Below are 52,711 nucleotides of genomic sequence, written 5' to 3'. Positions count from 1 at the left end.
TTTAATTTTTAAACATCGATATTTTATTAAAGATAAAATATAAGTATAATATTACTCCAACTCATTACATCTCTTAAATACAAATTATTTTTTTAATTTTAGAACCATCAATCTTAAGATTGATTTAAAATATTTATAATTTTTATTTTTATTAAAAATAAAAAATATTTATTATATTCAAAGTATAATACATATTTTTAAGAAATATTAACTTTAATCCTAAATTAAACAAATAAAAATAGAAAAATAATGAAAAAGTTATTTATTTTTATTGAGAATGTAATAGTATAATAAATATTAATATTTAATAAACTTTACTATTTTTAAATACTTGGAATCAATCTTAAATACTAAATTTAACTAAATCGTTAAAAATATATTAATTTTAGATATTTTAAATCAGTTATATGGACTTGTGTGGATTTCTTTTAATTAAACTCAAGTTTTAATTTGCTTAACCAAAGGTAAATACCTTTTTTTTATTTTTTTCCCTCTTTGACACTTTAATAATTTTATTTATTTGTTATTTTATAAAATTGATAAAATATAATAATTATATAAAATTTTAATTAATATAACAAATAATTAATATATATAATATTTAAAATCTGAATTAATTTCTAAATTTTTACATAAAACTTTAAACATTATTAAACATTTTAATTAATAAACACCACCCGACATTTGCATAGCAAATTAGGAATTGGAAAGACAAAGATACGTTATAAACGTCGAAGAGACCGGCATTCAATGCTTGAATGTTAAATCAACAAAGAAGTTAGTGTTTTTTTGGATTAATAAAAGGGAAAAAAAAGTAAATTATTAACATAAGTTTTTAAAAATAATTTTAAGCATGAGTCTAAAATTAATAAAAATTATTTAAAAAATCCTTATTTCAATTTTAAAATTTAATTTTAAGTAATTAAAAGTGATAAATTTTAAAAAAATAATTTTCAACCTTTTATAAGAATATTTTATCTTTTTTTTTTCAAGATTTTAAGGGTATTTTTGTTTTTTCTGTATTTATCCTTCATTATTTAATCTTTTTTAACATTATAATAATCAATATTAAAAATTGCATTAATTTTAATATTTAAATTTGTATTTAAACAACTAAATAAATAAAATTTATTAAAAAATATTTATTACACATTTACAATTTTGATATAATAAATATGTTATTTTTTAATATAATAATTTTTATGTTTAAATTCAATTTAAAGATTAAAATGAATACAAATTTTAATATAAAATATAGTTTGACTAGCAGTGATATGTTATTAATTGTTGTGTATTTTTTAATAACGTGTGTGGTCTAATTTAAAAAAATAAATAAAGAAACGAAATTTATTTATTATATTAAAAAAAAGAGGCTTGAGAGGTGAGAAAGAAATGTGGGTGCCCGTGATCACAATAGCTGACCGTCGGGCAGGACATGATGGAGAGTGATTGGGTTTTGGCGCAAGTTTTGGGGTTATTGGGATCACCAATTATATAATCCCATGTTATTCTCCCTATGCTTTTAAAAGTCTCATTCCAAATACAAACCACTTTTCTTTTCTCTATAATTTCGGGCCCCTCCTTTTTGAATACGTGCTCTTCATTTTGAAAATCCAATCAAACGTTTTACGAAGAATTTCCACATGCAACCAAAACCTTTTATTACTGATTCATCTTTCTACATCTTCTTTCTATATATTTTTGACCTATTTGCTACAACCATTTCATTTTCAAACTATACAATTAAGGACTGATCATGCATAGTTATAATTTTTATATTAAATTTATACTTGTAAATTTTTTAATACATATGTAAATAATAGACTTTAAATCTAAACACCTACTTTGAGTCCCTCATAAAGGAGCAACGAGTTTCATAAGATTAATTTCATGTGAGTAGTTAAAAGTAACTACAAAATTGGACTACTATGACCTGTTTGGCTGTTTCTGAATTACTGGCATGGCATTCCTCACTCTGTAAATGCTACTCTCTCAATCATGGTGCCTTTTTCAGGTACTATCCCTACGCTTCGCCAATTGCAATCACTTGAGGGAGCAATGCCGCCGTACAAGGAAGAGTTTGAAGCAGCACCTGAGTTGGACTTGTAAAAGTATCATTACTTAAATCAAATTTAAAACTAGCATTTCATATATAAGATATAGATAAATATTAATAATATAGTTTTTAGTATAAAGTTTTAATATTTATTATTAAATAATATTTATTTAAATTAAAAGATTATAAGTGGTATACATTCAATAAAAAAAAAAATCTATTTTATAAGTTTTAATGAATTTATCATGAGTTAAGAAGTGTGTGCTATTAATATTAACTAGAGTTATATTTCAAGTGATTATTTCATCATTAAAAAATGTGTGCTTTTTATGCAGAATTACCAATATCCAAATGTGTTACTAGATCAGGGAGGGAATATTGTTTGTATTTAAAAAAAAAAAAAAGTTAAACATTTAACTTAATTATATATGTTGTCTCTATAGTTTAGTGTTTGTGATTTTATTCTCTTAATTTTAGTTCTCATATTTTTTAGTTGTTTTTAAATTTTTTCACTCATCTTAAAATTTATTTAATAATAAAACTATAATATATCATTGATTTATATAAATTAAAAAATAATTTTTTAATTGATGTTTAAAAACACATAATAAAAATCTATATATAACAAATTTTAAAAAAAAACTACATGATCCAACACATTCAAAATCATAATATCATTAAATACTATAACTTTAAATGTAATTTTATTATTTATTTTTTTATCACATGTTTTTTCATATATATAAAAAAAATCATAAAACATATATTGTAGATAATAATACAAATATTTAATCTGTGTTTTAATAAGTATTGTTTAGCATGTATGTGTACAGAGTAACCAAACTAAGTTGTTTAAAATATATTACTTGGATATCAAATGTTAAAATCTTTTAAAATAATGATAATTTTATAATTTTTTATTGAAATAATAAGATTTAAAATAAAATACTCACTGCAATACTCGGTAAATTTAAAAAAGATGGTGTATATTTTTAAAAATTAATAGTTATAATTCTTCTTGTATTTTAAAAATTACCTTAAAATAATACCTCAAAAAAGATGTTCGAGTTCTCTCTTCCTGGATATTGAATATGCCATTGCCTTCTTCTCTTTTCCTCTTTTTGGCTCTTTCTGTCAAAATTACCATATTTTCTTGCTAGAATATCTCCAGTTTTAGTTCTACGTACTGTTAGCTCCACACGTGCATTTCGAAAGTTGGCGAAGAACTAAACAGTATAATTGAACTATCGTCTCTAAAAACCCTAGTCCCTAGCTTTGGATAGTGAGATTTCGAAATTTCTTGGATTATATTTGATTCAAAATTTTCCGATTTCACGTTCAGCTTTTGCAGAATATATACTTTATATTTGGTGACAAATTATTCTATAATTGGAAAACACATACCATATGGTTTTACTGTTTAAATTATTTATTGTTAATCGTATGTTTATATAAATATTTTTTATTTGTTTTGTTAATTATTGCTAATAAACTCATTTTTATTTTGTAAATAAAAAGTTAAGGAAACATAAAATTGAGATGATTAAAAGAATTAAATTTAAATGTACCGATAATTTTTTTAAAAATACACTATCGTCTAATCTTAAATTACCGTACAAAAAACCGTTGATTTATGTAATAATTAATATGCAATTTATATTCATAATTTATTTTTAATTTGTTAAAAATGTAATTTTTTTACTGTGCATAAAATTAATGTAAATTTATGCGGACCTTAAAAAAAATTCCCTTTACTCTGACTAGAATTAAAGATTCAATGGCTTTTACACTTAAACATTTCTAATTAATAAATACAAAATAAATATTTGTATTCATTACGTTATATTTAGTTAAAGCAAAATTTATTAAAATTATGTTATGGTAGGAATAATTTAATCTATCTATCCAAACAAAAAATCTATAAATAAAGAAATGAAATTGAAATAATTGAATTTTACAAATTTAAATTAACTATTATTAAAAAAATTATACAAAAAAAAAAACAGTAATTATAAGTTTTTAATTTTTTATAAAAATATTTGAAAATAAAAACAATATTTTTGTAATTAGAACTTAAAAATAAAAATTTTAGAAACAAAACAATGTCCAAAATTTTCAATTACATAATCCAAACACAGTTTAGTGTTACTTTTTCAATTTTAGTTGAGTTTGTACCGCAAAGAAAATGGAGAATTTGTATTTTGTATAAAAAAAATTGTTTTTTTTTTTCTGTTTTTATTGTTTTTTATACACATTTTGAAAACAAAAATAAAACATATATTTTTAATTAAAATATATTTTTTACGCCAAATAGGTTTTATTTATTCAGTGATATCATTTTCAAAGTCTTAACGATCATATTAGTGGTGCGAGAGCAATAATTGGCATGATAATAGTATTCTGATCAAGAAAGTAGCTGATTTTGTTGACAACATCTTTAAGGCGACTTTAATACAGTTAGGTAATTAATTGATGTGATTAATTCATGATTTGATTTTTCAAAAGTTTGTCCTTTATATATAGTGTAAATGACATAGGTTTAATTTTGCTTGCATATGATAATAAAAAAATGTTAATAAATATTTTAAAGAAAATATTAATTTTAATTTTTATGATTAAGTTTAAACATATAAAATTAATATATTTTTCTTAAAAAAATATCTCATTTTTATAATTTTTATTAAAAATAATATTTATCACTTTTGAGTACTTAAATTCAGCCTTAAAAAATAAAAATTATTAACTAAAAATTTAAAATATAAAATAATTTTATTAAAAATTATTATTATTTTAAATTTAATATAATATTTAATTATTTTATTTTATTATTATTCTTTAAGAAGGCACTGATTAAATAATGTCCTTGGAGAAGACGGTACTAATTAATAAAACTTAATGTATGTTAAGATTGTTGCATGAAATTGTTATACTAAATAATGTCCATTTTTTTAATATGTATAAATTTTATTCAAAATTGTTATATTAATAGTGTTAATATATTAAATTGCATTGGATTTTGTAAGGTTATGACAGAAAAATTAATAAATACATTTAGTTAATGTAGAAAAACAAGGAAGAAAACAATTCTTCTGCAGGATATAATATAGTTTGTATCTACCATGGAAATTAAGGATGTAGGCAAAGTCATTTGTTATAGCGATAGAAAATTAGCATTAAATTTTATTCTCAGGACATTTTTCTTCTCATAAATATGCTTATTATAAATTTGATTAAAGAGTTTTAATCAAGAGAATTGCTGATAAACCTACATCACATTTCACGAAAAATAAATATGTGCATGGATAAAATGACAAAACTTGAGATTAAATATGATAAAATATTTCAAATTTAGGTATAGATTCCTCAATCGACAATTACATTTAGATCTATTAGCGGATAAATTTGGAGTTATATATACTAAGTTGTAGTTTTATTGTTTCTTTTTTTTTTTTAAACAATCTAAAAGAATTAATAAATAATAATTCTATATATAATAGTATTAAAACTTGTAATGCAGCAATCGAGACTAAACAGATAAAACATTAAATTGAACATGAAAAATTCTTTAATATTGAAAAAAGTTATAGGATAAATACTAAAAAGTATGTTTTATTGTATTAAAAGATAATTATAACGTTCTTTTTACATCTGGATAAAAAATTTCGCATTAATTATTATTATTTATATATATTCAAATTGTATAATTTTATAATACTATATTTACCTATCATATGTTGTCATCCTCTCCTTTCTTCTCACTTTTTTTAACATAAGTTTATAGTTTCAGCTTAAAAAAAATATTAACAATACATTCTTCAAAATATCAGGGTGATTAATACAATATCTCTTCCTGTTTTTACATTACTTTAAATTCATATAATTGTACGAGAAATCAGGGTGATTAATACAATATGTAATTTTATTTTATAAATTAAAAAAATTTAAGATAAAAGAAGATAAAATATTGAGTGAAACTTTATTATGTCAATTAAATTTGTCTTACTATTTATGATTAATTAATTTTTTAGAAAATCAAAATATTTATTTAATAACTTGGTCATTCTTTAAAATTACTTAAACTTTTTAATAAATTGACAAAATAAAATATTTTAAAAAATTAGTTACTAGCATTTATATTTCGCTTTTCATTTCATTTGATGTCATCCTTGATCTCTGAAGCCTAAATGTTAAGAGTTTTAAAAAATTAGTAAACTTAAGCCTTAAAAGCTGAATTAAAGTATCATAAATACAAAATTTTAATAAAAGAAATACATATTTATTATATGAAAATTATAAAAATACAATAAATATTTATTTTTAATAAAATTTTATTATAATTATTAATTTTTTTATAGTGATACAGTTAACACTTTAAAAAAAGTACCACAAACTGAATGCATGGGAAATATTTTCATTAGTTCTCAACATTTAAGCCATACTTGCACCTCCCTCTGCTATGTTTTCCTTGGGTGGAGAAAATTTCAACCTTTGCATTTAATGCACCGTGGACTAACATTGGTTGCACATGCATTTTTGGCTGCACTCTAAACACTGGATATTTCTTTCTTACAAAAACCAGTTCACATAATTTGAAAGCCAAGCATCTATTCTTGCAAGATCAGCCTCTTAATTTCTTTTTAATGTGTATCTTAAGGGACTTTAAAAAAATGTTTTAAAAAATATTGACAAAGTAATAAGATTTTTTCTTTTGGATAAAAATCTAATGATATGGATAAGGATGGAATAAAACAAAACGCAACAGCTGTAAGCGTTAAAGTCACTTTTAAATGTCCTATATTCATATCTTAATAGCTTTTTTACATCTTGATTCCTATAGCTTTACAATTGGAAAAAAAAGGACTTTTTATCCTAAACTCCATTTGGATTAAAATGCAAGCCAAATATACGCACAATTTGAAACGTGCAAGATCAGTCCAATTTCAAAAGAAACAAAATGTAAATCCCAACGCATCTTTGCAACATCTCGAAGCAATTATTGGGCTATTTTTTAATGCTTAAATTTATCAATGGCCAAGCTAGGGTTGGGAAGCAAAATCAAGTAAGACGAGGAGGACGACAATTATAATAATATAACCAATAACCACACAGGACTCGGTACCTAATCAATGGGAGATGCCATTAGACATAATCCAAAACCAGTGTGTGAATCCATATTTCTTAATAAATACCTTAAACAATATCAGTTGAATGATTTATTGTGCTAGAAATATTACCCTGAGCAGTTTATAAAAGGATTTGGATCCTCTTATATATTTTGCTTGTATTTACTCATGTTGTATGAAAAATATATTAAAAAAACCAGAGTAATCCACCGTACACAAAAAAATATATGTAAAAAATGTTAGTAAAATATTCTCTAATACATTTTTAGTAATTAATTGAAATTTATTAAAAATAATAAAAAATATTTAAATATTATTCTTAATTTAATAATTCTCTTTTATATTTTTGAATTTTTAATAAAATAATGTTAATAACTAAGAGTGTATTAAAAATATATATTTTTAGCTCTCTTCTTTGCATATTTCAATAGTACACACCTTGTTTGTTTGTTTCAGTACCAATTTTCAAATTTTAATTCATCTAAAAGGTTTTTTTCTTACAAATTCCCCTAAAAGGTGTACTACAGAAAGGTAAAATTACAATCTTTTATTAAAGAGAGAGAGAGGTTAAAATCATGATAAAGTACATATGCAGTTAATAACAAATTATGAAATTGTCAAAATTTGCATCCTTCAATTTTTCACGAATATTTGTTACTTTTATCTTTTGCTGTAACTTGACTTTAGAAGAATCTAATCTTAACATTTGTGTGCATCAAGAAAGGAAGTTCTCCAATGGTAGGATCTCCTTTTATAGATGCCAACTAACTTCACGAATGCATTCTCATCATATTATATACGAAATATTTAAAGATCGGTTTAATTAAGTAAAGTTATATAGTTGTAACTTTCTCACTCTCGTGAAAGGTCTAAGGTGAACGGAAGAGATGAAAAATAAGTAGAATTTAACTTAGATATATAATCATTGTAAAAAATTTTACACTATCAATAAATTAGAATACACAATAATAATAATTTTTAAATTAATTACTACAAAACTTAATATTTCTAATAGATATGAAATCTATAATTGGATGACAATTTAAAAGAGAGCAAAAAATCTATGTTTATTCATTTCATGAAAAAAATAAAAAAAATAAAAAAATCCCTAATCCAAAATGTTCGTTTTCGTACGTTTCCACATAATCAACCACGTACTATCGTTATCATAATTACTAATGACATAAAGGGAAACTCAAAAATAATACTTAAAAAAATTAAATAATGAAAAAATAAAATGAAGAGACAGAGATAGATGAAGCCATCGAATCAAGTCCGAATTTTGTTTAGGTCAATAAGAGAGTAACAATTTTGTTGCTTCTATACGTCGTCATTCTCAATTGTATAAGCAGCTATATTCTGCAAGTAAATGATAACCACATCTCTGAGATTCTTTAAACATTTTTTTTTAAATCATTAATAAATTAACAATAATTAGAGGAAATGCATTCCAAGGGTAAGGTTTATCAATTATCCCCTTCTGAAAAGTGAATAACAATGTATCAATTTTAGACCATAAAGATCTATGTTGAAACCTCTCTTAGAATTAGGACTTGTAAACACGGGACAGAGAGAGAACTATCATATTCAAGACAATTAATTGCCATGCACAACATAATAAAGGTGCCAGAGAGATGAAATATACATGAAAGATTGCAAGTTCAGAGATGATATAGAAGAAAATGTACGGTTTAAGAATTATCTCCAATGGAAGACAAATAGAAACCCCGTAGAACGGAGGTTATGTTTTTAAGGGACGGATTAAACGGCTTACAAAAGTGCATGAGTATAATGCCACTTTTATGGTGATTTCTTTTACAACCTTGAATAACCTCTATTGTCTTCGTATTGCTCCATGAACTCATCATTGAACTTTTTGAAACTAGCCATAATAGCTGGCATGTCTTCCTCAGCTGGTAAAATAGTTGTCCTCAAATGGAAGACCCTATACGCAAAAGTTTGACACAAGCATTAGAAAGTAGAAAAAGAAAACTAGTATAATATTTATGGAAAGTTTGGTTTAAGAAATTTTCTCTATTTTTATTTTCTAGTTTTACTTTTAATTATAAAAATAACTTCATTTCTATAAGAAATGGATAAAAAAAAGTTTTTATTATTTTCACTGATTTCTATAAAAACTTTGAAACTAAGAAACTGTAAACAAGGTTAACATTTTTGGAATTAAAAGTGAAAATACAAAGTGAAAGCAAAAAACATTTTTTGAAACTAAATAATCCCTTATTTTTTCATCATATATGTTGTAGTTTTTGAAGGTATACTTTAGAAATATACTATCAAGTATTTAGACATCCTCCGAGTTACTGCATGAGTGGTGGAGCAACAATTCTTATTTGGCCTAGTTAGAGCATATTGTTATTACATGACAACTAACGAAAAACGTAGAACAAGGGAAAATTTTTCAAAGGGATAATAAACATGAGAATACAGATGGATGAGGATGTACCCTTCTTTCTGTCCAAATCCTGAACCAGGAACAGTGGATATGCCAGTGGCTTCCAAAAGCTTGAGACAGTATAAAACATCTGGAGCCTTTCCAGCCTGTTTAGCAGCCTCTATAGCCCTTGGTGGCAATCGTATATGAGGGAAAGAATACATGGCACCTGAACATAAGGAATCACTAATCTTTTATCAGATATATAAGAACTTGGAGCACGAGAACATATGAAATTCTTTTGGAATGCTATTGTTTTAACCTTCTGTAAAATTGCAAACAACATTTCTGCAACTGTTGAATCCATCAGTCATTATCCTTGCTCTTCTTCTCAGTGACTCAAGTATTCCTTTGCTGCATATTATAGATAATTGTCAAATAACTATATAATGAATCATCCTTAGTATGAGTTCAAACATTTGGGAAGATTAGGGAGAAATACTGAATATCTCATGTTTGATTATGACCTACATAGAAAATAGTTAATAATGAAAATTGGCATTTGTCAAACTAAGCATGATTACCTCTCCCTAACAAATTGATCATAAGAAATATCTCCAGGTTTGGGTGGATTGACCATAGTTCCCATCTGTAGAACAAGGTGAAAAACAGGTGGAAGGATAAAGAAAAGCAGGGAGGGGAAAGAGAACAGTACTCATTAAAATTATACTTTGAACAAGTATATTTGAGTCCAAATTAAAATATCTGACAGAAATATTCGGCTTTCACTCACAAATATTTGTGCTGGAACATTTGGACTAAGTGATATTGATGCAACTTTATATATCTCATCAACTGTCTGCAAAAGAAAATTAGAATCAAAGAAAAGCATCATCAGTGTGTTACTACAACAAAAATTGGTGGTCTCACAATTTGCTTGAACACCTAACATGTAAAGTCAGAAGGTCCTACATCTATAAAAGAGCCAATAAATGCAGAAAAATATTTTGTGACAGGAAAATTGTTCTGTTTACTACGTTACATCTGGCACTAAGTACCAAATGTAACATTCAGGAACATTACAGTCCATGATATCTATTGATGTATATTGTTTGTATTCCTTGTTTATGTTCAACAAATTTTCTACCATTCCATGTTTTAACATGATCTCTCAAAGGTTTGAAGAACTCAACAGGAATTAGATACGATAAATCTTAATAGATAAAAAATCAGTCATATGCTTTCATCTAATCGCTTGGGATAGAACATTCATGACATAGTACGAAGTATGGTCTAGAGTTTGATCACTGCCAATCTTATTCTTCTAAATAGAAAGTTAAACTTCAGTACAACATCAGGTGGGCCTGAGCATTGTTCATGCTTTAAGCCTGAAGGGGTCTAGCATGGAGGGCATGTCAAATATAAAACAATGCATGTGCTTTACTTTAAGCTCTTTGGATAGTTGGTTCATGACAAATCTGTACTTTTACATACTGCAAACATTGCAAGAAATCCCAGCTTGAAATTTAAGCAAGAAAATTAAGCAACACAAGATATGAAAAGGCAAACCTCTGGAGGAATGTTGGTCATTTCAAAATATCCACCCCTCTGTCCACATTCACCAAAGTAACCTTTTGACACTGTGTGAAAAGAAATAAGTTGGACTTCCTTGCTTAGAGGTGGCCCCAAGTCCATCAAAACCTTTGCGTGCAAAGAAATATAGTGTTAGCACAAGTCAATAACTGAGGCAAAATATCAATTTAGTAGCAGTAGCACAACAAAGCATACCTTTTTAGCACTAATGAAGGGTCGTTCATCTTGATATATATTCTGCTGATAAACCTCATCTCCAAGCAAAGCCAAATTTTCTTCATAACAAAATTGCAAAATCTCCCTCAGATTAGATTCACTGAGGCATTGACCTGTAGGATTTCCTGGATTTATAATCACCATTGCTTTAACCTGATCAAATTTCAATTTTTAAGAAATTTTGTTGCTTCCTTCAAATAAGGCATTACAGGACTAGACAAGAAGAAATTTTGACAAATGCAAAGAACTTATAAGAAGGATATTACGCTTTGAAATTCAAATTCTAGAATAACAAAAAACAATGCATAATTAGATGATTTTGTCACAGGTAGAAATACTGTTTCAAGAAACAGTCAAGTTATTTTAAAAGTCATTCAATCAATCAACCATATACTATTTTGTTTCTTTCTCAGGTGTCTGCAACCAGCCAAGTCATTTCTGGTTGTCAACTTAGAAGAAACAGGAAGAAAAGTAACAACAATTACTTTCAATATGAGAAGATGCATGCTCTTCACATTGATTCAGTGTCTTCCAAACATTTGAGCATTTAATTTTATAAGTTTTTCATAGAAGCAGAGTGAAACAAGATATTGTAAAGACAACACATACAGTTATTCCTTTATAGTGAGCCTGTGCAACTGATTTACGAAGTTCATTAATATCAAGCCCCCAATTTGCTGTCTCTTCAAGGTAGTATGGAACAAGAGAACCACCAAGCAGAGCAATTGTTGCTGAGTAGAGTGGGTATTGTGGGACTGGTACCAAAATCTGGCAATAACAAGTGTAGGGCAATTCTTTCATTTGGCACTGTGAATATAGAAAACTGAATTACAAATAAGAAAGAGACAACATTACCCCATCATCTTGACCTCTGATGATAGTATTTAATATCTGCATCACACCTTTGCTGGCACCATCAGTTAGATATATGAGCTCTGGATCACTGTAAACAGAGCAAGAAACAATTAAGCCTAACTAATTGAAGACTAAGCTTAAGAGCCCCTTTAAAAAGGGTTTTTACAAGGTATTGTAGAATATTGAGTGGGACAATATGGAGCATAAATACCTTGGATAACCATCACGTCTGTGTATGAACTCTGCCACTTCCTTCCTCACTCCTGGAATGCCTCGAGAATCACTATAAGCACCTACATCATCATTAGTTGCAGTTCATTAGTGGAAATTCTCACATCAAAGAGTCTAAACTCCTGTATCAGTTATAAGTAGAAGTGTTGGTAAAATTCCCAATAGTACAATAGTAACAGTAAGATATAAATTTGACATGGTAACATCAATAAATATTTGCAAGCTAAGAAGAATGCTCGTATGCCTAAAAAATTTCCAAGTTCTTAGTGCGGAGAAATTAATATGGTTTATACTCTTATGTAAAAGAAACTCCAGAGCTAAAAGGTCCATGAGAGGCCATACAAGAGCTTTTCTTTTGCTTGCGCTGTTGTTGTATCAGCAATTAAGTTTTCAATTCCAAGCTTATTTCCACAAGATAGATTGCAAGTGGAAGACAATTAGCGATATATAAAAATTTGCTTAATTGAACTGTTAGATATAAAACCATTCATTACTTTTTACTAAACAGCTTAAGCTATTGGAATAGTTGATTCATTATAAGAATATGAATTTCAGAACAAGGTAGAGGGGCATGTGCATTTGTCCGTGCTTCAAGACTGAAGTGCACTTGGGTATGAGGGGGTGTATCAGATATAAAACCATTCATGACACTTCACCTAATAGCTTAAGCTTTTGAGACAGTTGATTCATGACATTCACTACTACCTAATATCCTGCAAGTGCAACCATCTTTCTGGGGCAATTTCTTCTTTGGTTAACTAAAACTTGATCTGATATCCTTAGTCAAGAGAAAAAAAGGATAATTAAATGGAAAAGACAGCAAACAAATATGAATCCACCTTAAAATTTATGGTGATATTTTGGCATTTTGTCAATAATCTGAAATTTAAATAGAAATACTAAAACCTTTGTTTGTGTATTCAGTTAATGGAAATTGTCCAAATTTTTCAGAAAATTATTTTAGCAAGAGAAAACACATAGAATTTGTGTTCAGTACACAATTTGTAACTTTCACAATCTTTTTAGTATTTTTACATGTTTTCTAGGGATTCAGAAAAAGCTGGTTTTACACACATTAAGCAATTGATAACAGTAAAGGAATTCCCAGTTCAAGAAGCTCACAGCCTCAATCATTGTGAGGTTTTGAGAGAACTAGATGTATGCAGATGCAACCTCATCCTGGCAAGCACAGAGGTCGTTTCCACATTTAGAACATGTGTGTTGGTTACAAGGCCAAGCTTACCCTCATGCCAAGGCTCCTCTTCTAAGCAACTGATAATTATGATCTAATTAATTTTATCATGGGCAGTATGTAACTAAGTAAAAAATTAGATTTTATCAAATAATGCATCTTCTGATTCCAAGGTATTGCTCAAATTATTAAACTTACTAGCATTACTAGTTAATTTCAGCCACAAATATCAAGAGCCAAGGATAGGATAGAAAATAGGGTTGCAGATCAATACTTTAAAAGAGGATTAAAATATGTAAAACTTGACCATGCTATAAAACAAAGAAGACGACAGAGGAATACCTAAACCACCCGAGGTCAATGTGAGATAGTGCTTAGCTCTTGCAATTGCATCAGCGGGAAACAGCAGTCCAACATTAGGATCATCTAGGAGAAATGGAGCTTGGCACAAAGCAACAACCTGCAACAGAAAAATTGCTGCAGGTTAGCATAATCAACAAATAAAAATAGTTGAAGCTTAACACTGTTTAATTAGATAAGGAGTATGTTTAGCTGTTAACATTACAAAAATTACAAGGGACATCCAGTAAAAGTAGAAATAAGATTGTTATGCTAAACCTGGCGAGGGAAGCTCAGTGGTTTCTGTCCCAACGCATGTGGGTTGCCAACATTAGTAAATATAATCTGCCACCAATTGAAAATAAGTTAGTGTCAACACGACTAGGTGTAGGAGCACATGTGTAGAAATGATGACACAAAATAGATTAATACATATGTGTGTGTGTGTGTGTGAGTGAGAGTAATTTTTCTTTCAGGAAATGTAAGCTGGCAGTATTTGTAATAAGTCTATGGTTGCATAGGCATATATAAGTAATGATGCTCGTTCTTTTATGCGAATCCTTTCAGGATTTGCAGCTTAAGAACAATATAAATAGGTTTAATTTCAAGCAGCTAAAGAGTTTGATACAAGCTGATTTGCTTTAAGGAAGATACTTTACAAGTAAAAACAATTAGAACAACTACTTTGCCAACAAGCCATTAAGGACAAGCACTGGGTATTATGAAGCGCTCATAATAAAGTTTCAAACAGAATACATGTAGTAAGTAACGTACTATAATTACTGTGAGTTTGTCTAAAAACATGAGAACTATGAACAATATGCAACAGCAGGCATCAATTTCCTTTTCAGCTTGCATACATTTTTTGAAAACACTATCCTTTGTAATAGCAAGTACAAGACAAATTCAATGACAGGAATTTAACGATCAGGTCCAATTCAATCCTCCAACCTAAGAGTACAAGTCAAACAAACAAGAGGCTTTTGAATATGACCTGCTAAAGAAATTAAAATATACCTTTTTGCCCTCTTTCTGAAGCTCAGAAGCTCGAAGGTATAGTTCACCTCTGACAGCATATTGACTCTTCTTCACGTTTTCATTAATTGACTCATAATCTAAGGGCTTCGGCGGCATGGTGAAGCAGAAGATTTCTTCAAGATGTCACTGAATAAGAAAAAGCCAAAACTACCGACAAATAAAACCAGTTGCCAACCAGAATAACAATTCAAAGAGAGAAAAGAAAAGTCATGACTTGAGAAACAAAGCACCATAAAACTACCGTATTGAACTACATGTGAAATGTTTTGGTTTAGGAACACAGGGATACTGCAATTTTACTGATTCTTTAATAACAGAATTCAAGCTATCAACTGAAGTAAAGATTGACATGCAGCATGCTAGACATAGCCCCATAACGATACTTCTCTATATTAATGATAACTTTATCAAATATCCATGCAGTAGAATTGTACTGCATAAAGGAACAAAGCATATACCATACGTCGAACAAATGCACCATCAGCAAGTTTTCAAGATAATTGACATAAAAAATTAAACTAGAACAAATATAAAGCAAAAGCGTGTTCACTCCCGAATCTGTGCCCCTTCCAAGTAAAAAAATTGTTATGACGCGATGAAAAATAAACTACAAAGGCCAGCGAACAACGACACATGGCACAACAAAGAAAATTCCCAATCCATTTCAGATTGTCGACCAAAAAAGAAAAACCCTTCAAGCTTGCGACCAAAAAGGTCGGTCACAAAACAAAAAAAAAAGGAAAAAAAGAGGGGGGGGGGGGGGGGATAAGAATCCTCGTAGTAACACAAACCCAGTTGACACAAAAGGCAAAGGATTCGATGTTTAGCTTTATACTGCAAGTGGGCAGTTTCGTATTGTTTAAATCGAGTGCAGTTGAGAAATGTTACCTGTGGAATGGAGATTGAAGGTTTGTGTGCTGTGGATGACTCGCAATCGGGCACCTTCGTTTGATTGAAGAAGTGCTCAGTGGGAAATACCAAGTAGATGTAGTTTACAAGATTATTACTATTATTATTGTTATTATACGTGTCTTGACGAGGGTGTGAGTTTTATTTGTCTCTAGTGAAGTGTTGTTTGTGTGGCAGTGACAGTTGTGGAACACAATAGTGGCACCAGAGCCACTGAAAAAGGTGCTAACGGATTATTGAAATTGAGCTCACTATATATTAAACCCAAAGGGATAATGCTCGTGCTTCAATTGTGGCCAAGCTTTGGACTACAAGGTTCTCGGAAGATAACAAGGCTCTGGCCTTCAGTTTCTGCTTGTGCTTGGATTCAAGACACTGTGTATGTGTCATTTTCTCTTGGTGGAGTGGTTCTTGTTTCTTTGTTTGATTGTTTAGGTCTATGGCATATTCACAATTCTATTTTTTTTTTCTTTTTTCTTTTTACCTAATTAGGTACTGGAATTAGGTAAAAACACATTTGTATATTGTAAAAAAGTTAATAGCTTATTTTATTTTGCATTAAAATTCATATAAAATTGTGTTTATTTTAATATTATTAGTTATATTTTTATATTTTATTTATGTTTACAAATTTTCCACCATGATTTTAAACACGTACTGAATATGTTTTGCTTCCTTCATTTATAAAGTTATACTGATATTTAATTTATTATCTAGTGAATTCGGTGAAGTGCAAAAGCAACAATAGCACTAAAAAATATTCAAAACCAACACCAGGTAGAGAGATGTTAAAATGGATCACCTAACCTGATTTGGATCATTTTAGTTAAAAGGGCTTTATTGAATCGAGTAAAAAAAACAGTTCTTTTTTCAATTTGCAGGACGGACGCTTAGTTAGATTATATCAACTTAAACTTGATAAAAAAAAGTTTATTGAGTAAAATAATTAAAATTAATTTGACTATAAAATTTAAAAGTTAAGTCCTATGTTTTAAGAGGTTCAACCATGTAAGCCTGCCTGGATTAGCTTATTTTATTGCTATAATCAAGTACATGTAACAAATAGAAATTTTGAAAAATATTTTATTTTTCTTGTAATAAGTTTAAATGTGAGATCCAAAAAATAAGAAAGCCTTTAGAAAAGTTTATAAAAATAGGTAATAGTTATCGTAAGTTTTATTTATTTCAATAAATTTCTTAAAATTATTTATTAAAATAATCACTTTTTAGTTTATTTTTAAAAATGTTTAAATTTATAAAAGAAACGTTTAATTAAGTAATGTTATCAAATGTAACTTATTTGTCTTGTCTAGTTTTATATGTATATTGTGACTCATAATTTTTAAATAAAATATTTTTAAAAGTTGATTTTAAAAAAATGTTTTAAAGTATTGATTTTATTTTTCTTTATGTCACATGATTTTTAGTGCATTGAGCATCTAAACCTTTTTAATTCAAATTAATTTTTTAAAATGTTGATATTTTTTCATTTTAAATTTTTCTTAATTTGTTCAATAGGGTTTTTTTTAATTTTATAAAATCCTTAATTTTAAATATGATAATACAATATTTATTTTTATTTTTAAAATATATTTTTATTTAATTATATCATGCAGAAAATGATTTTTTTTAAAATATTTAATTTATGATTTAACAAATTAGGTAAATTTTCAAATGAAATTAATTTTTAATTTTTTTTATTAGAACAACTATTGTTTTCAATACATGTTGAAGCAATTTAGATGAGCAAAATGCCGTCAACAGATAATTTAAATTATTGTAATTGTTCAATTCATTCAAAGTTCAAACAAGCTTTAATTATCAAAATCTGCACAAACTAAGGTGGATGAATTTAAATTGAAAAAAAATCAAAGGAAAAAAAAAAGAGAGTAATCAAGCACATACAAGGTATGAATTCGTGTTCAGACATCCAGCAATTTTCTTATTTAAATATATATTTTTTTAATTAAAGTAGCTCAAAGTCCAAAACAAAACTAATGTCTCGTAGTAATGAATGAGTTAAATCCAAAATAAATTAAATTCTAGCAAAAGAAGCAAGAAAATAAGGATCCATTACAGACGGTGTTACTCAAACCAATTTAAATACACAAATTAAGATAAGTTAATTAAATATTTGGATTCATCAGATTAAGCTACATAAAAAAAACACTCCTAAGCTCGAGCTTAAGGAAGTTGTTGGATGATAAAATTTAGAACTTGTGATAACATACCTTCACGTGTGAATAGTGTAGTATACATAAACAAGGGAACAACCTTGTCTTGTTTATCAGAATTAAAATAAAACCATTGTCTGAGGGGACCATTTTTCCACTAAAAAAAATTATTTGAATAAAATTTATATTCAACTTCGTAAATCAACCAAATCAAATCAACTTGTACTATATGTCTATTATTTTAAAATTGTGCTTTTAATTAAATAAAATTAAAGATATGAAAGTGAGACGAGTCAAGTTTAATTAATTCTAACACAAACTTGGTTTAATAAGAATTTGACATAATTTCTTGCTCAAATTCATCTCACCTTAAACCCACCCATTACTTAGTTGAACATATTTACTGAATATCAGGTCTTCTATTAATTGAATATCTTAGAATATATAAATAAATCATAATTTTTCTGTCAACATAAATAAATCATACTAAAATATGTAATCTAATACAATGTGATTTGGGTCAATTGAAAAAGGCTCAAATTTTGATATCAATTATCTTGGATTACCAGTAGCTCAGTGTGTAATTTAGATCAGATACACAATATGAAACCCACCTAAAATGTCTACTCACTCAATGTTTCATATTCACTCATTGCGTAAATTATAACCACTAAATCATGCTTTCCTTCTACAGGGTGCAGAGCCTTTTACAGTGATGATATACTAAACCATACAATGTGAGGTTGCTATAATATTTTGATTATGAGTTACTCGCATTTAAATGTTATATAACAAATTAATGTTACAACATCGTACACTATTTTGCTATTGTTATTTTATTACCGTAAATATTTATTTAAACGTTGAAGTGTCTTTTTTATGCACAGCTTCTCTTCATCACAAACATTTAAACACATCCAACTGTGACTGATTATTTCCACATCTATGCTACTGAATTTAGGCTATTGGAGATATACTAAAAGCAGTGTGTTTTTTTTAACATATATAAAATAAAAACGATTAATCAAACAAAAATACAAAACTAGGTTCAAGTATATAATAAATCAATTTAGGCAATAGTTATATTGGTTTTCTAATACACACCCCACCTATATAGAAGAGAGATAAAAAAAAATAAAAATTCTCACGAGGTATAATGAATTGAACATATGAAAGTATAATATGAAGTATTAAAATTTAAAATATGCTGAGGAATAATCAATGTTGTTTTTAGTACTTATTTTTACTCTCATATATTTTATTAGTTTTTTTAAAATAAATTTGTGTTTAAAAACATTTTAATTATTATTTTCACTCTCATATATTGTGTGTAAGGGATAATGTTTTATAACACAAATTTATATAAACAATTTTGACTTGTAAATTGTTGTTAGGAAGAATTATTTTTGGAGCAGCCATTTTAAAATAAAAGTCTTAGAGCATGTTTGTTTGCATTTAAAAAAAAAAAACTTTTTGTTAAAAATGTTTGCATTGCATTTGTTTTTTTTTTCATTTCTAACCACTATGGATACGTGCGAAGATAATTTTTATAGTAAATAAGAATTAGTTTAAAAGATCATTTGGAATGTATTTCCATTTTGAAACATTATATTTTCTTCAAAAATTAAATTAAACATACTTAGATCTTCAATTGTTTAAGGTCTTTAATAAGCAGTCCTATTTATTATAATTAATAGGTATAGTTTTTTTTTTTAAATTAAAGAGATTCTAAAAAGTTAAAAATTAAAAGTGAAATTAAACTAAAAAAAGCCACATGATATAATAAAAGACTTTTGAAAACACTTTATTTAAAATATTTCTTATAATATTTTTATTTAAAAAAAGACTCACGTTATATATATATATATATATATATATATATATATATACAATTATATATTTTTCAAATCCTGACCTAATTATAGATAAATAAAATACTATAAATTAGTCTTCATACACGACTTATTAAAAGGTTCTGTGTCCAAATCTATATTAGCATATGCAAAACTTTCATATCTATACTTGTACTTTTTAGGCCCTTATATAATAAGAGTGTGAATTCAATTAATTTCTTTTTAATTATTCAATTTATTAATTTATAAAATTAACTAACATATTTAGTTATAAAAATCAAAATTAATATAAGTCACTATTTGTTATTGAAGGAATAATTAATCATGTATAATGATTTATAATCTATCAAGTTAAACAGTTTAAATTTAATTAGCCAAATATAAATGATGAGTCCTGCACCGCATAACTATTAAACTTTATTTATAATTTTTTGAATGTCACATATTTAAATAGATGTATTGGATATGGCTTTTTATGAATACGTTGTGCTTAAATTTTTAATATATTTTTAATAGATTAAAATAACTTAATGATTTAGTTTTTCATCCATCTATTATAATTTAATGAAAAATTTATCTAATCCATCCATTTGACACTCGTGTTGTATGTCTATATTTTTTTACCCACATTTTAGTTATTTTAGATATAATTGAGTTATTCATCGATTCATTTGCATGAAAAATATTGGATTAAAGTGGTTTTATTCATGCATGTTGTATAAAAGAAATTTAAAAAAAAGATATACATAAAAGAAATTTGAAGAAAAAAGAGATGTACAAAATGTTACAAATATAAAAATTTATTAGTTTTTTTAATTAGAATGTGTAGTATTTTAGGTGTATTGGAGACTTAAATTTGTGTGTTAGATAAGAATTTACATTTTATTTGTATAGAAATCGTAGGAGATGATTTATAAATATATTAAAAATTATAAAATAATAAAATTATGTTAAGATTTTGTGAATATGAACAAGAGGTAGTCACGTTAAAAATGTGTTTTTCCTTCTTATTATAATTTCTACTTGTGATTTTTTTTAGGGGCAGAGATTGCAAAATACTTTATTTTCTCCCAACCAACAGTAGAAGGGACATAGTTGATGAAATCTTGGTCGGTAAATGTTGTTTTTAAGTCTGGCAATAGTTTAACAAAGAGGTTCAAGTTTCTTCTTCTTGGACACCTTGCTCTAATGAGTGGCAAGGGAATGAAAATCGATGATCGGCTAGGCTTAAATCACTTGGATACAATATATACATTCTCACTTTTCACAGTTTGCAAATAGACTTGCCCTTTTCTTTCAAAAGCTTTGCTAACAATCCACATTCAACCAACCGGGAATGGACAATCGTGTTCAATTGAAGCGTATGAATATTATAATACCATCACACATATTTATTTATTTATAGAAAATTGTTTTCTTACTAATTTGGTGTTCGAAAAAGTTTAAATTGTTGCAAATTGAACATTGTGAAATATAAACCATTTCTAACAAATTGAAGATTAAGATTGAGCAAGTCTTGTATTATGTAAGAAACAGATTAGAAGAGTTAGGTCTTTCACCGCAATTGATGCTAAGACAAACCTTTCACCGAACTAACCCCTCTTAAAAAACGATCCCTTCACTACAAGATTCAAAAACTCAGCGAATCAAACCACCACGGAGCAAATCATTAACTCCTGACCACTACTTAATGGTAGAGATATATGAAATCTTTTAAAATAATGATTTTGTTAACAATAGTAAAATTTCATTAAAAAAAGTATTAATATATTTTTATAACTTTAATATAATAGTTATATATATTTTTATATATAAATTTTTTATTTATAAATATTTAAACTCAATCTTAGAGAATTAGATTAACAAAACTCTTAAAATAATACATCTATCATTTTAAATTAATAGACAAAGTCAGTACAAATATAAAATAATATTATCTTTACTTACCTACTCTATTCAAGCTATTAAAAAAGACATTCATGAATAAAAATAGAAATGAACTAAACCTAAAATTAAATAGATCTAGTCAATTATATAAAACTAGAGTATGAGTTTAATGTAGACTAAATTTTTATGCTTAATTTAACTTTTTAAAGTTTGATTTAACTTAATAACCTATTTAATATTAAGAGTTTCAAATTTAATGAACTAACAAGTTAGTAGCTAACAGACTAACAAGTCAAAAAATTCATTATTAGTAAAATGAAAAATATATGATAAGTAATTATATTTAATGATTTAAATATTATGTTTGATACTTTAATAGTATAATTATAATTATTATATTATTATAAATTAAATATTAAATTATGTTATATATATTATTATTACATTATCCTTACTTATAAGCAAAGAAAAAGCAATAGAAGTCATTTTTTCTCCATAAATTAGTGAGCAATTTTATTGATTTTAGTTATTAAAATTAATTTTAAAAAATAATATTCATTACATTTTATATTCTTACATGTACTTGCAGATACAGATATTCTTAAAGGTAAAATTTTGAAAAGAACTTATTTTTTCCTTAACTAACCACCTATAGTTATTTGTTATTAAATCTACCATTAAGATTTGTTGGGACCTAAAATGATCACAAAATTCTGGCAACCGATAAAGAAAATTTCTTATTCTTATATGATAACAAGTGTTACAATGGAGCATTATAATATTCTCAATACCACTACACGTGTTATGCATGTTTGACAATAATGATCATATACACAAAAACAATGAACATAGCAGTGACTCTGACAATAATGCTTGTACCAAGCTAGCAAATATATATTTCCCAACTGTCTCCTCCAAAAGCGAGTGAACAACGAGGCTGTGACCGCCGACAATGGCGGCCACGCCACCCACTCCGTCTTTATCGCTACCTTCGAACAAACCCCTCAAACAAAAACCCTTTCACACTCTGCTTCACCCCTCTAAGAACAACAAAAACGGTTTCTCTTTCAATTTAAGGTGCGAGATCAAAGGCTTTGAGAGCCATCATCGGGGCTGGACAATTGAGCGCGTTTCCGATATGAGCAAAGACTCCGTTCACACCAACCCTTCTCCTTCTCCTTCTTCTTCGTTGGTCTCTTTCTCTGCTGCTTCCTCTGCTTCCGAATTCCCCACCAAGAATGCAAAGAAAGTTGTCCTCTTTTACTGCGCCGAGACCAAGGCCCTCGCCGAGAAAATCGCCGTCGAGTCTGACGCCATCGAACTTCGTAACATCTCTTGGGGGTTCGTTCCTTTTCATTCACACTTCTCACCCTCAACTCATTGTTCTGTTCTGTTTCAATTTTGACCAATGTGGAAATCTGTATCCGTTTTTCACTAACTTCGAGTGCCCCATTTAGCTGAATTGCTCTCTTTTGCTGCAATTGGTGTTCTCGTGGTTCCAATTATGGAAGTTGGAAATACCCATTACGGTTCTGTTCCCTCAGCATATGTTTGGAACTGTATGCGTCTGTTCCAATTATAAAAATTAGAGTTTTACCACCATAATCTGCACAATTAAGAGTGATATTAGGTTGATACATATTACAGATGAGAAACTCCAATTTTAACTGAAAAACAATATAAAAAGTACCTATAGTACTCCGGAATAAAAAAGTGGAACCAAAATGCAATTAATTAAGCTGTTTATCCATCAACATCTTTAACATTGAAACTTAAAACCCCATTTGGTTCCTTATTTTTTTCTTAGTTCTAGCTTCTTTGCGTTTTGAATGTGTATTGTATGGTTTCACTGAAGTTCTGTGTACATCTGAAAACTTCAGCAAGTTTCCTGATGGCTTCCCCAACATTTTCATTCCTAATGCTCAAGGAATTCGTGGACAGCATGTGGCTTTTCTGGCCTCATTCAGTTCTCCAGCAGTGATTTTTGAGCAGATTCCTGTCATTTATGCGTTGCCAAAACTTTTCATTGCTTCATTTACCCTTGTCCTTCCATTTTTCCCAACCGGTACTTCGGAGCGTATGGAGGATGAAGGAGATATTGCCACAGCTTTTACTTTGGCCAGGCTTTTGTCAAACATACCCATTTCTAGGGGAGGACCTACTAGTCTGGTCACATTTGACATTCATGCTTTGCAGGTCTAATTTTGGTAGAATTGCTTTTGGTTGGTCCATATCGTGTTTTCTTTGTCTTTCTTTCTCATTTGTGAGATTCCTGGCTACAGTTATTTGATTATTTGTTGCATTGCAGGAGAGATTCTACTTCGGTGATAACATATTACCGTGCTTTGAGAGTGGCATACCATTGCTTAAAAGAAGACTCCAGGATCTCCCTGATTCTGAAAATGTGAGGCTTTCACATATATTTATTTGTTCTCTTTGTGGCTTCTTGCTTTTATATTATTCTTTACATACTGTTCTGGCTTTTTCCTGTGCTCGTGAATTTTGATAACGAAACTGACCAATCTTATTTTCATGCAAGTTATAAAATTGAATTAGGCTTATATTTTGTAGATTTTAATTGAAAAGTGAATGGGAATCATTTCTTGCAGTTCACACTTTCTATATTTAATGTCTGACTGGTTTTCTTCTTTCTCAGATAGCAATTGCTTTTCCTGATGATGGTGCTTGGAAACGATTTCATAAGCAACTGCAGCATTTTCCAACGGTAGTGAATGTAGTTATTCTTACAATGTTTCTCAAATTCAGCAAAAGTAATAATATCACATTGGTACTAGCCTAGCAGCTGCTAGTTTGAAGTTTGAGCATAGACTGACTTGCTGGGATGATTCCATCTGTTAGCACTAACACAATGCATATGCAGATAGTTTGTGCAAAAGTTCGGGAAGGAGATAAACGGATAGTTCGTATTAAGGAGGGAGACCCTAGGGGTCGGCATATTGTCATTGTTGATGATTTGGTTCAATCAGGTGGAACTCTGATAGAATGCCAGGTACAAACATCTGTGTATGTTTCTTACATGACACACAAAAAGTGGAAAGCTTATGCTGTTTTATTTATTGTAGCAAAGATTAGTTCTGTTTTTATCTTGATAACTTATCAAATTGCCATCTTTCAGAAAGTCTTGGCAGCTCATGGAGCAACAAAGATTAGTGCTTATGTGACTCATGGAATTTTTCCAAATAAATCATGGGCACGCTTTGGACATGATAATGGGGGTAGGGCTTGCTTTACTTTGCTCCTTAAACCAAGCTCATTGGCTGTCCTTTGTTACAAAGGAAAATAAGTTTATTGAAAATATTTATAAATTAATAATACTAATTCATCAACTCGCGCTGATATCAACTAGGTGCAAATGTTAACTTTCTTTATTACATTAATGTGATTTAATTTAACTCCTGTTAATTTTCTGGATTTTTCCTTTATGAGTGCGCCTTAAGTGACATTTTCTTCTATAAACATGTGATCATATGTCACTTTTCTTCAAGATCCTAATGGCTTGACTTTATTGTTCAGCACAAATATGCCAAATCTAGAAGGGATGTCCAATCACCTTTCTTTTAGACATTTAGCATATTTTCTTTTTCATCATAATTTTCTTTTTATACTCAACTTTCTTGTTTTTGCCAAGGTCTAACTCACATTAGTAACTATTTTATTTGGAGGGGTTCCCACGTATTGGGAGAAGTAGTTCATACTGTATAATGAAAACAGTGTTATTGAACTTTCCTTTACAAATCTAGTGTTGCTTTCTGTAATTAGGATTGAATTTTGAGTAATGTACGTGGTTAAAGGAAGTGGAGCAGAAAAACATCCACATTCTAACTAGGCTTTCATTTCTTGCATCAATCTAAAATTTAATTTAATGGCTTACAATCTACATTTTCTTTTCTCACCTTCAGCCATTTTTGACTTTCATGCACAGGGCATCCAGAGAGTGCATTTACATACTTCTGGATCACAGATTCATGCCCCTTAACAGTGAAGGAGGTAATGAATCGGCCACCATTTGAGATTCTCAGCCTTGCAAGCTCCATATCGGCCAGTCTCCAGATCTGACGAGAACATAATGTTATTTTCATCTCATGCCCAAAATAAAATGCACAAAGTCAAAAGAAGAGACCTGGTTGATAATGATAGTCATATAGTTGAGCTCTTGGACTTGAGTACGCGGCTTATAGTAATAGATACATGCAGGGGAGTAAAAGACGGCATAAATTGTTTTATCTTTAGTATTGTCTTCCCCCCCTCAACTTTATCATTGCAACATCTACCTCAGTCGCTTGCATACTGCTTAATGATAATAGTTCATAGAATGTTGGTGTTAAAAACAATTGTGTACTTTGGGCCTCATGGATTTTGGTAGTTTCAATCGAAGTGTATCTTTCCAAATTAAATAAATGATGATTCCAAATGTCGATCTTTAGATTATTGCTGAAAGAACTTTCTGAAGATCTAAAATTTTAAGTGCCAAAAGAAATTATTCATTTTAGTTCAAAAAATGGTTTGATGTCTCAACTTTACAATTTATTGATTAACGTATTTAGAATCACGTTTTAGAGTTTATTTGGAAGTCAAAAGTTGTTGACTGGAACAATATTTGGTAATCTGATTGAGTGGCCTTACTAATTTGTATTGATAAAAAACTGTTGGGAATTATTGCTATTTAATTGTCGATGCTAATATACTTCATGCATAGCAATATTGAATAGTACAGATTAAAATATGCTTTGCCAAAATGTTTTTTTCGAAAAAAATATCTTTGCTGTTTGCATTAATTATTATATTATTTTTTCTAGGTAATACGTTATCTTTTTTTCTAACGCAAATAAAAAATATCGTATAAATTCCCTTTTTTGAGGATAGAATGTCGAGAACAGCATGATCATAAAAACATATCAGTTTGTTGATAAACTACCTGAATATCCAAGACAGGACTTGGCATCCAATCTACCCAGTAAAGCAAGCAGAATTCTTCTTAACACGATCTAACTGCAGCAACAAATAATGTACTCTTGATGCACTAAACAACTATATATTATATAACATTTTGAACTCCATGGCTGCGATTTCATGTTCAATTTAAATGGCATTTCGCTTTGAAGTTTAAACCAAATTACAGACACGGAAGAACAAACATTGAACCTGATCTTAAAAATATGGAGACTAAATATTTTCCTTTATTAATTGTTTTTAAAATATTTAGTTGTTCTAGTCATGCAAGATATGCATGAACGATGGTATTGGTTATTTGTCATCGAGACATCCAATTGCCCCGAATCACGAACCTTTGTTGACTCGTCTCAGTTCTAGAAATCAAAATGAAAAACCAGATAAACTTGTTTGGTTGCACCCAACTCCAGGTCAATTAATGTTTTGTGATTTTGCTTTGTCTGAGTTTTAAACCAGATTGGAATCTGAATGTTTTCAGCTGCTAACAATTCCTAGTGTCCTTGTTCTGATTCATGTCCATCAATCTCCCTCAGCGTATAATGTACTTGTTGTCATTTTCATTGCAATTAACATCAAGTGTAATTCAACAACTAGCTGAACTTAAGCAATTGGACCGCTACGTTCGAAAATAACTAGGAAGAATAATGATTCACAAAATGGATGAGAAATTTATATTTGAACACCAGTTTGAACCGTCTATGATTCGCAATGGTAAGAGTCAACAGGGTACCTAATTGGAATATAAACTCGGTTATTCATTGGAGGATTATAACTGACAGGCTGACACATGTTGCAGAGTCCCACATCATTCAGAACTATGACAAGCGCCTGGAACTTGGATTATTTAAGTTGAATTTCTCCGCTTACCAAATCATACCTTTCTCGGCCTTTTGGCTAAGATCAAGTGTAGTATCTGTTCTTATCAGTTTAATATCTGATACGTGGGCCATTGGCTCACATGATATTAAATTAATTATTTTAGGGAGAGGGTCCTATGCAGTAGCTTGCTACTCGGGCACTCGAGTGTCGCCCATGCGTTGCACTATAGCAAGGGCCTGGCGCATCCCACCAATTCAGTTCAACCTGTTTGCATAGGATTCCGTTTTTCATAACTTTTTGGAGTAGTTTAATTGATTCATTCTGAAGAGGGCTTTAATTGGGTCGATGGTGTTTATGGTTGTGCTATTATTGATCACAACCAAAAAATGGTTTGCTAAGTGCAAATGAATTATTTTCATGGGAGGACGAGTGTTCACGTTGCTACATTATTTTGTATGTTCTACAGTTATAGCTAAAACCAAGTGATTCTCCATTCGAAGACAATTCAGAGTTCGTCTTTATTTCCGTTCGAAACGGAGTTCTGCGTAATTGAATTTTTTCTTCTCTCACATAACTTGATTTCTAACCGAGAAATATGCGAATCTGTGTAAAGAGGTGCACAATGATGAGATTGAAACATACAGCTCAATACATTCATAGGAACAAAGACCAGAAATAGGAAAGGATCGAACATAATCAATACCATGATAAATAGTATGCTATAATATCCAATGTTTTTGCTTGCAAGTTGAGTAGAGCAAAGCTCAAAAGGAAAATACCTCATCAGAGCCCATCAAGAGAGAATTATTAATAAAATAGCCTCAGACGTGGTGATTACAATTGTTATAAAAAGGAACTATCAAAAGCTTTCCTCACTTTGATTTCAGTGAACTAATCTATAAACACTCCAATACATGGTTGCACTCAGCTCAATTTATGCAGTGAATCAGGAACAAGCTTGAGCAGAAGATAGCAGCAAATGTTTCTTCTGATGAGTGATAAACAACAAAATGCTATCAATTGATGGTATATCATGGACCGTGGGCGAAGGAAAATAGAAATCTTGGCAAAGTACCAAGTCAGAAAACAGGTTCATCTGGAAGCTTCTAAATTTTCAAAGAAGTTTAGAAGTACAGTGATAGAATCTTGGCAAACACTTGATTAGAGGATGTTACTTTACATGCTCCTTTTTCCCAAGTAGTGAGTAGCTGCAGAAAATCATAACACCCTAGAATGAGTCATTCCCATTTCATTGTCTTAATTACAAGTACAGTAATAATTCATTTTGACGTTTATAATAGCGCACTGGTAATTCATTACTCTTCAAATGATTAGTGACGGCTGATTCTATATCTTATTGGTCTGCGTTGGACAGATTCAAATTGCTGATTAGAATTTGAAAAATTCTCTAAAGTAGATATTGGGAGCATCTGACTCAAGTGACTAAGTCCCACATCTGTCAGACTTTGACAAGAACACAGAGCTCAGAATATAAAAGTTGAATCCTTCTATTGTTTTAAGCATACCTTTCTCGGCCTTTTGGCTAAGATCAAGTGTAGTATCTGTTCTTATCAGTTTAATATCTGATACGTGAGCCATTGGCTCACATGATATTAAATGAATTTTTCGAGGGAGAGAGTGTATTATGGTAGCTTGCTATTGTGCCTCTCAAGTGTCGCCCATGCGTTGCACTATTGCAAGGGCCTGGCACATCCCACACAATTCAGTGCAAACATTTTAGCTCTGAGTTTCGAAAATGATTGTGATGTTGTTTAACATGTGCATATATAAACGATGAATAACATCATGCCAAAACCAAACAAATCTGCAACTCTGCATGCCACCACCTTTACAAATTGCTAACATGCTTCTTTGTCCTAATTAACGATTAGCTGTGGAGAAAATAACGTTTATGTTTTCCTTTACTTTTTGGCTTCTTGCAAATATTGAAAGGAGTTGTCACCAATTATCGGATTCTTTCCTTTACTCAAGCGGTATGAAATAACAAATTCAATCTCTAAAGGTATCCAAATGAAGTATCATTAATTAAGATTCACTGGGCTTTGATTATATCTTTTTTTTCTAGACTGACACTAAAACATAATGTTATCATTACTGTTTTTAGTTCTTGGTATTCTTTTTCTCGTTGTTCTGTTCTTTTTTTGTGCATGTTTCTTATTCATGTTTCTTGTTGTTATGCTTGTTTCACGGTTCTTCTTTTACTTTTGCATATTTCTTGTTCTTGTTCGACATGGTTTCTTGTTTCTTTTTGTACTACATGATCTTATTCATCCAGCATATTTCTTGTTTTTTTGTTCCAGTTCTTCTTATCTCTTGTTCTACATAATCTTGTTTCTTTTTGGTATTATTCTTTATTGTTATTAGTTCTTGGTATTCTTTTTCTCGCTGTTCCGTTCTTTTTCTTGTGCATATTTCTTATTCGTGTTTCTTGTTTTTGTGTTTCTTGTTTTTATGCTTGCTTCACGGTTTTTGTTCTTTTACTTCTGCATATTTCTTGTTCTTGTTTGACATGGTTTCTTGTTTCTTTTTGTACTAGGTAGATCTTATTTATTCTGCATGTTTCTTGTGTTTTGTTCTTTTTCTTCTTATCTCTTGTTCTACATAATCTTGTTTCTTCTTGTGCACGTTTCTTCTTTTTCCTGTTTCTTGTGTTAGAAGTATACAATGATTATTATATTTTTATTATTGTAAAAAAATACATCTTATATACAAGTTTATGTAACAGCTTTACAACTGTACAAAACTATACATCCAATATCCCCCCTCAAGCTACAACATATATATTCTTAATGCTCAGCTTGGACACAAGAGAGTGAAACTGTATTGGATGCAACGACTTGGTGTGAAGATTTGATAGTTGTGCCAAAGTGGGAATTGGCATAAGCTTGATGACTCCAGCTTGGACTTTATCTCTTATGAGGTGACAATCGATTTTAATATGTTTGGTCCTCTCATGCATAGCTGGATTCTGAGCAATTTGTATAGCAGAACGATTGTCACAATATAGAGGAACCAGTTGTTGCAAAGGTTGTTTCAGATCATGGAGTAAATAGAGCAGCCGCTATATTTCACATGCTGTGGATGCTAAGGATCTATATTAAGCTTCAGCAGATGATCTGGATATGGTTCCCTGCTTCTTTGATTTCCAGCTGATCAATGATGATCCATAAAAGACATTAAAACCAGTGACAGATCTTCTGATTTCAGGACAAGCTGCCCAATATGAGTCACTAAATGCCTTGAGAGAATGATATGTGGCTGAAGGAAAAAACGGGCCTTGTCCTGGACTATTCTTGATGTACCTCAATACTTTTATTGCTGCCACATAATGGTCTTCCATAGGATTAGAGAAAAATTGACTGAGTGTGCTATAGAAAAGCATAAATCTGGTCTTGTGTTGGTAAGATAAAGCAGTCTTCTATAAGCATGAATATCAAAATAAGGTTTTCCTTCTGACTTAGAAAACTTGGTTCCAAGTTGTATGGGTGTAGACACAGGTTGACAAGCCAACAGGCCTGCATCTTCTAATAACTTTAGAGCATAATTTCTTTGTGACAAAGTGATTTCTTGCCACTTTTAAACCCAGGAAGTATTTGAGCTGACCTAGATCTTTGATTTTGAACTTTGCATCCAATAGTGCTTTCACAGTTTGAATTTCTTTAATGTCATCTTTTGCCAAAACTATATCATCCACATAGACAAGTAATATAGTGATATGATCAGAATTAATTTTGACAAAAAGAGAATAGTCAAATTTGGATTGGATGTAACCCAAGGTCAGCAAAGTAGTTATCAATTTATGGTTCCACTGCCTGCTCATCTGTTTAAGTCCATACAAGGACTTTACCAATTTGCAAACTTGTCCTGTTTTTGTTGTCTTATAACCAAGAGGCAATGACATGTAGACCTCCTCATCCAAGTCCCTATGTAAAAAAGCATTATTTGCATCCCATTTGATGTAAATACCAATGCTTTGAAGCTGTGAGGGCCATAACTAACCTTACTGGTGTGAGCTTAACAACAGGTGAAAATGTTTCAAAGTAGTCCTAGACCCTGCTGTTGTGTGTAGCCTTTTGCTACTAACCTTGCCTTGTATCTTTCAATGCTTCCATCAGCTAATCTCTTTATTTTATACCCTATTTGCACCCTATAGGTTGTTTGCTAGGAGGCAAATCAGTTAAAATCCAGGTTTTGGTACTTTCTAAAGCTGCAATTTCTTGGTCCATAGCCTTCTTCCAAAAATCATGTTTAATGGCTTGATTATAGGTTTTAGGTTCAGTGATTTGGGAAAGATTTAGAACATATGACTTATGAGGGGTGGACAAGATATCATATGAGAGATAATGAAAAATAGGATACAATATACCTGTAGAAGATGGAGCAGTTGAAAAAGTAGCTAGCATGTTGCAATGATAGTCCTGTAGGTAAGAAGACTGTTGTTTGGACCTGGTAAATCTTCTTTGTGGATTTTGAGATGAAGGTTTAGGATCATGGAGTGCAATAGGCTGAGGAATGGGGGCTGGTGTAATAATGAGAGATTGTTGATCAGTGATATCAAAGAAAATTAGTGAACTGGGTGATGTTAACTTGACCACAGGACCCAGAAATTGATGTACAGGATCCTTGTCACTATTAAGAAAAGAAAATATATTTTCATAGAATACTATATGCCTTAATAGGAAAATTTTCTTAGTATTGATATCTAACAGAAGACATCATTTTACTCCTTTTTTTAAACCAAGTAAAACACATTTTCTTGCTCTATCTTGAAATTTAGTTATATGAGCCTGAATCGTGGAAACATAGTAAAGAAAATAAAAAGCTCTTAAAAAATTGATGTATGGCTTAGTATTATGCAAAAGTTGAGATGGTGAAAGATATGCTAATCCTTTAGAGGGTAGTATGTCAATGAGATGAACAACATAGCTAATAGCATAGGACCAGAAAATTATTAGTAAATGGGATTGAAACATTAAAGGTTGAACAATATTTAGAATGTGTTGATATTTTCTCTCAACCACCCCATTTTGCTAGGGTGTTTCAACACAAGATAATTGATGTTGTATCCCTTTTTGTCTATAAAATTCTGTCATGGCAAATTCATTGCCATTGTCTGATATAACAGCTTTCACATCTATGCCAAATTGAGTTTTTATGTAAGAGACAAAATCAACAAGTTGTGTCCTTGTTTCTGATTTAGTGGTCATTAATTTTATTCATGTGTATCTTGACATATCATCTACTATTGTTAAGAAATATTTAAAACCATGATAAGATGAAATGCTATAGGGATCCTCGTAACACCTTAAATTTAATTTCCAGGTAATAGTTTCGTAAAATGAGACTAATGAAATTTTCATTTAATAAAAGATCTCATTACAGAGTTTCATAAAACGGTTCAAAACAATAAAGAATTACAATTTATATCAAAGACTGCTATAGGATTAATTCAGTTACATCATAGTTTCAAATTACAATCCAAGTTACAATCCAAGTCCTATAGCAGTTCATTCTTCCTTCACTGAGTTCAGTGCTGATCGTCTTGACCACCTAAAAAATAAATGTAAGAGTGAGTAGTCTACACTATCCAACGCACACAAACATAGAGACTCATCTCAAATACTACACATTTACCAACATATTTAAATCATGCATTCACAAGACAAATATCTCAATCTCAGTCACAATCATCATTTACCATCTATTTAAATTTAAAACACAACCGGTACACTCATTGCACCAATATTTCACACACGTGCGCTTACCACACCTAGCCCGCTTACTGTGACACTGTGATCATAGTTTCACACCATGAATGGTCGCTGGTTACCCTCGCCTTACGGATATAGCATAGGCAGTCACGTATCGCTCAGCAAAGGTAGTGGTCAGAGGTTTAGTCAGGAGAAGAGTGTGTAAACTGTGGTGCACCTACGCTCACTGTTGGTGTTACCACCTCTCTCTTTCCCAAGGTATTTCTACCATCTTCATCTTCCACACCTCCAGTGTATCGCTGAACCATTCACAACATCATTACAACGACATTCAACATGCGTTACTCATACCCACATTTCTCATTCACAACTCACAAGACAATATCCATAGTCATTAACATTATACGGCACATAGGCCCACATTCATTCGCACACACGACACAAGTGCCCACATTCATTCACAGTATACGGCCCACTAGCCCACATTCATCTACCACACACGACACACATGTTCATTTCATACACACAACATTTCAACATGCCATCTATACTCATTTTCAACCATTTACATTATTCAAGGACACACAAACATAGCTATTCGCCCATATTGGACTCAATCATTTCACTCATCACATTCAATATCAATTGCTCAACATGCTCATACACATTTTCTACTCTCTATCTCAGCCACATCACAACATTCAATGAAATAATTAGTAAATTAAATACAACGAGATAGGGTAGAGTCCCTCTTACCTCAAATTGAAGACCCACACGCAAATTTAGCTCTAAAAAGTGTTCTTCACGCAAACTTAGTCCTGAATACATGGAGGAATCTCATAAGGATCAAGGAAAACCAAAAGAACAGAGAATGAGAGAGAGACCAAAACCCTAACCATTAAAACTCACCTTCAAGCGTCCCTAACACGAATCCAACCTTCAATCTAGTTCATGAACGACTTTGGAGGTAATTTAATTGGTAGAAAAAGGTTTGGGGGTGAGAGAATTGAAGGGACCTTAAAGAAAGAAAAGGGAAAAATGAGTTTTCCAGCCCTAACTCCTTTAAATCTTCTCTGGTCGCGACGCTCTCACTACAGCAAAAATATCAGAGAAAACTGCATTCTAGTTTCTGCAGAATCTTGTTACAGCGAGGCCTTCTCGCTACAGCGAGACTACATCCAAAAATGCATTCCAAACTGTTGCTTTGTCGCTATAGTGAGACATTCTCGCTACAGCGACAAGGCGACGGTTTCAAGCCTTTCTCCCAGGGCTCTCTCGCTAAGGACTCTCTCGCTACAGCGAGAATCCCTCAGTATTACATTCTTAATCTATTTTTCAGCCTAATCAATCTAATCCAATCATATACAAATACATTATACGCATCCATATGCACCTATACACACCAACATTCGGTGTTCATCACGCACTCAAGCGCATACTCCAATATTCATTCACATCATACAGATATATATGTTTATATATATATATATATATATATAAATACACAACACGAAAAAGTCCATGCAAACACATATATTAATAATTAAACTATATTATAAAATTTACAGGTTTGCAAGCTAAGTAGGATAGCTGTGAACATGAATTTTACAAATTGCTGAGCCTTTAGTTTAGACGATGTTACTTTACATGCTCCTTTTTCCCAAGTAGTGAGTAGCTGCAGAAAAACATAACACCCTAGAATGAGTCATTCCCATTTCACTGTTTTAAATACAAGTATAGTGATAATTCATTTTGACGTTTTTAAGCTACTGGTAATTCACTTCTCTTTCAAATGATTAGTGACTTCTGATTCTATATCTTTTTGTTCTGCGTTGGAAAGACTCAAATTACTGATTGAAATTTGATAATTTCTCTAAGAGGGATATTGGGAGCATCTGACTCAAGTGACTAAGTCCCACATCAATCAGACTTTTGAAAAGAACACAAAGCTCAGAATATATAAGTTGAATCCTTCGATTGTTTTAAGCATACCTTTCTCGGCCTTTTGGCTAAGATCAAGTGTAGTATCTATTCTTATCAATTTAATATCTGATATGTGAGCCATTGGCTCATATGATATTAAATGAAATTTTTGAGGGAGAGCGTGCATTGTGGTAGCTTGCTACTGTGCCTCTAAAGTGTCACAAATGCAAACAAGCCTTACATTAATATAAACAAATTGAAGATGTTGCCTTATAAAATCAAGCCAAACGAAAGGAAGTACAATAAACTTGCATTTAACATTTGTGTATTTATAAACAATGATTAACATTATGCCAAAACAAAATAAGTCTACATCACACCTTTACAAATTGCTAACATGCTCCATTGTCCTAATTAATGAGTAGCTGTAGAAAAAAAACACTTTTGGCTTTGGTTATATTAATTATGATTGAAGTTTCATTAATTATGATTCGTTGGGCTTTGGTTATATACTTTTTCCTAATTTATAAATCGTGACTAATGCTAAAACATAATGTTATAATTACTGTTTTACTTAGTATCCTTTTTCTCGTTGTTTCTATTCTTTTTCTTGTACTTCTTTCTGATAGAATTTCTTATAAAATTTATTATGGGCTATAATTAATTATGATTTTTATTTTGTCAAAAACAGACTAATATTGTGATTCATTTGATGATATTTAAGCCCGCTAATAATGTGATCAATTATTTGGACCTTGGACACTTAATGTTGATCTAGAGTGGAATTAAGTGTGGGCCTAACCTCTAGGCACATGATGGGAAGTGCCTAGGGTTAATAAATATAGTGGCTAAGTCCCTTTTGCTGTCACGGGTAACACATTCCATTGCTCTCTAAGTTTGCTCCATTGAGAACCTAGGATTAGGAGAGCGTGATTAGACAAAGGAAGTTCTTAGTTTCTCGCTACAAAGGGATCGCATTCTACATAAGTCCACGCACAATCAACGATGTCTACAACAAGTAAGTGACTCTACAAATTATTTTTCAATTGATATTCTAAATTCATGTAATTAAATCTCATTAAATTTGTGCTTACACTTTCTTATTCTTGTTTCTTGTTCTTATGCTTGCTTCACGGTTCTTGTTCTTTTTCTTCCGCATATTTCTTGTTTTTGTTCAACATGGTTTCTTGTTTCTTCTTGTTCTATATGGTCTTTTTATTTCTTTTGAATGTTTCATGTTTTTTTTTATCTGTCTTCTTATCTCTTGTTTTACATAATTTTGTTTCTCCTTGGGCTCATTTCTTCTTTTGCATGTTTCTTCTTTTTTTATTTTTTGTTTCTTGCTCCACATGATCTTTTTATTTCTTGTTCTGAATCATCATCTTATTTCTTTTTCTTCTTCTGCTGGGTGCGTGATCTTGTTTCTTGTTTCTTGTTCTTTTTCTTCTCATCTCTTGTTCCACGTGATCTTTTTGTGTCTTGTTATGCGTGTTTCTTTTTTTTTCTTCTGCTTATTTCTTGTTTTTGGTTCTTTTTCTTCTTATCTCTTGTTCTACATAATCTTGTTTCTTCTTGTTAGTGTTCCTCCTTCTTTTGCATGTTCCTTATTCTTGTTCTTCTTGTTTCTTTTTCTTATGCACGCTTCAAGTTTTTTGTTCTTTGCATTTTTTTTGTTTCTTGTTACACAATCTTCTTCTGTGTGATTTTTTTCTTGTTCTTTTTCTTCTTATCTCTTGTTCGACATGATCTTTTTGGTTCTTGTTCTGCATATTTCACATTTCTTGTTTCTTCTACGTGATCTTGTTTTTTGATCGTCGTGTTTCTTGTTTCTTCTTCTTCTGCTTGAACTTGTATCTTGTTCTGCTTGATTCTTGGTTTTGTTTTTTTTTTTCTCTTTTTCCTTCTTTTGCATATTTCTTGTTCTTTTTCTTAATTTTTACATGCTTTTTATGATCTTGTTTTATGTTCTTGCGCTTCTTTTCTTGTTTTTGTTTCATGTTTCTTGTTTTGCATGCTGCTGTTTTTTATTTTTGTTGCTATTTGCTTATTATTATTATTACCACAGTTTGGCTTAGTATGTTTTTTTTTTTATCATTAGACAAAGCTCTAATACAGAGACAATAGTGGTTTCACCTGATCCCTACTACACGTTGCACCATAGTCAGAGTAGTATTATGAGTATGGGTTAGTCTAAGTACATTTTACTACGAGTATTAGAATTTTCATTTATTGATGAGAAATATAATATCGTTCACTCTTTCATTTTTTTTTTTTATAATATTATGTTGATCTTTTTTTTGTACTTCTATTCTCACTCTACCTACTTCTGTGAGATACAAGTTCTGTTCATTTTAAAGTTGGATATGATTTATTTTTAAAAAAATAATTTTAAATTACTGAAAATTGAGATGTATACTTTAAAATATTAAAAGTATGTTTGATTTTTTTTTTTTAAAAGAATTTTCTATTTTTTTTAAATATATTATAAATTTATACTATATTTGAAAAAATAATTTTTTTTTAAAAAGAAATTAAACATACTCTAAATCGTTCAAGATAAAACAAAAAAGAAATACAAGACTGCAGAAAGCATCCCTCCCTTGCTATATTTTGTATGGAAACTGGTGTCGAGATCCATATTTATAGGGATTGTGTGAGGAATTGCGCATTCTGACTAAGCCCGTTAACAATTTTTGCCCTGCTTACAGTTTTTTCATTACACACAATGTTTTATTTGTCTATTTACAAGGAAATTGATTTTATGGCGTTAATTGTTACCCAAATTTTATGATTTTGCAACAATAATGTTATTACCAGCACAACTGTTAGGATCGAGTTTCAAATTGATATGGTGCTAATCATAATACAAGCTTTATCTAAAATAAGAATATTTTTTAACAGCATTTTTTTTAATTACCATTTATAGTTGAATGATGTCCGTTTTCTTTTGCTTCGAGAGGGATCTTATGACCAAAATGTCCACAGCAAGCAATGCTTGTTAGTCTTCATTCTGATATTGCTTTTAACTAAAAAATCTAATCAATTACAACAGCTTTCCTTCTTAAGAGAAACTCCATAATGAAAACAAGGAACAAATTTAGTTAATCTTCACCAATAGTCATACATTTATTTCATGACATGTTTGTTCAATTAGAGGACCTACAAATCTTCCTAACTTCTCCATCATTCCCAGTGAGCACATTAAGAGAACTAAGCTTAACCATGACCTCAGCAAACCTCTTTCTAAACAATTCAGCATCAGCTGCCATCTGTTGCACAATAGGGGTAGTCCTAAGATCAGCGATCAAATGAGAATCCGTAATGAGCAAAGACTTCTTTCTCTCCACCAAGTTCTTGAAGAAGAGGTTATCAAGCAGAGTTGGTGTCTCATCAAAACTCACAGGGGGGTTTCTATACTGAGGAGTCCCTGGGTCCTTGCATTCCCCTTTTAGTTCATTAATCACTGGACCAGGAAGTTCAGGGTCTGGTTTCCCACTCTTCTGAAAGTTGTTCAACCTTTCCACAAACACATCACAATGAGCATAACCAACCGAATGTGCACCAAGTAGGACAACCATTTCTTCTGCATTGAACCCTTTTTTATTGAAGAGTTCTAACATTTGATCCATGGACCAGTTTGGCAAAGGGAGGTTGTTGTCTTCAGCAACGGTTGCACGTGAATCCAATCCATCTCTTCGACCACCAAGGGGTTTTCGAGGTGGCAAACCAGCCAGTGTCATTGCCTCGTTGGTTGCAAATGCCAGTGTGTCAGCACATGAAACTGTTTGGGGACACTGTTCCTCTAGTTTTGTCTTTATTTCATCGATTAGATCAGCTCCTTTCAGGAGTAGACCGTTGAACATTGAGCTTTTCTCAACTTGGTCCCCACCGTCTCTTGAGTAATCTAGCAAGACCGATGCGTCGCATCCCTGTTTTATTAATTCCATCGTGGCCATGTTCAGGTTAGAAACTCATCATAACATGATCTTATAGCTACAAGTCTCTCCTCATTGATGCACTCTGAAATAATGACTTTTATCCAAGGAAAAAAAAGTAACACAATTTTGTCCCTAAAATTAATACCTCATTTGATTCTTAGCATTACCGAAAAAAAAAAGACAAATTTATTGATGAATTTAATAATTACTTTGAATCTTTTCATGTTGTTAACTGACATGATATAATCATTAAAGATATAAAGATACAATTGTTATTAATTTTAATCAACGGGACTTACAACCAATTAAAGTGACTCATTGCTTGATAAAAATGGTCTAATTTTTCTCTTTAGCATGATTATATCACGTCGCTTATCAACTTAGGAAGATCTAAATATGTCAATTTAACTCTTAATACAAGCAAACATTAATTAATTTAGTCTCCTAAATGTCTATTGCCCTGAAGACCAAATCAGTTGATGACTGTTAAATGTTAGAATTAAACTATTTTCATAACATTAGAAATTACTTGCATGTTTATAAACTCTTTGAATATAATTGCTTAAATTTTTTCATGATATGTTTGTTCAATTTCCTTAAGAAAGCTGACAACAATAAATTAATATTTTTTCAAAATAAGTTAAACTAAATATATATTAAATTGACTTATTATATCAGTTTTAAGCATCAATTGACTTACAATAATCAAAATTATGGACTTAATTTGATTTTTCATGATTAAATTGATAAATAAAGTTAGTTTAAAAAATTACGTACATTTTTAACTAAAAAAAATTGTATATAAGTGTTATATTTATATTCTATTGCAATTACGAACTTTGGTTATGATATGAAAAATTTCGAGAGAAAAAAAGACAAGGATGTGTAATGGTATAGAAAAGCTTACAACAACGAAGCAGTCATGGAACTGAAGACGAATGAGGTTAGCAACTGCGTTTGGATTTTTCTTAATAGTATTAGCGAGCACATCAGCCACAATTTTTTCTGCATTTGGGCAAGTGTCGCTGTAGAACCCTTCCCTGAGATTAGGATTCAATTGATTAGTTTGTTTATCATCTGTCTTGTCCTGTTCATATTCTTGTGGTGGTTCTTCTACACGACCTGGAAATCCAAATGGAAATGGAAATCGAAATGGTAATTGTGGGTTATGTAATCCTTCTGCAGCTTTGGAAGGAACAAGGAACAAGTGGAATAATAAAAGGGACGTAAGAAAGATTCGTGTCATTTTCTTGTCAATAATAAAAACAACTAAATGTTTCTAATGGGGTTGCGATGGCACCAAAGGGGAACAGAGGTAGGAGAACCTTTTATAACCGAAGAATGTGTTTTTTTGGAAATCTTGAGGTTGTTATTATGGACAGGTGGTTCCCACGATGTGGGAGATCTTTTTGATGTTTTATTTATGTTGTGGTGTTTGATTGAGGAAGTCAAAGGATGGTCTAAGGCAAGTTGTGTTGGCGAGAGCCAATAGAATAGAACATGCAATGTCAATAGTTTGAGGGTGTGAATATTATGAATTTGTCTATATTTAGTTGGAACCTTTATTTCCTAGTTGCTTGCTTATCCGTAGGATGGGAAGTTTGACCAATATGTTAGGGAGTCAAGCAGCTTGCTAAACCTCTCTTTTTTCCCCCCCTTAAATTCTTGCTCGTTATAGGCAGATGAAGGAATTGGCAAGGAGAATTGGTTGCTCTAAACATATTAGAAAACCGAACCGGCCGGTCATCAATAATGAACCAATGTAGAACCAGAAAAAGAAGAAAAAGATGACTTGATAAAAAATTTATAATATAAAGAGAAAATATAAAATAAATATATGAGAAAAAAAGGTATACAAAAGTCAAAACCTAACATGTTTTCATGAGAAAAGATAAATTTATTGTAATTACAATAGATGCTTAACACTACATATACTAATAAAAATAGATGGTGGTAAAAATTATTGTATACAATCACAGTAAAAATCCACAACATTACATGTTAAGCATCTATTATAATAAAATTTTAGTAAGAGTTTTAAAAAATATTAATCACCATTAGTTTGAAGCATATAAAAATAATAAGTTTTATTTTAAGAAAAAATTATTCATTATACTTTATATTCTTAATATAATATTTTTTATAATAAAATATTTTATTTAAATGCTTAAATCGGTTTTAGCTTTTAAATACCAAAGTCAACAAAACAAAGCAAAAAATTTAACTTTGGCTAGTTAGTTTGAACTTAGTCCTAGGAGAATTAGTTTCGAATATGGCATTATAGTTTACGACCAAGTATGAGATTCTTGTCACATTTAATTCTAAAATCCCAAAGTTATTACGGTTCGAATCAAAATGACTGACACATGAGACATTAAAAAAACAAGAAACCTCAGATTACATTTACTAACTTTTGCCGCTCGTCTACATTCAAGTGGCATTAAACTACATGTAGCTTATGACCAGTGATGGCATCGTAGCTATTTAATTTGGTGGAATTAGTCTATGGCTTTTGCTCTTCAACTTAGTATCAATTGGCCAGTATTGCCGTCGGAGATCCCACAAAAGATACCCCACAGGCATTATTGCCACCAAAAAATTGTATTATAATCATCATCACAATTTGTATAATCATGCTAAGTGGAGAATGTTTGTGTTTCTTGAATGAAACAACAAGAAGATATGACAAGTGCAACGGTTGCACTTAGAAACCTTCTCATTGCATTCTTGCTTCTCAATTTCCTTCACTATTGAAGAAGTTTCATGATCACAACTATGGCTTCTCTTACTCAACTTCTTTCTCTTTTCCTCCCTCTTCTAGTAACTTCATGTGTACCTGCTGAATCTTCCCTTGAAGTTTCTATCAAATCAACCTACTTGGAACCTTTTAATTGCTCTACAAAGATCAGGACATGCAATGCCTCACTCTACCACATAAGCTATGATCTCAACATAAATCAAATAGCCAACTTTTACTCTGTTAATCCATCCCATATCAAACCCATAATGCGTGGGACCAAACAGGATTACCTTATAACTATACCTTGTTCTTGCAAAAACACTATTGACCTTAGCGGATATTTCTATGATACAACCTACAGAGTGTTGCCTGATGACACTTTTGTGGACATCAACAACCTTGTTTTCAGTGGCCAAGCTTGGCCTATTGATGGAGAATTGGTCCCAAATGAGAATTTAACAATACATCTTCCATGTGGGTGCTCAGAGAAAAGTGACTCTCAAATTGTTGTCACCTATACAGTGCAGCGGAATGATACTCCCACATCGATTGCTATTCTGCTAAATGCTACGGTTGATGGCATGGTGAGTAGGAACGAAGCTTTGGTTCAGAACCCCACATTCATTGATGTTACTTGGGTGCTATATGTTCCTATGGAATTGAATGGGTTACCACTTTCCAAAGGAAAAGGTGACCATTTCTCTATCTCATCCTTTACAGTATTTGATTATGCATGATATTTACTTGTTTACTTTCATCTGTGAATTGGGTTAATTTAGTGTTTTTGTTTGGCGTACTGCCACAACATAATGATTCATAAACTAAAAACTACACTAAGCTTGGAATATTGATTCAGCATATTCTGGACTAATTCCAAAAATAGAACTGTATCCCACGATGATAAGGAATATGATTAAAATTATCTTTTTAAGACATGACAATCTTCCATTTACTTCCATCCTCCTCTATTTCTTTTTATCCTTCAAAATTATTGCAAATAAAGGACACGTTTTTTAATAATCTATTTCTACTTCCTTACATAATATGTTTCCCTTGTTTCAATCATAGAAATTGGTTTAATTGGGCAATGAACTTGTAACTTTCACCGATTGTTGTTCACTGACCGGTGAAGTTTAGAAAAATGTATAGAAAGAAAATAAAAAGATGCATTTATGCTTGAAAGCACTCTAATTTCTCTAACTTGGTTTTCCCTTGTTTACAGGAATGAAACTCAAGTGGGTGATAATCATTGGCATCTTAGGGGGTGTGGCAGTATTTTCAATTATTACCTTAATCATTCTCATCGTCGTTGTCAGGATAACCAGAGCCCATGAAACCAGAAATAATGATCCGAATTCTCTCTCTAAAAGGACAATTTCCAATAGAACTGTTTCCTTAAAGAACCGAAACTTTCATACAGAATTTATGGAAGGTAACTTGAAAAGAAATTTTAGCAAGCAAAAGCAACTTATATTTCAAAAATACAGTTTTCAATGATATCTAAACAGCTCTACAAGGAGAACAATTGTTGCTTATTCGTGGTAAATTTTGTGTAGATGCAACACAATTTGAGTCAGAAAGACCAGTAATTTATACTCTTGAGGAGATAGAAGATGCCACTAACAACTTCAATGAAAACCGAAGGATTGGAGTTGGTGGATATGGGAGTGTGTATTTTGGAATGTTAGGGGAGAAGGTATGAGAATTCCACTTAGATTCTTTAATGGCCTCAATAATACAGGCACATTTTTTTTATGTGCTAACTAGAAATTGGAAAATGGTAACTACTATAATTTTCAGGAGGTTGCTGTGAAGAAGATGAGGTCTAATAAATCCAAGGAATTCTATGCAGAACTCAAGGCCTTATGTAAGATCCATCATATTAACATTGTAAGTAAATTTTATGAAGTGATCTTTGACATAGGCTTAAAAAAATCTAATATTTGATTATACTATAGATATAATCACTATTTCAGGTGGAGTTGTTAGGATATGCTAGCGGAGATGACCACCTTTATTTGGTGTATGAGTATGTTCCAAATGGATCTCTCAATGAGCATCTTCATGATCCATTACTGAAAGGTATATAATGACTCTAAGATCTATTTGCCTTTCAAAATTTATGAACCTATGAGATTTGTTCTAAAATGCCATAGACCAAGAACAGTTGAATAAGGTGAACAATTGATTGGACCGAAGTTAGATAATATATCAAGAATTCTAAACCATGGCACTGGAACAGGTCACCAGCCTCTTTCTTGGTGTGCTAGGATTCAAATTGCACTGGATGCAGCAAAAGGCCTTGAATACATACATGATTACACAAAAGCACGATACGTGCACCGTGATATAAAGACTAGTAATATTCTTCTTGATGAGAAGCTCAGAGCAAAGGTACTTACGATAAAAAAAAATGCCTCCAATTTAAAGAAAAAATAATCCGGAACTAGTTACAGTTTTTTGTACATGACACGTTAACCTGAATTAACTATTCAAGTTGTCATATGATAACATTAACATTTATACGTAGTTTGACAAACAAGTTGACCTTCAAACATTGTACTTGTCTTTTTAAATATACCATTCCTCTCCATTAAAAAAAATACAATTAGCAACAAATTTTCAGTAGTGATTTGGTGGATATTAAATTTATTTCATTTATTTTGTAAAATTATATTGACTTCTAATCCAATAAAAAATTATAGCAAGAGAAGCATAAGAATATTTTAAAAAATTATTAAAAAGAATTTATGAAAAATATTATTTCAAAAAAATTGATTTTTTTTATAACGATATGTGATTCATATACTTAACCTTGCCTGGTGTGAAACAAGATTCTGTTTTACATTAAGAAAGTAACATTGAATCAAGTCCATGTACTTACTCAGTTCAAACCATTTACTTGACGTTTGATACGTAGGTAGCAGATTTTGGACTTGCAAAGCTTGGAGAACGAACCAATGATGAAGAATTTATAGCGACAAGGCTTGTTGGAACACCAGGCTACCTTCCACCAGAGTAGGTTTTGTGCTTTCCAATCATGACTTGGCTCGGTGTGTTCAATAGATAAATAGTTTTCTTGCTATCATTACATGCTTAAACTCTAATTTTTCATCTTACCTTACTATATTTCACTTCCTCCTTTTAGATCTGTGAAGGAGCTTCAAGTGACCGTGAAAACGGATGTATTTGCATTTGGTGTAGTTCTATCAGAGTTGATAACAGGCAAACGTGCGCTATTTCGTGAAGCCAACAACATGAAATCTCTTATTACCGTCGTAAGTCAAACTTTTTTTAAAGAAAATTAGACAGTAACGGCGAGAGAAATTGAAATCAAGATATGATCAAAATGATGCCTACAAAAAATTTAATAATTTTTTTAACTGACTAAAAATACGTAATAAAAACATAAATTTTTATTAGACATTGAAGAATATTATAAAATTCAAATAACATTAATATTGTAATTTTTTAAATAAAAAATTACTCGTTTTTATTGTATGTTCTTGTACAAATTAAAAAAATTTATTATTTTAAAGGGAGGAAGATGATCTGTTTTTTCATCACATTCAGATTGGCCAAATATTCCAAGCGGATGAGCCAGAGACTGCTTTAGCAGATTCCATTGATAGGAATCTTCAACATAGCTATCCTATGGAAGATGTCTACAAGGTTAGATTCTATCTAAATCTTCTATCTTCATTCACGTACATATATTCCGGTTTATTTAATATCCCTTTACAAGACTCAATTGATATTTTGAAAAAAAATTAAGCTTAGACACAAACATTTGATTTGATAGATAGCATTTGAACATACCATTGGTGGTACCTTTGATTAACAAAATTTACTGTGTCTTTAGAGATAATGTTGCATTTCTCATAATGTATATCTGTGCCCGTTTATATCGATGTAGCAGATGGCAGAACTAGCTCATTGGTGCTTGTGCGACGATCCAACGGACAGGCCTGAAATGAGGGAGATGGTTGTGGCATTGTCACAGATTGTAATGTCCTCCGTAGAGTGGGAAGCATCACTGGGTGGAGACAGCGTCTTCAGCGGGGTATTTGATGGAAGATGATGAACACTCTTTGTTAATTGTATGCTAATCCTTGTCTTTGCTGTGTTATTATTGTTAATATATTAATCTCTTGTATCTAGCTAATAGAGATTTTGAATAGAGTAGAATATTATAGGATTAAATCGTGATATTGACTCCTTAATATACCAAAAAAATGTTTAAAAAGATGGAACATGTAACAATTTTTTTGCCTCTCAAACATAATTGAGGCGAGTTAAAACCGCGAGCAGAATAAGAAGCTGCTTGAGTGATTGGGGGGTGAAACGCACGATAATCGGTTGCATCAGCGTTAAGTTTCTGATCACCTTTACAGATATTTTAAGTGAGATAGTTTTGTTGGAACTTCTATGCAATTATTTATTTAAGATAACTAATTAAGTTAAAATAATCTTGTACTAGATTTACTACGTATTTGAGAGTTATATTTTTATATACTTTAAGAAAATATTTTAATTTGTATTTTAATTATAAAACTATTGTTTAACTTCTTATTTTCAAAAATTTATATAAAAATAACTTTTTAATTTTAAAATATTTCTCATATAAATTTTAGACACAAGAAATACATGAAAATAAAATAATATTTTAAAATTAAATTTAAAAATAAAAATAAAAGACATTTGTGCAAAATAAACAAACTCATTTATATTAATTTAGATTTTTAACAAAATTAGTACTTGGCCCTATAATGATATATTCTTTATTCAATCTATTTATTTTATTTTGAGTCACTAACTTTAAAGTATAAAATAGACAGTTCTTTAATATATTTATTTATATTAAAATTGATCATAAAATTTTATTTTTAAAAAGAAGTATAATTTTGTAAAAATTTTAAAAATATTTTAATTTAAACATGTCTTAAAGGACAAAAATAAAATTTGTTACAATTAAGGAGTAAATGCCTTCTTTTTTTTTTGACAAAAACTTAATCACGGTACTAAATATATTTTTGTACCATTTTCTAATGAAAATTGAAGGTTTGATTTAGTAATATGCACTGATTTTAAAAAACCGATTATTTTAAAACCAAATTTTATTACACAAATTGAAAAGTTCCATTTTCATAACATGTTCAGATATTTCACACCAACTTTTTACTACACAATTTACTGAAATAAAATTGCAAATTTAATTAGGAAGACCGTAATTTTCAAAATCTAAATTGCTTCAAAACCAATAAATAAAATAAGAATTTATTTTCTCCCTTTGATGCAGCAACGGCGTCGTTGTGTGACAGTCCTCCTTCTTCTTTCTTCTTCGTCTTTGTTGACGGTGACGCTAATCTGATTGGATCCAATCTAGGGATTGGTCACAGCCCCAAGCAATGGCAGGAGCAGCCTCTGCTCTGTTCCTTCTCGATATCAAAGGCCGCGTCCTCATCTGGCGCGACTATCGCGGCGATGTCTCCGCTGTCGACGCCGAACGCTTCTTCACCAAACTCATCGAAAAACAGGTTCGGTTCCATTCCTCACTCTTACACTAAAAACATTCATTCTCTACACTCCGAATTCAACTCGTTTTTCTTCATCTCTGAAGGCCGATCCGCAGGCACAAGATCCGGTTGTGCACGATAACGGTGTGACATACATGTTCATACAGCACAGCAATGTTTACCTCATGATAGCCACCAGACAAAACTGCAATGCCGCTAGCCTTCTCTTCTTCCTGCATCGGATCGTCGATGTATGCGTTCTTGTCATTTTAACCTTTTTAATTGAGAATTAAGTGTGTTTTGAATAATGAGCGATCAGTGCGATCCGTGTTTTTGTGTTAGGTGTTTAAGCATTATTTTGAGGAATTGGAAGAGGAATCGCTTAGGGATAACTTTGTCGTCGTGGTAAATGCTGACGTGACTTTGAATTCTAATATTTTTGTCTTGATCAATTGAGTGAATGATTTCATTGAACTGTGTTGTTTTGGTGATTGGATTTGCTGTGTCGTTGATAGTATGAACTACTTGATGAAATTATGGACTTTGGTTACCCCCAATATACTGAGGCGAAGATTCTGAGTGAGTTTATCAAGACTGATGCTTATAGAATGGAAGTTACGCAGAGACCTCCCATGGCTGTAACTAATGCTGTGTCGTGGCGCAGCGAAGGGATAAACTACAAGAAAAATGAGGTAGCCTTTAGAAAAGTGAAGAATCTATAGCATTTTGAATTGTAATTTGATGGTTTATGTAACCAAATTGTACTTTAATACTTTGTGTTCAGGTTTTCTTGGATGTGGTGGAGAGTGTTAATATACTTGTCAATAGCAATGGTCAAATAATTAGATCTGATGTTGTTGGGGCATTGAAGATGAGAACATATTTGAGGTTTGCTTTCTACTACTTTCCTTGAGATATGTTGAATTTCTAGGTATAGGTTTAAGATGGGCTGTTAACTAACTAGGTATTTCCACTGTTGATTGCTCTGTCTCAATTATAAAATGTTGGCTTAGAGTATATTTCATGCCGATGTCAGTTTTCTGGTTTTATGTTTTGGGTGCTTTTGTTGCTGTGTCTACTAATGTGTGCAGGGTATAGTACATTATCTGGGGTTATTGGAGAGGACAGAAGGGGTAGATTAGGGATCAGAGAACCAAGCAAAAACTGAGTCTATATGTAAATAATGTAATCTATTTTAAAAGCTTAAATTTGAGGAATTAAAATTAAATTTGCAATATGGACTTGAAGTATGTCACTTTCTGTGTATATTTTGTGCTGATTACAAAAGCTTTTGGTTGCTTTATTCATTTGGTGCTATTGAGGCTCTCTTTTGCAGCTCATGCTACACACCTATTTGAGATATTGCAGACAGGTCCAACCAGTGGATCCATTTTTACTCCCTATACTTATAACAGTTGAGAGTTGTTTGGAAGACTGCATTAACTGTGAAGTAACTATTAATTTAACTGACTTCTATGATAGAGTATGTATCTGAAAACTCAAATATGCCTCTCTGATGCAGTGGTATGCCTGAGTGTAAACTTGGCTTAAATGATAGAGTATTATTAGAGGCACAGGGTAGAGCAACAAAGGGAAAGGCCATTGACTTGGAAGACATCAAATTTCATCAGTATGTATGCTTAACTTGTCTTTACAAACAGGTTATTTTGACTGAAAATTTGGATACATTTTTTAAGCATGTTTCCTCTTGATGCTTGTTCTCAAATTATGTCTGGCATATTATGAAGGTGTGTGCGATTGGCTCGATTTGAAAATGATCGAACAATTTCCTTTATACCACCTGATGGGTCATTTGACTTGATGACATACAGGCTTAGTACACAGGTTCATCTTCTCTAGATGTGAATTAAGTTTCTGTTCCAGGAAAGTAAGATTAAAAGCATTTTGAAGTCTGTTGATTCTACCATCTCTTTTTTTTTTCTTTTTTTTTCAGGTTAAGCCATTAATTTGGGTGGAAGCAAATGTTGAAAAGCATTCAAAAAGCCGGATTGAGATTATGGTAAAAGCTAGGAGTCAATTTAAGGAACGTAGGTACTGAGATTTTTTCTTTTCTTATATCTGTTGCCTTTTTGCCCTCTCTCACTGTGATGATAGAAGACGGAACCATTTCCCTTAAATTCATGTAATGAGGTTTTTGCTCAAGGAGTTGGACTGTCCTAAACGTCTTTGCTTCCCCAACTAATAGAATTTATTTTATAGCACTGCCACAAATGTTGAGATTGAGTTGCCTGTGCCTGTTGACGCAACCAATCCAAATGTTCGAACTTCAATGGGATCTGCAGCATATGCACCTGAAAAAGATGCATTAATCTGGAAAATTAGATCCTTTCCTGGAGGCAAGGTATGAGTTCTCTTGGAAATGGCAATCAATCCTTAAATAACACCATTCTTGATACCTCATTTTGATTTTGATTTATTGGATTTGGTTTCTCCTATTTAATACTTTCAGGAGTATATGTTAAGAGCAGAGTTTCGTCTTCCCAGTATAACAGCTGAGGAAGCAACTCCTGAGAGAAAAGCTCCTATACGTGTGAAATTTGAGATACCATATTTTACTGTTTCTGGAATACAGGTATTGATACATAAGCATGGATTTCTTATATTCAGAATATTGCTAGGCTATTTTTTCAGCATTGGAAATATTGTTAGCTTCTATGTCTGATTAAATTTGGGTGAATTTTCCTTTATTCTAATCAAATATTATTAATCTCTTCCTTCGGTCTCTCTTCATTTGCCTTTTGTTGTATACTGATAGAAACTTTTATCTTTGCTGACGTTTCAACTATTTCAATGGGTTTTTTTCACAGTTCAGTAGATACCAGAAATTCACAAGAAATGTTTATAAAAGTAATATTAAAATAGAGAATATTTGATAGTGGAAAAAAGAACTTGACATCAGATTAAGATCAGAAACTAATGCACTTGATTCTATGCCATTGTCCATGATTAATAGTTTCGGGAAGTAGTTTGTTTGAACTATGTGAATTGCACAAAACTAGACCATCTAGATGAAACTACTGCAGCCACATGATACATTGGTGAAATTAAAATTTGCCACATATTTTGACGGTGTTGTTCAGTTAGCTGAACCTTTGATTGGGTTGATGAAGATGGTAATCAACCTGTAAATGTTTTGGTTTTATAGGTAAGATATTTGAAGATTATTGAGAAAAGTGGGTATCAGGCTCTACCATGGGTGAGATACATAACAATGGCTGGAGAGTATGAACTAAGACTTATTTAAGATCTTGTATCTTTTTTGGTTGCTTCAATTCCACCAAATAATCGTGTCATCTTCGGTGATCGATGGCTTTAAACTGGTGGCCGGAAGAGGAACGCATGAGAGAAATTAGTCACAGCTTATTTGGCCTAATCATCTGTCCCATTATGATAGTTGTTTTGGCAACAGATTGTAAGCTGCTCATTGTCTTTAAGCTCATTACTAAAACTCAGGAATTGGCAAGTGTAAGACTATCTTCTGTGAATCTGTGTAAGTCTTTGGTAATTTTTTTTCTTTGGGGAAAGTGTTTGTCCCCCCCCCCCCCCTCTCCCCCTACCCCTCCCACTTTTTATTCACGATCTGTCCATCATTTCCCGTTGTCTTCAAATTGTAATTTGATTTACATCTGTAAGAATTCTTAGCTTTTTTTGTTTTACTAAGATTGAATATTTTTTTCCCGCATTATGTTGACAACCTGGCCCTTTCATCGTATTAATATTGTACCATACCCCTTTGTAGTTGATAACCGAGTACCATTAATTCAAGAAGTTGACTGCATGTCAATGGCAAAAAGTAAAGTTGGGTGTTGTATGCTTGAAGTTGTGCGTGTAACACATGGGTTATCTTCAGAGAATATAGATAATTTTCATCTGGATGTTTAGCTAAAAAAAGAAAAGAAAAAAATAGCTCCACTTACTGTCCCGGAAACAAGAGTTCAATGGCGCTTAATGGCCAACAGATTGTGTATACTTCGACAAAACATTATAACCGTAATGCACTTGTGCGCTATTCAACAGTCTAATCGCAATATGTATTTCCAGAACCTTGGATAGTTGTCAACTTCATAGTGGAAATTTCCCGCCCACTTTTTTTTTCTAATTTTTCTCTATACTGGAATTAATTGGTTTTTTCAATCTTGCACTTGCAAGGTTTCTGCTTCTAGTTCTTGAAGAAAACCAAGGCTTCTCTTTTGAGAAATTATTGTATGGTCACAGATTATCACAGATTAGCAAAAATGTGTATTTTTTTTATGCCATTTATGAAAACTTAAAGAAAGAGGATGATGTAGTTAATAAGAAATACACCTAGTGTTTTTTTGGAAAAACGACACAATAAACACCGGAAGAATTTTATCCATGTTTTGTCCTAATTTACAATCTATATGTAGGCGCGCGCGCACATCCGTGAGAGTCCATATGTTGAGCTTGGGAGATGTAAGCAATGTTGAGAAGAAGGATTCAATTCCTACAATCCCTAAAATAACACTCGGATCTCTTAACCTCTCAAACCATGAACCAAAAAAGGAAAAATGTTTAGTACCTTGATTCTAGATGGACTAAGCACTGTTCCGAAAGAAGTCTTCAAGGGACTGAGAATCCGTCAAGGAGGGGGTGCAGTTTCTAATTCTCACCCTCAAATTTTATTAAATTCAATTAAAAATCATTTAATAAATTGAATCAAAAGACAAGATTAATGCAATCCTTTTTACAATTGTAGACCACATTATTTATCATACATATTCTATGTTGCCTTGGAGTTGATTAAGAAGTCTTATGAGTTCAATAGATTTGAGCCCGTTGTGCAAACTATTAAGCTGACGCTAGCTACAGAGGAGAGGTTATTATTTATCATACTCTTAATGAAGGTAACGAGTTTGCTAATTGCTTGGCTGAAAGGGAACCTTCTTCCCAACAGTGCGGGAAAATTTTAATTTTTATTTAAATAAATTTAGATTTACTTAATAAAAATAAAATTAAGCCGTTCAGTTTTCGCATTAATTGGAACATATCCGGATCTCTTATGTCATATAATTTTCTTTATTTTTTATGTAAAAATAAACAAACACATTAAATAAACTTTAATGTATATTTTATACTTTTTTCACTAAAGATATCTTTAATTAAATATTAGAGACTAATTATATATATATATATATATATATATATTGCTGAAATAAATATATCTTTCTTCAT

General features: G+C 30.9%; 5 protein-coding genes, 2 non-coding genes and 1 pseudogene across 10 annotated transcripts; 6 read left to right on the top strand and 2 right to left on the bottom strand.

Moving 5' to 3' along the window:
- Positions 1-8,580: 8,580 nt before the first annotated feature.
- LOC113869499 (glutamate--glyoxylate aminotransferase 2) lies at positions 8,581-16,324 on the bottom strand. 3 transcript variants are annotated; one of them, XM_027505835.1, is made up of 14 exons: positions 15,924-16,324; positions 15,015-15,161; positions 14,277-14,342; positions 14,001-14,118; positions 12,447-12,528; positions 12,236-12,323; positions 11,990-12,148; positions 11,360-11,533; positions 11,141-11,272; positions 10,365-10,430; positions 10,156-10,220; positions 9,894-9,985; positions 9,644-9,800; positions 8,581-9,124 (listed from the first exon to the last, which is right to left on the bottom strand). In XM_027505835.1, the coding sequence occupies exons 2-14, from the start codon at positions 15,129-15,131 to the stop codon at positions 8,995-8,997; spliced, it is 1,446 nt and encodes a 481-aa protein (XP_027361636.1). In that variant the 5' UTR covers positions 15,132-15,161; positions 15,924-16,324; the 3' UTR covers positions 8,581-8,994. The 3 variants fall into 3 exon arrangements, with proteins under 3 accessions (XP_027361636.1, XP_027361638.1, XP_027361637.1); XM_027505837.1 differs by having other exon boundaries at positions 15,015-15,182; positions 15,924-16,113; XM_027505836.1 differs by lacking the exon at positions 15,924-16,324 and having other exon boundaries at positions 15,015-15,837.
- Positions 16,325-22,681: 6,357 nt separating this feature from the next.
- On the top strand, positions 22,682-26,285 carry LOC113869500 (ribose-phosphate pyrophosphokinase 4-like). Its single transcript, XM_027505838.1, has 7 exons — positions 22,682-23,199; positions 23,739-24,054; positions 24,167-24,262; positions 24,515-24,583; positions 24,740-24,868; positions 24,995-25,094; positions 25,802-26,285. The coding sequence occupies exons 1-7, from the start codon at positions 22,811-22,813 to the stop codon at positions 25,933-25,935; spliced, it is 1,233 nt and encodes a 410-aa protein (XP_027361639.1). The 5' UTR covers positions 22,682-22,810; the 3' UTR covers positions 25,936-26,285.
- Positions 26,286-27,702: 1,417 nt separating this feature from the next.
- Positions 27,703-27,898, top strand: LOC113870595. Its single transcript, XR_003505616.1, has one exon. It is a non-coding gene; the product is annotated as a U2 spliceosomal RNA (small nuclear RNA).
- Positions 27,899-29,170: 1,272 nt separating this feature from the next.
- Positions 29,171-29,366, top strand: LOC113870584. The gene has a single exon (XR_003505605.1). It is a non-coding gene; the product is annotated as a U2 spliceosomal RNA (small nuclear RNA).
- Positions 29,367-35,368: 6,002 nt separating this feature from the next.
- Positions 35,369-35,577, top strand: LOC113870606 (annotated as a pseudogene).
- A 2,872-nt stretch (positions 35,578-38,449) lies between these two features.
- Positions 38,450-40,487, bottom strand: LOC113870438 (peroxidase 28-like). The gene is made up of 2 exons (XM_027507031.1): positions 40,149-40,487; positions 38,450-39,232 (listed from the first exon to the last, which is right to left on the bottom strand). Exons 1-2 carry the CDS (start codon positions 40,485-40,487, stop codon positions 38,450-38,452), a joined length of 1,122 nt encoding a protein of 373 aa, XP_027362832.1.
- A 1,529-nt stretch (positions 40,488-42,016) lies between these two features.
- LOC113869898 (lysM domain receptor-like kinase 3) lies at positions 42,017-46,062 on the top strand. Its single transcript, XM_027506415.1, has 10 exons — positions 42,017-42,671; positions 43,204-43,413; positions 43,499-43,677; positions 43,782-43,871; positions 43,958-44,063; positions 44,224-44,375; positions 44,902-44,999; positions 45,130-45,259; positions 45,555-45,653; positions 45,901-46,062. The coding sequence occupies exons 1-10, from the start codon at positions 42,017-42,019 to the stop codon at positions 46,060-46,062; spliced, it is 1,881 nt and encodes a 626-aa protein (XP_027362216.1).
- A 1,214-nt stretch (positions 46,063-47,276) lies between these two features.
- Positions 47,277-51,254, top strand: LOC113868834 (AP-1 complex subunit mu-2). 2 transcript variants are annotated; one of them, XM_027504766.1, is made up of 11 exons: positions 47,277-47,518; positions 47,602-47,748; positions 47,840-47,902; positions 48,013-48,189; positions 48,282-48,385; positions 49,020-49,127; positions 49,246-49,342; positions 49,452-49,549; positions 49,718-49,859; positions 49,968-50,090; positions 50,664-51,254. In XM_027504766.1, exons 1-11 carry the CDS (start codon positions 47,390-47,392, stop codon positions 50,760-50,762), a joined length of 1,287 nt encoding a protein of 428 aa, XP_027360567.1. In that variant the 5' UTR covers positions 47,277-47,389; the 3' UTR covers positions 50,763-51,254. The 2 variants fall into 2 exon arrangements, with proteins under 2 accessions (XP_027360567.1, XP_027360569.1); XM_027504768.1 differs by having other exon boundaries at positions 47,287-47,518; positions 47,614-47,748; positions 50,664-51,206.
- Positions 51,255-52,711: the final 1,457 nt, after the last annotated feature.

Source organism: Abrus precatorius, unplaced genomic scaffold (assembly GCF_003935025.1).
Source record: "Abrus precatorius isolate BTA unplaced genomic scaffold, Abrus_2018 Scaffold6, whole genome shotgun sequence".
NCBI lineage: Eukaryota > Viridiplantae > Streptophyta > Magnoliopsida > Fabales > Fabaceae > Abrus > Abrus precatorius.
This window is presented reverse-complemented; position numbering and strand designations above follow the sequence as displayed.

Excerpts from the sequence above, each read along its gene's own strand:
- LOC113869499 (XM_027505835.1), bottom strand. The coding sequence starts at position 15,131 with ATGCCGCCGAAGCCCTTAGATTATGAGTCAATTAATGAAAACGTGAAG. Across the intron at positions 11,273-11,359 it reads CCTTCATTAGTGCTAAAAAG|GTTTTGATGGACTTGGGGCC; the intron begins GTATGCTTTGTT and ends TTGCACGCAAAG. Across the intron at positions 10,221-10,364 it reads ATGTTCCAGCACAAATATTT|ATGGGAACTATGGTCAATCC; the intron begins GTGAGTGAAAGC and ends CTTGTTCTACAG.
- LOC113869898 (XM_027506415.1), top strand. The coding sequence starts at position 42,017 with ATGGCTTCTCTTACTCAACTTCTTTCTCTTTTCCTCCCTCTTCTAGTA. Across the intron at positions 43,414-43,498 it reads TCATACAGAATTTATGGAAG|GAGAACAATTGTTGCTTATT; the intron begins GTAACTTGAAAA and ends CAGCTCTACAAG. Across the intron at positions 45,260-45,554 it reads TGAAATCTCTTATTACCGTC|ATTGGCCAAATATTCCAAGC; the intron begins GTAAGTCAAACT and ends CATCACATTCAG.
- LOC113869500 (XM_027505838.1), top strand. The coding sequence starts at position 22,811 with ATGGCGGCCACGCCACCCACTCCGTCTTTATCGCTACCTTCGAACAAA. Across the intron at positions 24,263-24,514 it reads ATCTCCCTGATTCTGAAAAT|ATAGCAATTGCTTTTCCTGA; the intron begins GTGAGGCTTTCA and ends CTTCTTTCTCAG. Across the intron at positions 25,095-25,801 it reads CTTTGGACATGATAATGGGG|GGCATCCAGAGAGTGCATTT; the intron begins GTAGGGCTTGCT and ends TTTCATGCACAG.
- LOC113870438 (XM_027507031.1), bottom strand. The coding sequence starts at position 40,487 with ATGACACGAATCTTTCTTACGTCCCTTTTATTATTCCACTTGTTCCTT. Across the intron at positions 39,233-40,148 it reads TCCATGACTGCTTCGTTGTT|GGATGCGACGCATCGGTCTT; the intron begins GTAAGCTTTTCT and ends TTAATAAAACAG.
- LOC113868834 (XM_027504766.1), top strand. The coding sequence starts at position 47,390 with ATGGCAGGAGCAGCCTCTGCTCTGTTCCTTCTCGATATCAAAGGCCGC. Across the intron at positions 49,128-49,245 it reads GAAGACATCAAATTTCATCA|GTGTGTGCGATTGGCTCGAT; the intron begins GTATGTATGCTT and ends CATATTATGAAG. Across the intron at positions 49,860-49,967 it reads GATCCTTTCCTGGAGGCAAG|GAGTATATGTTAAGAGCAGA; the intron begins GTATGAGTTCTC and ends TAATACTTTCAG.